Source organism: Ammospiza nelsoni, chromosome 14 (assembly GCF_027579445.1).
Source record: "Ammospiza nelsoni isolate bAmmNel1 chromosome 14, bAmmNel1.pri, whole genome shotgun sequence".
Lineage (NCBI taxonomy): Eukaryota > Metazoa > Chordata > Aves > Passeriformes > Passerellidae > Ammospiza > Ammospiza nelsoni.
The window spans coordinates 10,221,315-10,292,236 of record NC_080646.1 but is presented as its reverse complement, the minus strand read 5'-3'; the positions used below and the strand labels follow the sequence as shown (position 1 = coordinate 10,292,236).

Here is a 70,922-nt window from a genome sequence, read left to right as displayed (position 1 = left end):
GGAAAGCAAAGAATTAACTATGAGCTTTGCAGGTTAGGGCATGTGACATTAACAAAGTATAACTTATCCAGTCTCATCCTTGTCACTTACAAGAGCACAAAACTCCCCAGTGACTGGTGATAACAGGCAGGGATGGTGACATGATAGTGGGATTTACAAGTTTGATCTTGCTGAAATCCCACTTGAGTTTGCCTTCCCTATGGTTTCTTTTCTAAAAACAAGGATTTGAGTCTGAAGTTTTTTATGTCGGTTCTTCATCTTGCAAACTGTTTGAATGAAGAAAAGCATAAATACACTTCCAGCCATGCATGGTATCAGGAGAATTAAGTACTAAACCATGGATATTTCACTAGGCAGATCACAGAATCACAATGTGCTCCGTTGGAAGGGACCCACAAGTCCAACTCCTGGTCCTGCACAGCACCATCCCCAAGAGTCACACCTTGTGCCCAAGGGTATTGTTCAAACACTTCTTCAACTCTGTCAGGCTTGCTGCTGTTTATTTTCTCCTTTTCTATTTCATAAATTTTCAAAATGACCACTTGGTATTGGATGGTTCCTTGTAAAGGACTCCTAAACCTTTTGCTAGTATAGAATTTAGTATTAACAGTCATGAAAATATGTAAACTTGCCATAAGTTACATAAAACAGATCACAACAACAGTCAAAAATCAGACTGCTAGACAGGACTGTATTAAATGCACAATGGCATATACTGTACTTTCACACAGAAATAATACCCAAGTATGTGAAGCTCCTGATATTTTTAGTTTTCCCTTACTTGGTAAACTGTAATGCCTATAAAATTCTAATAGGAGACTAAAGAAATGAACTCCAGTTCAGTATAAATATTTGTTCCAGTGTTAAAAGTATCTGCACAAGCTTAACAATTGTATGTTATTTCATAAAAACTACACTTATTTTTTCTAGATCAACAAGTGATAATTATTCAGGATAGCAATCTCATATTTTCATTATTATTAAAATGTTGTAAATATGCTATTACCAAAAAACCCTTTGTGCTGGCCAAACATTACAGGTTTGGAGACCAATAATTTAATATTCTTCCCACAAAATTTGTTTGTGAATTCATTCATGAGTTTACAAGTCAAGCACTTATTTCACTGGTATCCTTATGTACCTAGCCAAAAAATACACTTGCAACTTCCTGAACCTTTTCTTAGGAAATTCCAGGATAACTTTTCATTTGCCAGCAACTAATAAGAAGCAGTATTTAAGAGGGCGACAATTACAACTAAGTACAAGAGGTAAGGCATTACCAGCATGGCTGGATGGTATGGGCTTCATATGCCATGGGTTAACTGAGGATGTGGGTTCACAGCCTATTTGTACATAGAAGGTATGAACCCATATCAGCATGAGTTTCTATTTTGATTGAAGGAATTATTGTGCTCTCATGCTGGTTTGTTATACAACCTCCTGACCAAGAGTTTTGACCCTACAGGAAAAAAGCCCACCATATTTTTGCAGACAAGATATATAAAATATTTATTGGGGAAGACAGGTGATATAATTTTGCATTTATACTATGGAAGGGTGAGGTATAACTGTACTCCAGTATAAAGTATACAAACAGTGATAACATTAAATTAGTACTGTAGAGTCTGGAAATTACTAAGCCATTTTTGTGGGGAAAAAAAACAAAAAAAACCCCAATAACACGTAAGATTGCCCAATGACAAAACTGATGACTCTTACTCTGACCTAAGCAACTGGTTCTCTTTACAGTTAAAAAATATTCCAAATTTGAGTAATAAGCACAACTTGTATTAAATATTGTTATAGTAAAAGGTCACCAAGCATTCCAGAAAGTTTGCAGAAGACATATAACAAATATAAGACTATCACTTAGACTTCTGAGACATCCAAAAGTTTAAACTTCACCAAAAATTAAATATTTCTTGTTTGCATTGTTTCTCTACAAAATATTAGAAGACAATATAAGTGAGAAAAAAAGATAAACGATTAACAAAAACATTGCTTTAACATTTGCAATTATAATAGCAAAATCCTAAGAGTTGACAGAGCAGTAAGTCATATTTCAAACTGCACTTGTGCTGCTTTTTGGGGATTTTTTAGAAGAGTGAAAGCTGAACAGTTTGCTTCCTATTTCTTGCCAGAGCCAGAGAGTTAAAGCTCAAGATAGCTTTGAATCAGGGAAAGGTTGCTTTAGATCATTAATGAAAAGCAAATGGGGGGATTAAGGCAGAGGACATCAGAAAGTAATAAAATGTGTAATAACTCCTCATTTTTATTATCCTCCAGTGTTAATGTGGAAAACAATCCCTTCTTCAGCTAAACCTAGTTGAGAGTATTGCCCAAAAGCTTATTGCATTTTACAGACATTATTTTGTAAATATTTCATGCCAAACTATCAAACTAAACCAAAACACAATACCCTAGGATGCAAGAATTATTACTTGAGAAGACTGGTTAAGTTTCACATTAAGCAAAAAAAAAAGGGGGGTTTTAATACTTCAAATAATTTATTCCTTCACTCAGACCAATAAAAAAACACAGAAGGAAAACCAAAGGGAAAGCACAGAAAAATACAGTGAAAATTCTGTCAGTAAACAAATACTTGCCTACAGTAAAGATGCATCCAAAACCTCTCATCATTGATGGCAATTTATCAAGACACCCTGATTTTGTGACAGATACAACTGCTACGTTTGTGAGCAGACCTGCAGTCTTTCTCACCTGTCTGTGGCAGATCTGCACAAAATAGCAACTTCTCTACACATTTCTACACATCCATGTAACACTTTCAAGACTTTAAACTATCAGATCATATTGCTGTTTGATCAATTTTTTTTTGCAACAAACACTACTACATATGTAGATGCTTAAGGATGCCACCCTTACTTTCCTCCTTTTTCATTCTGCAATCTATGTAAAAGAAAGCCCTTTCAGTTACTAGTGTTTTAAGACACAGATAGTTATTTAAACTTACAGTAGCACAGAAATCTAGTGCTAAAGTACCAAATGGGTGCTTAAGATCCTCTACAGACACTGTGCTCATTAATTAACAGCCTTCTTTAAAACAAGGTATGAAATTTCATGTTCTTTTATTGGTGACATAAGTGTTTAACTTCTTGCACAAGATTCTTCAGTGATTCATACAGACTAAAACAGTCTTTGACAAACCACTGCATGCATGAGCACAGAGCAAAAATAGTGGTTGACAGAGAAAGGAAATTAAAACAAGCAAAGCAATGTGAAAGATGTAGATAAATGAAATGAAAGCAGAAATGAGACAGTCTTTTTCACTTCCTTGAAAAATATTTCCTGTTGCCAGTATTTGCAATGATCTTCTCATTGGAATTCTTTATAATGGAGGAAAGACCTGCTCATTGCTAAATATCACCTTAAGAACTGAAATAAAGTGGAAGCCTATTGACATTTTTACCTAAAGGCACAGTGAGTGTAACAATGCAGCTTTGAGGGGCTCTTTAATGTCAAATAGAGGACCACATTACATATCTTGTTTCCTGGAATCATTAAGTTAGTAGCATGCTTCCCTCTAACAATAGTATGGCAGCTACTGGAGTCAATTTCAGAACAAAAATACTTAAGCCAGAGAGTTTTCCTTTACTTTTAGCTGAAATTCTAATTTACTTGTTTTATAGACTGAAAAAAAAACAGTTTAGGTATTTATAGAACTGTGAAATATGCTCTGCACTATCAATGCACTAGGTCATTTGGCTTGGACATGCACAATACTTCCCTTTAATACTGGTCCAAGTACATGTTGTTCTGGAAACAGTTCAATAGCAGCATTTTCATCGAGAGCCAGAATCACTCTGTTTCCATTTCTATTGTCTTCTGCACTTTATCTTAAGTGGGGAAATGTATATTAGTTGCAGCATATTTAGCTTAATTTTATTTCATTTTACAGGTCCTCTAATGCATTTGGATAATCTTTAAAGAAACAGCTGTAGGAAATGTAATTATCTTCTGTATTATTTCTTCAGATAATTTGTAGAACAAAGCCTAGTCAAGATAGAAGTTTCAAGATGGAAGTTTTAATCTTTACTAGTGATCTAAATGGGATCTGAGATCCACAGTCTTCAGTTTTATATTCCAAACAAATACTATATATCTTAGCTCACTCAGATCTGGATGACACTGCCTTGACAATCTACTATTCATCTATTAAGTATGAAATCAACAATTAAAGCAAGTGTTGGGCTACCAAATCATGCTCAATACAGAAATTAGGCACAATCCTATTGCAGTCCTGTACAGAGACACTGAATTGTGGACTGCCCTACTTTGAAGAAATGTCACCATGGAACCTGACAGACAACATTCAGAAAAAATCTATAAGTACAATTAAAACCACAGCTCCCCTCTATCAACAGGTATCCATGAGATGCTGTAAAACAGAGCCAGATTACTCAAAGTCACAGAGCCCTATTTGGTACTGAAATTATTTTCTTATAGATGGAAAAGGAGAGCACTCTTAAGCAGTGAAGCAGTGCCTGGCCTCACAAAAAATTACTTGTAAACAGTAACACATCACTGTGCTTTACAAAGCCTTGCATTTAGCTTCTAAGGACTCTAGCTTGAGGAAGACAAAAAAAAAATTCATGTACTAGCAAGCCAGACTCTTTTGCAGATAAACACAATGCTAAAGCTTCTTACTGTGACTTCTCACCTGTGAAAGAGCTTTTTCCTTCAAGGCCTTTTACACTAACAGTGGAAGGAGTCAACACAAAGCCTTTACATGCACAGGTTCAGTTTAACAACTGTAAGGGGCAAATGTTCATGCTCGCTCAAAAAGCAAGTCCAAGTCTGAAGTTTACTATGAAAAACATTTCATAGTATTGTATTTGCCCTTTAAACATAAAATTCCACACTGCATCACTGAAACATCCACATTGACTGAGAAAAGTTTGACACAGCAGCTTAAGTAAGCAGAAAATCAGTATCCTTACATGTGAAATATCAAATATTTTGAGTTTTTCCACACAGGAAATGATTAGGCTCCTGAATAAGACATTCATAGCTCAACACAAGCCATCCATTCCTTTTTGTGAGAGGCAGAACAACACAGTGCTGAATAGAGATATTCTAATGAATTGCTTCTGTACTGACCCATATTTAGAAGCAGAAAAGTTTAATTTCTGGAATGGCCTGCACAGGCTGCTTAGCCTATCCACAGTGCTGTATACAGGTACCCCTCATCACAGCATCTAAGATTCATTTTCTTCATCTGCTATGATTTTCAAAGCTTCAAAAGATTCTTTACGCTCCCACCCCTGGAAACACTTTCTAAGCAAGTTAGTTTTCAGTAAGCATTTTTTTAGACCATGCTCCTTTAAATCATTAAGAAATATTTTATATATGCTGGACATCTACAGAAAACCTTTAGAAATTTACCTAAACAGTGAGACCTCTGACTATGAAAGCCTTTTATTCATAGTAAAATCACCAGTTTTCCTTTGGTTAGTTTTGCAAGCTCATTGATAACCTTTTGCAACACAATATTTGGACTGCTTTGACTTGTGATCCTGGGGCATGAACTATACCCAAAATACTTTTTTGTCATTCTGCTCCATTCCTAAATGGAATGGACTCAAAACTGACTAAAAGCACTTCATCTACAGAACTTACAGTATATGCTCAAATAAGTTCTATAAATCTAATTCATTCCAATATTTTTATGGCTTTTAACTAGCTGTATACCTATTAAATACATGCAGTAGACCAGTTCTTAAATCTTTGATCTGTTTATAGCCCAAATGACACTACTGTTTATTCCAGCCAAACTTCTACCAGAAAGTAACAATAAGCAAAATACAATTTCATGAATGCTCATAAAATTATAATGTTCCAGCATGTAAAAGAAAATTAAAAGTATACAGAAACATCTTTCATTCCTTTTCTGGTAAAAATTATAAAAGGCTACATGCACTTTAAATCAGTCTATTTTAATTTATGTTACAAATGCAATTCCTCCTATAGCTCTGAGCAAACCTACTTTAGTACAGCAAGAGAGGATTCAAATTTACAAGAGAAGGCATCCCTTTCATATAATAAAACAGCTTTCTCCTAAGTTTCCAAGACAGGCTGTATTTTCTGTGTTTTATATTAATTCCCCAAAGATATCTGGGGCCCATCAACCTCCTACAAACCATTGAAATAGGTCCTCCATTCCAAAAGAAACAGGAAAAGCAGTAGGAGACAGTACCAGTGATATTCTGTCCATGATAAAGCTGTTATTTTCATTCCTCCTATAGCATAACCAGACAGTCTAAAGCTGTCAGGGAGTTGGAGTGAAAACATAACAGTTGATGTGAAAATGAAAAATAAGTGTTGATGTCTCATGAGCTAAGAATTTGGATCAAAGAAAACCCAAAAGTATCAGCAAAGCTGTCTGTATATCATCAAGATTCCAACTAGCAAATCCTCAGCTGGAGATCTGCCCCCTACACTCCATCCTGTGCACCAAGCACATTTGGACAAGGGTTCTGTCTCTCCCCAAAAGCCACAGAGGAGAAAAAAGGCAATGAACTGACCCATGCAAACCCAAGCAGACTTTGGTCAGGTTAAATGCCTCACTATGGAAATGCCAGACAAAGCAGCACTGCTGCTATCAGGCATCCCAGCCCCACTAACTCAAGAACAAGGAATTGAATGTTTTTGCAGAAAGGGAATACTTAAGGGCAGCTGAACAATTTGGAGCCTTTAGCATGAAACAGGACAAGTCAGAAAGGTGCTGGCATCTGGTGTTAGTGTGAGAGAACCTGTTCTGGGCACACAGTCCCAGAGTCCAGCACTCTAGAGGTCTGCAACCAGTCATGTTTGAGACATGAAAAAAATCTACAGTGATTACAAAACAGCAGTGGAACAAAATACTTCAGTTTTAAACACAAATCAAGTTTAACCACATCCAATTACAGACTATTCCTCTCACCTTTCCTCATTTCCTTTTGATGTCAGGTGCCCTTTAACAGGCACTTACAAAGTTTCCAGCTTAGAGACATCAAGAGGACAATACTTCAGCTTTCCTTTTTTGAGCATACTTTAAGAGTCAGAAGAGTGAGTTATAAGTTTTGAATATTTTTGTTTTAAGTCAAAATAACTCTAAAAAAATTATGACTAGCCTATCAGAAGGGCAATGGGAGATGTTACAGGAATATACTCAAAACTGTCAATATTATTTACCTTTTGGAGAAAAACTTTTAAGCCATGTACAAAGTGATTAAGGATGGCAATTTTCAGTTAGGTTCTTTTACAAACACAGCATATCTCTTCAAGAACAGCAATTAAATTTAATGCTAGAAAATTCAAAAATTGCAACATAATCAAACCCTTTAATATTTTAGGGTTCTTAATTGAGAGAAAGCCATGACCAAAAAAAGTCTTAAAAGGTATTTAAATTCTTTTTTGTGGTTTAATTCATTATTTTAAAAAAAAATCAAACCAAAACCAACCAAACAAAAACCCCCACACTTGAAGAAACTAATATGAATAACCCTTCATTCAACATATGCCCTCAGTATGAGGATTTTTAGGCAAGTCCAAAGGAAGCTTTGCCCAGTTACTTGAGTGAATTCTTTCCCCATGCTGAGCATATTAGGGTGAAGTGAACCAGGCACCTCCTCAGGTCACTCTCCAAAAAAAATTTTGGAAACAAAAAGATCTCAGGAAGCTTCTGAAAGACTCTCAAGTGAAGCATATGTACATATGTACAAGATCTTGCAGCAAGACTAGTGAGTTTAATTTTCAAACTAGTGATTTAAATTTTTATCTTTAAGTGGTTGTGCACCACTACGGCCAAGAAATAAATCCCATGTAGTCAAAATTCTTTTTGGTGGTATTGAGTTCTCCACGTGAACAGAAACTGCTGAACCACTCCTCCAAACACAAAACTGTTTCTGCACATCTCTTAAATTATGATGCCTTGCAAAAATGTGCATAACCTCCAGCAGGCTCTTCTCCAGATGCAAAGAATGCATAACCTTTGGTATTGCCAGTGATGCAGCTTTATTTACTTAATTGCTTTCTGATTACAGAGGAGCTCAGTCTTACGACAGATATCGATGCAATCATTGAATGATACAGTATTGTACATACCATAATGCATCAGAAGGACAATTTCATGTGAAATCTAATGCCCGAGTGAACTGAACAAAGGATCTTGGTTCTCCAAAAAAGAGCATTTTGTTCTGGCACTGTTCCTGTGTCACTGTAAAATTAAAATTTCTAAAGATACTTTGATTAAAAACTAAAGAGGACCTAAAACTAATAATACTGAACATCAGAAATCATAATCTTAAATCCATTCCCATTCTATAAAGAAAAAAATTGTATTTTGAACTTCAGTGTGCATATTAATTGAAGTACTATTTCTGTAAGTCCACAATCAGTCACCTTGTTAGCATTACACAAAATATTGTAAGACATCAGCAATTCTGCTTTGGTTCTTGCTTTCTGAATCCCAGAGACTCCTTCACCAGTAAGGCACTAAAAACACATGGCCATGGATAAAGCTGTTCAAACCCCACAGAAGAACACAGAGGGTCAGGACAACACAAAGAAATCTGCTCATTGTAACAGCCAAGCATCAGTTCAGCTTTCACACAGATACATCTCCTCACTAGAGAAGAAGCACTCACCAGAAAGGGAGCCAGTCTCAGAAAATCACACATCTGTCATAACACTGAGATAGATACCAAAGTGATGAGAACAGTTAGAATTAATAAAATGAGAAACAATTAGAAACAGTTAGAATTAATAAAATGAGAAACTATCATTATCTTTGTGCACTGATTAAGAGGAGAGTTAGATGGAAAAAATTCTGTCTTGACTGGGCAGATGCACTTACACCACAAATGCATGTGGACAGATGTTCAAATACACTCACATATAAAACTGCTTTTGAAAATTGAGAACTACCCTCATCATTTGCTATATAAGGACAGTGGATCTAAGCTCTGTATTATTCAATTTTCAAACTATTTAATAAGAGAATCTGTTGCTAATGAAAAAGTGAATGTGTTGCTATTTCTGTCAAATCCATTAGACAAGATGTTTGAGAAACACTCAAAAAGAAAGAAAAGCACAGGAATAGAAATTGTCTGTAATATTCATCCCAGTAAGGATCCTATTTATTCCAATTTCACTTGTATGATGCAAAGGCTATAATTGCAATTATGACAGCATGCAAAACTCAAGATTGATTGGACTGCTTTTTATTACTGCTCAGTGTGTGACTTGCATGTGTCAATAACAGCAGCATGATTTTAATACAGTATGCTGGGCAAAATGCTTTAAGAGAAGATTTGAACAAGAACCACCAACATCTGTTTATAAGCAAAACTTTTGCAAATAAAGCAGAGATGAAGTCAGGAATTTTGATCTCACTTATCTGGTTATGACTAACTGCATTGAGGGATGCTTTGTCTGCTGCATGTGGTGCACAAGTGGTGAAAGATTAAGGGCAAGACATCAGAGAGACAAGAAAAATTGCTGTGCATCAAGCAGTCCATCTGCTTTGGCCATACAACAGTTACTAGCAAGTGACTAAGAGGCCAAACCTTAGTCTGCTTCTGAAACTGGGCCATCTAAAAAACAGCTTCAAATTCTACTCACTAATACACATTTAAGACTTCTGTGAATTCTCTGTGGATACATTGTTTCACATAAATCACTGCCAGACAAAAGCAGTAATTTTGGTTTATATTTAAACTCAGGCTTCTTAAATGTCTTTTAAGAAGAGGTATGTTGTTTTATTTTTATCTGACTTAAGGAATAAAGGCTTCAATGACTACAAATGTAATACCATGGGCTGTAATGCTCCATTAACCTCCTCTATATAAAAAAAAGTTTTATGTATAAAACCCACACAAAAATTATTCACTAACACACACCTAAGGACAGCCAAAAAAGGACTGGTGATACCTCTCTCAAGAAGTTTGCTGCACAGCTTTTAGAAGTTCCTCCTGTTTAAAGCACACTGAAATATCCAAGTTTAGTAAAATAAAAATTCCCAGATGCACATATTAAATGTTTGGTTAGATGAGGACTGTCACAAGAGCAGTGACAGTCTGTGTTTGTGACTAATTTTTGTAGAAGTTCATTAACTGCCCTAAAAAACTTTATATAAAAGGAGAATTAAACATGGAAAGCCAAGTGCTACCAGCTACATTGCTGTATATATTGAAAAAAATTCAGATGGTTTTATCTTTTGGAAGAGAATAAGGTAGGGTTATACACAACACAGAAAAATACAGTAGCTCCACAGGACCACATCAATACACAGTGTTAACAAGAGGTGCCTTAAGCACTCTGTTCAAGAGTGGCAGCATCACAGAAACAATTAAATAAAATAAAACATCTTAATTACCTAAAATTAGTTCTCAGCACAATTGTTTTCTAAACTTGTTCAAAATTCAAACTGAGAAAACATCACTTGAAATTTCAAATGTACAACTCAACAGTATAAAATACAAATAAACAATTATTAGACTTGTAAGATAAACTTACAGTTTAAAATTAAGTCATTAGCTGCAATATTTTCAACAATGAACCTTTCAGATTTTTAGCTGTTCACCTGGTTATCAGCTTCTAGCAAAACTGCAACACTAACCATGAAGATAAGTGAGCACTAGCATAATAAAAATATTTCAGGAAGATGTAGCACTTCCATTAAAGACAAAAATTCCCATCCTATGAGATTAAAAGAGTTCATTCTGAATGTAAACCTACATTAAGTATTCTATAAAATTACTTAGCATTTCTTTAGATCATCAAAAGCATCTCTCAATTAACCTACAGCCAAATGTTTGGAGCACAGGTTTGCTATGAAAAACATACCAAACACCACATTTTCCAAACTAGTTTACTCCTATTATTTTAAAAAACCCTTGACATTTCTCATGCAGCCCAGTTACAGGTTAAAGGGCTAAATCCTGTAATTATTCAGGCTATAAGCCTATTTTTGAATAAATATACTGCTGCTTCTAAGTTTGAAGAACCTTGTCCAGCACTCTTTGAACTCTGGCTACAGCAGGCTTTTTCCATTTTTAACATGCATGTTGTCAATACTTCTTTAATTTAAAAATAATAATTCTCCGGCCAACATCCAATAACCATTACATTTTTATTACTTTTTTGAAGCTGGCATACATAAAATAACTTTTTTTTTTGGAGAAACCATTTGCTAAAACAAGTATTTACTCCCAAAGGAATCTACTACTACCAGTCTCTCTACATTACCATTACAAATGAACAAAATGGAAAGCAACCCAGCTTTTCAAATCAGTTGTCTTCCTTAAAAAAAAAAAAAAATACAAAAAAAATGGCTTTGCCTAATTTATTGAGTTTTTTTCCAATTAAATATCTCAAAAACAATGACTCAAATTCCCCTCAAATTGTGTTGTGTCAGAAAACTTGGTTTTGACATGATTCATACCATAATGTTACTTCACAATTCTCAGGTGAAACAATTTTCTGTGACTTTAAACAAAGCCTTGAGCTGGAAGCTTATCGGCTGCAGTATTTCTTTCAGGACACAGCATTCAGAAGGATGCTTTGTGGTGGGATTATCATTTGTGGTGCTTTGCAACACTAACACAGCATCTTCATAGATAGAGACAGAACCAACTTCAGTACTTCCATGTGTGTATTTTTCCTCCCTCCTGCACAAGAAACAATGCTGCTGTTTCCACCTATCCAGGGCATCCCAGCACGTACATTGAAAGGTCCTAAGGGAAGTCTAGATTATAAATTCAATTCAATATTTAAGTTCTGCACTGAAATAATCATGTTGGACATATTAAACTCTGCTGGTGAGTGACAAAATGCAAGATAAGTATACTAAGAACTGATCCCACAGCAACTGCAGCTGTAACAAAGGGAGCTTGTTTGACTTCCCTGTCAAATTAAATGTTCTAAGCCAACATAATTTTATTTAGTAGGCACTGTTAGTGTAAAGTTCTGTTAATGTAGCTATGGGAGCCAAATTCCTAAAATGAACAATAAACTTTCTAAAAGAAGTCTGGCTGCAGAGACTAGGTGGCTTCTCATGAAATTCATGTGCATCTATACTGCCTGTGTGTAGCAGCACAGAGAATTGTTTCTGGCTTTCATTTCATGCGTAGGGCTCTATCCTGCCACAGCAAACCTGATACTTTTACCTATTTTGTCTAAGATTAAAACTCATTTGTGCTGTCCACACTACACCTTTGAGACCCCAACTCCTAACTACCTGTCTTGCTGCCAAGAGCAATTACTTTGTCTCTCACCATGGGCACAACAGATTTTCCCATACAGAAAAGAAACCACAAATCCTCTATAAACAGGGGAAAATGGACAAAAGACTTTTTTCTTCCCCCTAATATCTTAAGGGTCTGATTTTTCTTACATCTTGCTGGGTTTTGTTACGTATTTTATTGGTTTTCAGAGGCATTCACGAGGAAACACGGGGAAAATCAATCTCAGTTGTTAAAAATTTCAAGCACTTCTAAAAATTGGAGCAAGTCAGAGCTATCTGTTTATGTAAAGGCCAGAAAGCTCCATTATGATCACATAATGTAGGCATGGCCAATTTGTGGTTCTCAAGCCACATGTAACCTTCAGGCACTTGAAGTGAAGCTCTAATGGGACTAAATCACGCAACAAACACATGTCTGCCCTGAGCTGCTGAACAATCCAGACCTGGGCCAGCATTCATGGTCATGCCCCTCATCTCTTTCATCACACAGAAATATCTGCAAAGCTCCAGCAGCAGCAGATAAAAGCAGGCACATTCAAAGTATTTTCATGGTGTTACCTCATAGCATTCATAACTATCATCTTCTGCTGCACTTCCCCCTTTAAGTACCCATTTCCACTATTTAAAATGCCACCATCATTTCATCAGGTGACTTGAGGACAAAGAGCACTCAAATTCTTGTCTCCATCTCAACACACTGCCTGACTACCAAACAAGGCATTTTTCACTTTTTCATTTCTGAAATTCTCCCAAAAAAAAAAAAAAAAAAAAGAAAAGAAAAAAAAAAAAGAAAAAATAGAGTTCTCCTCTACATCACTCAGTTTTTCCCTAGTTGTCAAATATTTTTGGTGTTAATTTGGCATAAGTACCACCACATAACAGAAAGATTCAGAGTCTATTCAGTCATCTATAAACTACCTTTGAAAACCTACTTATCCCTGAACACAGAAGATCTTTGTTTAAAGCACTGTGTTAAAGCTACACAGATAGAAAACAGATCAAAATTTGTTAATTAAGAAATATCAAAACATATTTTAGAAAAAAATGGCGTTATATCAACTGTAAATTTGGGGGAGGAAGCATTTCTTTGACACATACATCAATATGGCAATTAAAATATTTTAAGTCGCAAAATTAGTTTTATGGGTATTTTATAATTATGCCTTAATATGTCAACAAATATATATGGCTGTATATAAGAACTAAGAACCTGCTATTAAAACTGATTTTAAAATTAAATATTGGAATTTTCCATATTACTTACATCTCTTCTTGATACCAGAATCTTGCATAGGGAAATAAACACATGCTTGGAAAAATTATACTTACATTTTATTTCAGATTAACTTTCTTTCCAGACTGTTGCCATTACAATAATGGCTTCTTGCTTTTCCCAGCAGATGTCACTGCAAGGCAGGTGCAGAGAAGGCAGGTATGTTGAAAGAATTGCAAAGGGCAGCATAAACTGCACAGGATCCCTTGCCCACACAAAAAGGCACTTTAGGAATAATTTAAACTCATTCTAAATTTTTTGCAAGATAAATTTCGTTTAACTGCTACAACAGCTATAAGTTCCAATTTTAAAGTTTTCTTTTCAGCTGTTTTGTCCTTTCTATTTCTTTTTAGGACATTTGATTTATCTTACAATTCTACTATGCATTATCCTCTAATTTCAGACTACTGGAAAAAATGAAATTACAAGTGCCCTGTCAGGTATCCAGTGGTAATCTGGCTGAGAGGCTGTTAATCCACTCACTTTATCAAACCTGGGTGTAACAAAAACATGGGCATGTATCTGGGGAGGCAGTCTTGCAAAAGCTTTGTACCAACAAGCTACTTACCCCCACTCCTATATTCAGTGTCATTCCAGAGAGATGTCACATGACTGAGCAGGTCCTCTTTAAAAACAAAAACATGAAAATACTTTAAAAACTTCAATTTCCCTGCTGGCACCTTTTTGTAAAGACAAAGGCAATATTTCAGAAAAAATAAACCAAAGCAAAAGAACACCTTTACAGAAATTTAAACTACGGCTTATGTAGCTTTGGGTTTCAATGAAGTGAATTTAGAGCTCAGAAGAGATCCAGCCTGATCTCTAGCTTTCTTAAGTGAAAATGAAGATCTTAAAAATGGCACAATCTCTAACAGCTTTGTAAAAAGGCTGATAAAAAGAAAAAAGTTAAGAATCAAAGCACTGTGGGTAAAACAAACCGCATGACTTGAGGAAAGGTGTTTCTACTGAGATGTTTCATTTCATAACAGATTGGAAAAGCCAAAACAGAATCATTAGTGTTATGAAAGCATTTGTTCAAGAAGTAGATCTACACAGAACATTCAGAGGGAAAAAATTAGTGTTCAGAAAGAATTAATCTTTAAATATATTTAATCAGTAGTCACTTTCAGTCTTGTAGATCTGTGGGAGAGAACTGTCACATGTGTCTCATGAGTTGAATTCCCTAGTCACAATTCACATGACTTAACGTGCTCTAAGGACACTTCCTGGACATCTGCACTAGCAATTACTAACAGTGTACTCAGCTACAAGTGATTACACCATCTTCCTTCATCAGATGACTCCTCTGGTCTCTAAAATATGGTTCATGTGAAAGCTAAGTTTAATTTCTAATTTATTTCAGAAGTTCTGATTTCTTAGAATTCCCAAAATGAGAAAAAAGTTAAGTTCCCTAAGAGAATAACTGAGATATAGTATAGTTTCTTTCTTCAAATTGCAGACCAACAAAAGTTTCCTAACTATAGAATCCAGCTTATTGAAGAAAGGCAGCAAAGATGGTTTAATTGATGCATCAGCAATTTCAGTAGTCCTGCTTTTCAGGCTACACCATTATGAAAAATGAAATAAATTTTATCTTACTGCATTTCAGAAAGGAAAATATTCATACTCTGCTAATCATCAAATACATTTGAAGTCATAATTCAATTTGCTGTGACTGGATGCAGTTCCACCAACCTCAAAAGGTTAATTATTTCACTGATATTTCCTCACAGACCTACATTCACCACAACAACAAACAGCTGTTTACCATTAACAAGACTCAATTTGACAAGTGGCTTTATTATTTTTTAATTATTCACTTTGATCGTTCACAAATTTTAGTCATCATTTTCAATTACAATGAAGTTATACTTGACAAGAATCTTTTTTGGGAAAACATTCTGGAAAAACATTTCCTTCAGGCCACAGACTTTCATGGTGCTTTTCAAGCTGCCCCATCAGGTTGGGTGATGTAACAAACTATGCCTATGGTCATGTTGTTGGCTTGGTAGATTGAAATTCAAAAATCAGTCTCTCTTTCTGTTTGCATGAACAGTGCAAGTTTTCACTGCATGGTCAGTGATCCATCCAACGTGAATTTGGAAGAGCATTCTGAAGCTTCTGACTTGATACTTCAATGGGTCTGCTCATTGCACAGTTAATAAGGTTTAAACCTTTGCAGAATAAGGTATTCCTATTGCAAATATTCCCAGCCTTCCCCTTTTTCAGTTCTGCTAACTCCATGCCTACCTGAACACATAGTTAGGCTGAAATTTTAAAACAATGTAAGTAACTGAATCAAATCCTCTTTTGCACAGTTTTAGCCAGCCAGCTCCCTAAAGCACAAGGCAGGATCCCCAAACTGATGCCATTAGCAGAACGTTGCTTAGTTACTCCAATGAAAAAAGCTACTTGAGTTAAGATCAAAGTCTAATTACAACATCTGCATCACAGCACTAAGTTGATCTCACTATAAACAGGATGAGTTTGTAATTCTTACACCAGGAAAAGTTGAAGGAAAAGAACACTCCCTTATTAGGAAAAAGAAATCCTCATGGCAATTTTTCAAAGTAATACATTGCTACAGTTCTTTCAAAAGAACAGGGGTGGCCCTTGGTACCACCTGAACACTGACATAAATTCAAAGCACTTGCAAACTTCAAGCCTTAAAATCATCAATGTCTTCAAGTTATTCATGCAGGCAGCAGCTCATTTGTTCTTGAGAACATCCTTCTCCAGGGTCAGCTTCACCATCTTGAATGCCAGAAAAAAAAACCCACACAGAATTCATGTAATTCCCAATGCCTTAAATACATTTTCTATATCCACTGACAATGTTGATTTACAAACCTAATTGTTTCCATTTCTTTGGTAGCTAAGAAATTCAATTTCCACAACAATATCTAGGGTAACACGGAATTAATTTTAAGCAATAGAACCCAGGTAATGAGGAACTTTGAAAGAGAAGAAATGGGAAAAAAGACCTTAAAGATGAATGATGAAGCAGCATGAGCAATAATTGAACCCTTTTCCATTCAGGCCCACTCTAAGGAATTTTATAACACACCTAGGAACCTAGAAATATGATTTAGTCATTATTTCTGTGTGAATTTTCAATCTTCTCCTGTTAGAAGAAAAAAAAAAAAAAAAGAAACATCTTCCAACTTCCAAAGTCAGAAGCTAAGGAAATCAGTCACTGAAAATTCTTGCTATAGTTTTCTTCCATTTTTGCTCATGACAGTATTTCGGTGACATTACTTAACCACCAGCAACTGAAAGTCAGTATATTACAAGAGAAGATCTCATTCTGTGAAATATTTTGCTTTGTAAAGTTTTCTGAGGTATGGAACTCTTCTAACATAGAAATCATTCCTACTCCCTTTGTCAAGTTGTAACAGTCTCATATCAGTAAGATCAGTCATCAAAGTTTGGAGTGGGAAGTACAAAAACAACTCATTCCAGTAGCCTTAAATATCTTAAAACCTTCATAGACAAGGCATCTTAAATACAGAAATGCAAAAACCCAGACAGTGAAGCAAAAATTCCTACAAGTTCAGAATAATTGATGTAATTAAGAGATGATGACAAGGGAAGACATGTCAACATTTGGGCATGACTACGTTCCAAGATATTTGTTTTGGCAAAGAGGAATGCTGAAGGCATAGGACCCCTCCCAAAGGCAGAGACTAAATTATTATGCTCCTCACAGACAATTCCTCAATTGGATTGACTATCTCTCCAGTTTCAAAAATACCTCTCCAGCTAAAGTCTAAGAGATGTGCATAAATATGGATAAACCACACAGCTATTCTGATATATAACAGCTCAAAAATATCTGTAGAATTACTTCACATTCCCAAAAGGAATACATGCATCCCTGTAAAGACAGAAAAAGTTCAGGTTTCCGTTCTAAGAACACCTGCTTTCCTTTCATACTCTTTCCTACTTTTTACTACCCTCATGGAGCCTATCCAAGGTTCCCTAGTCACAAGTCACTGACTTTCTTTTTGCACTCTTAGTCCCTTTCTACTTTGTCATTTGCTTCTGTCAAAGAGCACAGATGACTTCTATAAATACTGTAGCATATTTGATGCTTTAAAGACAATTTCTTTAGCAGAAAAAACAAATACATTGCACTTAGTTGAGAACACAATGTTTAACTAACAGAATTCAAGACTTACCACTGCATGGGCTATAACTGTATGAAATTACTGCTGCTAAGGTGAAATCAGATTTTGCCAATTTCATCAGCATTTCTCAGATAATACTAAAACCTCAAATGTCTCAGAAAATTGAAAGTGTTCATATACCTTTCCACAGAAAGAGAACTAGCTAATAGGTTAAGAATAGTTCCATCCATTTTAATCAAAATTATAATGTAGATGCAACTGCTAACTATGATCTTTCCATAACAAAATTGCTTCCCAGTGAAGAAATATCATCATAATGCTTTCTTGTGCTCTCCCTCACCCTTTGTATAAAATCATAAATAAAAGACTAAAGAATTGCTATGACAAGTATTAATGTGCTTTGTAAGGACTCTACACTAGGGAGATGACACAAGTTTCAGGGTATCTCCAAAAATAGTAATAATAGCATTTAATCACAAGTACTTCCTAGAATATATTTGTTTCCTTATTTTTAAAATTGAATATTCTACATTCCACTAGATAATTAAACTGTGAATAAAAGTAGGCAAACAGGACTCCACAACAACAAGTTACAAGAGATGACAATGGGTGGTAACTACTCAAATAGTTTCAGAAACCCACACCAGCTGACAGTGGTTTATAGAGACCTTGGCTAGCATCAAAGTAAAACAGAAAACCTTACAAGGAAACAGTTCCCAAACAAGGAAGGGCATCTGTGTAAAGAAAAGTTCTAATGTACACATGCTACATACTATCAACATATCAGCAACACTACAAAACAGATCTGGAGAAGAAGGAGCAGCAGCTCTGGAAGAGTTAGAAACCAGCAATCAAATTTGGTAAGTGGGATGGCAAGGCACACCCAAAGAAGCTGAAACCCAAGCAACACAGGCCTAGGGACAATGGCCAAAAGCCCAGGCCGCAGATAAAACTGTACCAACAGGAGCAGGTCTATAAACAAACCAGGCACTCCGGAGATCTCTGCAAAAACACAAACCAACAGCTCAAACCATCCCAGAGCAAAGCCCAAGTCTGAGCTTAAACAGAGCCTGGGGCTCGTGGGCAGGGGCGTGGCTGAGGAGCCCAGGTAAATGTGGTCAGGGTAATTAAGGCCCATCAGATTCTGAGTGCTGAGAGGGCCTGGGAACAAAAACATTGAAACAAAAGGAAGCAAAAACAAGTGCATCAAAGGCTTTTAACATAATTAAGCACTGAGCTCCCCTCCTAAAAGCTGATTGTTTCCCATGATAACACAAATGGATTAATTGCTAATGCATTTACCTAATTTTACAGTCTCCAAAGGGGATTTCAAATTTCACAAAAATACTTTAAATAAGGGCATTGAACCTAACCATAAAAAATCATTATTGGTAACCAAAGCCAAGCGGAGTGAGCAAAACAAGTACCTGAAAAAAATAATAATCTGAGTGCAGGTGATGCTGGTCAGGGTAATACAGATGTTTCACATACATCTTATTCTTAATTACTCTAATTAGCTGCTGATTTAGTATTTAGTCTTTGTGCTACCTCTATATTAAAATATTTGTTCAGAGATCAATGTATTTAATTGACTCCTATCAATAAAAATTGTAAATTACCTGATCTTGCTGAGTTTTTAAGTTAAGATTCAACAACATTCCTGCTCTAAAAATCATTCTAAACAATAGTCTAACATGAATACTCTGTGACTGTGCGAGGAAGAGATAACAGCTGTTCTGAAGAAAGTACCATGGCCTATGACAAAACCTGAAAAAGATAAAAAAGAAAACCTACCTATCTGAATTGAAGTAAATGAGAGAAAAAAGTACAACACATAGCTGTGGTGTGGAAGAAGGGAAGTGTAAAAAAAATGGTTAAACATTTTTCAAGCTAAGTTCTAAGTTGGAAAACCAATCTACTGAACAACCAGCTTCAGACCTAAAGCCTTTGAGTTCTGCTCCTGCTCAAAAAGCAGGCACTGCAAGGATTCCAGAGTGTCTGGGTACAATCTTTAGACAGTTCTCAATGGATTCTTGGAATGTAGGAATGTTCCTTCAAGGTAGAGAGAATTCCTTGAAATTCTTCAAGAAAGACTTCCTAGAAGGCACAGAGAGGATTCCTGGATGCACCTGGAAAATTCCTAGAAAACATGGGGCAAACACCAGACAAACTCCTAGGATACACTCAGAAAATACCTAGAAAACAGAAGAGAAAATAGAAAAATTCTAGGAATCATTGGCAGAAATTCCTACAAAGCAAGGAAAGAAAACTTTCAGAAAGCACCATGAAAATTTCTATCAAGCCTAAAAAGAAATTGTGAAAATTCCATAATAGCACAAGGGAAATTCCCAGACACTACAGTGGGAATTCCTTGAAAGCATTTGGGAATATTCCTAGGAAGCACTGGGAAAAGCCCTAGAAAGGTGCAAGACCATTCTACATAAACCATGTAGGTCCATGAAGTTCTACAGATCTACCATGAACCATGTGATGGATTTCCTCCTTTTCTTTGTTTTGAACAGAGATCTGAGTAACATCAGTTGTTCTGGCATTGGAAGAGACCTTTAAAACTGGCATTTCCAATCCAAATTACAAATTACCTACTTTTAATCATTTCCTGGATTTAAACCATTCCATACCTTTGATAATTCTTGCTGCCTTCTCTGAACCTTTCCCAGTTCTAATATGTATTTTGAGGACAGGAGAAGTATAGGGATACCACAAACACAATAGGACTGAGACAGTTTTTGTTATATTCTTGGTTCCTTTTTAAATTAAGGCTAACAAATTATTTGCTTTTTGCACATCAAGCAGTGAGCTGACATTTCCATGGAATCACCTATCCTGATGCTATAAAAGTGATCCTTCCCTTTGACTGTTCTTCCCTTTGTTCCCCTTTGTTCTCATAGCTGTATACTGAATTTAACATGCCACTTTGCTGCTAAGTCCCTCAGGTTTGTATGGCCCTTCTCTAATTCTCAGCCAATCCACTCTCATTCCTATACTGAACACCACACAAGGACCTCAATGTTACATATCCAAAAGCAGATTTAGTGAACCACTGGATTATTCATTTTGCAGAAACAAATAACCAAGCATCCCTAGGCAGTAATGAAAAGGTGTCATAGACAGACACTGACAAATTTTAAAATGTACCCTGTTAAATTACCTGTCCATTCTCCCTTCTTTGAAAAGCTTTCACCCCAAAGTTTCAAGAGAAGGGAATGTGCAGCTGGGACTCCAGTCACTCCCAAAGAAATGTAGAGCCTGAGCATAAAATCCTTTCCTTGGCAAGTTAAGACAAGTGAGTTTCCCCTGGCAGGCTCCAGGTGCAGGCACACATTTTCCTGATGCACCTGCCAGGATGGCAATGACTTGTGCTAGAGATGCACACCAGTGGTGTCCACCCAAGGTGCAGTGGCTTCACCAGAACTTCTGTCAGCAGGCAGAGATTTCCACACTGTGAGGCCTGGCCTAACCCATCCCCTGGGCCTTGCCCATCCAGATTCCTCACTGCAATGGAACTTTTTCCATGTAAAGATACAAGACTGGATGCTCACTAGAAAATTAAGTAAACACATTGAGGGTGGCCCTCCCAGAAAGACATGCAGACATACAAAATGTCTTTCCATTCCATTTTTAAGCATGCCTTTACTATTTATTTATGAGCTTTTGTTATAACAAAGCCTGGTGTTTGAAATGTGCAATATCTGGCCTAAGTGTCATAGAGAACTTATACTTAGTCAAAGAACCTCCACAAATACAAAAATCCCACCCTAAAGCATACACATGCCAGCTACTCACTTTGAACAATCCTTTTTTGATTAATAAACAATCAGGCCACATCTTCAAATCCATCTACCACGAAAAAAGACCATGTTAAAAACACAGTTAACTTGTCAATTTAAAATGAAAATTTCCATTCCAGCAATAGATAGGGTAAAACCTAAAAAAAGAATCAGTTTAATATTTTATTTACTTTGTATGCAGGGAATTATTGTAACAAGACAATTATTTTATTTCTTGAGTCATAATAATTGGGAATTTTGAACATTAGTCCACCAAAACCCACTACATATATAAAGGGAAAAAGAACCCAATGAAATATTGTTCTTTCTTTTTAGAACCTTTAAAAATTGCATGTTCTACTGTAAAAGAAGTTAGTCTGGTGCACTAAGTATGAAAAAACAAAAAAAAAACAAAAAAAAGGAACATGATTCCCTAGAAATAGAAAGCAACAAGGCCATCAAGAAAAAATAATGAAGCTGAAAATTATCTGAACATTGACTGTGCCATTTTTTCAGTTTCATATTAGAAATGGAGTGAAGACAATGCTGGATAATATCTGATTTGTCCAAGAACTGATGACTACTCCCTCCAAATTACCAGATCTGAAAGGAGAAATGCAGCCATTCTTGAAGATCAGCTGCCATCTAGTGAACAGTGAGAAAACTGTTTAAAACATTACTTTCAGGTTTTTGTCAATTTAAACTAGATTCTTGGAGGAATATTGTTTGCCACTTTGTAAATTTTGGGATCTGTAAATTATTCAGGAGCATGGCTACTAAAAAGTGTGCATTTGACATGAGGGCAATGTCACTCAGCAAAGTTTTCTAAGAAAATATATAAATAATATACATGTGATTCCACAATTTGTTCAAAATAAGCCAATCCTCTGCTATTTCAATAGGACATATTAGTTTTCTGGGGGCTTCACTATACTAAAAAGAAGTGAACTATCAATGTATTTATTTGAAGTAAAATAATCAGCATTACAGCAATAAAATACAGTAAAAACTTAAAAGAAATTTAAGGATAAATTTACTGAAATGTGCACATCAAGCAACAATAGCAGAGTTTTTACATTGGACACTAACTTTTGTCACTTTGTTACTTAAGATTAGATTTGCAGGTGTTTTCCTTCTCGTAAGAAATCAGATATTCCAGATACAATAAGTCTGTTAGAGGGAACCACTATATATGAATATAAACCACAGAGCTCATTGCAAATATTCAACTTTCCATACTTTCCTTTCCTAAACACAACTTTCTAAAACCAAGCAGGGAGTCTACCACTTACAGTTTGAAACTCTGAAACAGAAATCTGCCATTTTAAACAGAGTATGTTTTTTGTTTAATCCAGTATGTACTTGAGGGCACTCATGTTTATGAGAACCTTTGATGGAAAGAAATAAAACAAGACAATATGTTTATAAGACATTGGCTTGAAAATACATTTGCCTTCTTGGAATGAAAGCTCCTTATAATCTTTTGTCTGTACATTCTCTGGACAGACATTAGTATGTCCTACACCAAATACCTGGTAAGTCTAAATATTCCATATGAGCATATTCCATATGAGCATATTCCATATAAACATTTGTGTATGTGTGCAGTACAGAACTGTGCCATGAAAAGAAAGATTAAGTAGATATCCAGGAGTAGAGGAATAGAAAATAAAAACTGAAATGAGAAAATTTGGTCATGAATTGAAAAAAAGTTATTACAGGTCCTTTTGCATATAATTAGGCTTAAAGAGAAAGCTTGCTGCTTTTCACACTACACAGCCCTACAAAATTTTGTGAGTTCATGTTCAGCATTTAGAATTATTATGAACTGGTTCTCTTAACACTGCCTGCTTTTATTCATATGGCTTACTGAAGTATTTTGTGTAGAGCCTTGGTTCAATAAGGCATGTGATTAACCAGGACACCATCACAAAGGTTTTCTTACACTGTCCCTCCTGACACCTCCAGGATACAATGCAGGACAGTTTGTAATTGTGCTGCAAACCACCTTCTCTGGGTTTTCTGTGAATTTAACTGTGTCTGACGAGCATCAAGCACTTGAGATCCCAATTCTTGTATGTCTGTGGTCTCAAAGTGTGTGTGTATTCAGCACATGTGTGACTTTATTTAAAATGAAGTTACTTTAAAGAATAAAACTGTGAACATACTAAATTTTATCTTAGTAGCCCACAACACTGACAGACCTCCTGGAAAGATTTTATAAAAGCACCGCACAATTTGTGGCACAATCTAAGAAGGTGGCGACCAAAACTTTTCTTAAATGCTGACTAAGCAATTGTCAGAGCACATACTGCAACAGGTTTACCAAGTGTTGAATTCATATCTGTGTCTTAATTACTTGTATCAACAGTTTCTCAAGCCAATGGTGTGGCTCCCCACGTTCTTTGAACCAGTACTCACAGCTGAATCAATGGTGACCGGTGGTGACAGAGGAGCAGAGGGAAGCACTGGCAGGGGCCCAGGAATGGGGATGCCCAACATTTGGGAACATGTTTCAGAAGCCCTGAACAAACAGGCAGTGCTGAGGAGACAAAAAGAGGGCAAAGAAATGCGGGTAGCAAACAAGCCCTGTCACGACCAGCTGTGTGGAGAACGAGCCAGATGACAATTAGAAAGGGGGTCAATGTATTTCATCGATGGGATGAGGGTATAAGAAGTCTCCGGGGCACAGCACTCACCTCACAGGCATTGCTTTGTCAGCCCTTCAAAAGGGAAGGCCCAGGGCAGAGGCTGGGGAGGGCATGAGGGAGATGGCAGACATTGAGTACTGTGGCCATTTCTGGGCCCTTCAGTTCAGGAAGGACATTGAGGGACTGGAGCAGGTCCAGAGAATGCCAAGGAAGATGGTGAAGCGCCTGGAGCACAAGTCCTATGAAGAATGGCTGAGGGAACATGGAGGGCTCAGCCTGGAAAAAAAGAGGTCAGGCAGGACCTTGAAGGTCTCCACAACTCTCTGAAAGGAGGCTGAGGCCAGGTGGGGCTTGGCCTCTTCTCCCAGACAGGACAAAAGGCCACAGAACTCAAGCCGCACCAGGGGAGGTTTAGGTTGAATATTAGGAAAAAATCCTTCACAGGAAGAGCGACTAGATATGGAATGAACCGTTCAGGAATCACCGTCCCGGGCTGTGTTTAAGGACAGACTGGACATGGCACTGAGTGCCGCGGTCAGACTGACACGGTGGTTAAACACAGTCTGCATTCGATGATCTCAGAGCTCCATTCCCTCCGAATTCATTCCGCGATGCTGAGGGGGCTGAGGCGGGGCACAGTGCGCGTGCTCCGCTGTGGCGCATGCGCGGGGCCGCCTGTCAGCGCGCGCGCGGCTCGGCGGCCCTCCGGCCCGTCCGCTCCCTGCCCGGGGTCCCGGCCCGTCCCGCCCGCCCCGGCTCGGCAATGCCGGGCGGCCGCGGTGCGCCGGGCGGTGGCGGAGCGGAAGCCCCGCGGGAGGGCCAGACGCGGTGAGTAAGGAGCCGACGGGCTCGCGCAGAGCAGAGAGGGTTGCTGCCCTCCCTCTCGGAGGCAGCGATGGAGGCGGCAGTCTTAAAGCTGCTCCCGCTGGACCCGCGAGATGAGGGCACGCAGCGGTGCCGCTTGGGACCTGCCGCGCTCTCCTTGCTGGGAGCCAGGATCGGCGCCCCGCTGAGGATCTCCTTGCCCGGCGGCTGCTGTGTGTGCACGGCGTGGCCCCGGCACGACCTGGCGGACGGGTACCTGCAGGCCGACCTGAGCTGCAGCACGGCGGGGCTGCCGGGCCGGGAGCTGCGCGGGCTCTCGCTGAGCTTGGACCGGCTGCGGCTGCTGCCGCACGGATCCCTGCGAGCAGCGACTCTCAGAGTGGTCCTCAAGAGCGCCGCGCTGAAAAAGTCCACTCCCAGAGCGGTGTTGCTGGAGACTATCCGAGAACTGCTAAGAAATGTGTATGTTTCGCCTGGTTATCTTGTTACTGTCGCCCCAAGTCCCGAAAATCCCGTGGTGTATGTTGAAATACTGTCTGCGTCTCCTTTGGAGGAGGGAGCTGGATTGATAACTCCCCAAACAAGCATAAAAATTAAGGAGGTGATCACTTTGGAATGGTACCGACATCTATCAGAAGACGCTGCCAAAACTCATATTGCAGGACTGGATGATGTGGGGAAGTCTTTGAAAGAAATGATTGATTTGCCTTTCCGCTTTCCAAAAACTTTCAAGAAGCTGGGTCTTTCTGTCCCGAATGGAGTGCTGTTAATTGGGCCCCCAGGTGTAGGGAAAACGCTCCTGGTAAAGGCAGTAGCTAAAGAGCTGGGTGCGTATCTGCTGGGCATCAGTGGCCCAGCCCTCCATGGTTCAAGACCAGGGGAAGGTGAAGAGAATTTGCGAAGAGTCTTTGAAAAGGGCAGAGAGATGTCAAACGAGGGCCCAACCATTCTGTTTTTTGACGAGATTGATTCTTTATGCCCAAAGCGAGGAAGTTCAAACAATGCTCCTGAGGATCGGATTGTTGCTCAGTTGCTGACGCTGCTGGACGGTGTGGGGAGTGAGGGCAGGATGGTCATTGTGGCAGCCACAAACAGGCCTGATGCCCTGGAGCCTGCGCTGAGGAGACCTGGCAGATTTGACAGAGAGGTAAATAAACCCTGCTGATCATACACTCGCATTTTGCTTTCCTTATTGAGTTGGAAGGGGGCTGTTCATAGTTTTATTAATATCTTCTAGTCATGTTTCATAGTGGGATTCTACAGGTTGGGACAGGTGTCTTGTTTCTGTCTGTAGTTTGCTGCAAATTTGGTATGGTTATTTTGGGGTTTTTTGCTCAGAACACTGAGAGCTTCATATACGTGAAAATGGATGGGAGGAGTCTTTTTGTTTCTTTATTATAGAGACATTGACCTGATCTTCAGGGGGTTTGTTTGTTTACAGATGCTTAGCTTTACAAGATTGGATTTTTTCCATTTTAATCCTAGATTGAACATTCGTGTATTTCTCCTTAAAAATTTATTGTGACAGAGAACTAGTAACCTGTTGTGTCAAAACTTCTATTCAGGTTTCAATAACAGAGGTTGGGTCTACTCTGGAAAACTTCCATTAGCCTAGTAGTCTAAAGAAGGAAACCACATGCAGTTATACAGCACACAGTGCTTGTGCTTGTATTGTTTATTTTCCTGGCTAAACCCACTCCTCCACCAGTTTAATCGAGTTCTTTAATTTTCTGAGATTTATAGATTGTTGAGATGTATTTTTAGGATGAAGTTTTACCAGGTTTTCAATATTATATGAATGTTTATCTATTTCATTTTTTCCTATCATATTAATCTAATTTAGTGCTTGTGATATAAGGAAATTATTATTTCAGTGTTATAGGACTAGATAAATGCTATCTGAGTGTCTTATCAAAAACTCTTTATGCAAACACTGTTCCCTTGGAAAGTAAATGGCATTTTAAATACTTGTAATTTGTATAGTGCTGGCAATAGGTTTCCTGTAAAACTCTTTAGTTGGGATATAAGTATTTATAAATTTTCAGTAGCCAGTATAAAGAAGGGACAAAATTGCTTGCTTAGGTCTGTAAAATAAATGCATATGGCAAATTATCTACTTAAAATTTTTGTTCATTCTGTTTGGTTTAGGTTATTATTGGGACCCCAACAGTTACACAGAGAAGATCCATCCTGCAGTTGCTGACATCTGACATGCCCATTTCTGCAGAGGTTGATTTGGCTAAGCTGGCAGAAATGACCACTGGGTATGTTGGAGCTGACCTTACAGCCCTCTGCAGAGAAGCTGCCATGCAGGCTGTGTCCCACAGCTCTTGGGTATGGTTGCAAATCAGTCAAGAACAATGTCAGTAATGTTGGTACTGCCCTTTCCTCATTAATAATTTACTTGAAAAGCTCAACAGGTTGAAGAGTCACACCAAGCATATTATAAATATGTTGGTTTTGCTCTAAGTTCTCACCTTAGTTCAGTTACTGCATCTGTGGTTTAATAGTGGTATTTTATAAGCCTGTTTGAGATAAAATACATTCTTCAGTATGTGGTGAAAATGGATTTTGCAACTTTTTTATTTCTATTCATAAGATTGTAGGATGTAAGGTATGTTAACCCTGAAAGCAACTATTTGATTTAGCAGATCACTGCCTAATGGAGCTATAATTTAGGGGCTAGTAGTCTTCTCGGAAATATTAATTTCTGTTAAAACTGGCTTTTTTCCTGTGTAAAAACTTGGTATTAAAGAGGATATATTTTACTTTATGTTGCATTTTTGTGTCTGCAGTGTTTAAGCTCATCAGGTCAGGAATTTACTTCCTTATTAGTTGCATTTAGCCTTATGTGAAGCTTTTTGCATATTAATGCAGCATTTAAATATTGCATTAAAATGTTGTTAATATTCTGTATCTGGGCTTATTTTTCAGGATTCAGCTAAAACTGAAAACAGGATTACCATGGGAGATTTCCAAGAAGCTTTTAAAAAAATTCAACCATCCTCTTTTCGAAGTGCAGTTGGACTAACAGAGTGTAAACCTGTAACTTGGGAGCAAATTGGTGGTCTTGAAGATGTGAAATTAAAGTTAAAACAGGTAATGTATTAAACTTATTTAGATAAACAACTAATTTCTAAAATGTACTCCAAGGTATTCTGTACCTGGCATTATGAAAAGTATTTATTTTGCAAATTACCTGATTATAAATTGTATTTTAAACATTATTACAGTGTAATCTTGTAATCTCAAGATACCACCACCAAGCATAATAATATGGGAAAATAGGCATGTTTTTAGTAGCTGAAAAATACTTGTAGCCAGATAATTTGTCCCTTCCTGAATATTTATCCGGGGATGGCTCTTGGCTGTTATCTCTTCAGGAATGCTTTTAGTTCTATTTCAAATAGAAAGTTTAAGCAGGGGACAATATATGAAGAAAGACTAAATCACTATTCCCCAATTTCCAATTAATGTTTGTATCAAGGAGAAGAAATTATGTACTTGGCAGTTTTATTGATTGGTTGTCACTAAGAATTTCATCTCTTTTTTATGTACTGCCAGAGTATTGAGTGGCCTATGAAATTTCCTGAGGCATTTGCCAGGATGGGCCTGTCTCATCCCAAGGGGATTCTTCTCTATGGGCCCTCTGGGTGTGCCAAAACCACGCTGGTGAGGGCTGTGGCCACGAGTTGTCACTGTTCCTTTCTCTCTGTGAGTGGTGCTGACCTCTTCTCACCTTATGTTGGAGATTCAGAGAAGATTTTGTCTCAGGTACAGTTTTTGATTTATGTAAAATTCTGTAGTTTATTTTTGGTTGCTTTTTGTAAAGTATTAGTTAGACCTTAATTTTGTTGTTGAAAAGATGATAGTGCTCTCATCTGATTATAAAATAGAAATGGCTTAGAGATTCACATGTAGATAAAGAGAGAAACTATCCCTAAAATTACACCAATATCAGACTTTAAATGCCTACCCTTTTATTTTCAGTTCATTTAGGAATATAAAAAAGAAGCAGAATTTGCCAAAAGTAAATGTAAGCCAGAACAGCTCTTAAGAATCATTACAAATGTACCTTTAAAGTTAAGTGAAATACAGGGTATATTCTGGGATTCTTTTTTCAGGCATTAATGTTTTATTTTATTACCATTTGTTGAAAAGGTTTTTCGCCAAGCAAGAGCAAATACTCCAGCAATAATATTCCTGGATGAGATTGATTCCATCTTGGGATCTCGGGCACTCTGCAGAACTGGCCGTGGTGTCTCAGAGAGGGTTCTCTCTGTGCTTCTCAATGAATTGGATGGGATTGGGCTGAAGGTTACAGAAAGAAGAGGAGGCAAGCTACAGCTTGAGGCTCAGTGCCAAGAGCAAAGTGACGAGGAAAGAAAGGTATTTATGCTCCCTTTTCTGTACAGGAAGAATGAGAAGTGCTGTCCAGTTATTTCAAAAATTTTAGTTGTTTGCATTCACATTTTAATCTTTAAATCTTTGGACTTAAAAACATGCAAGAAGCTGTTTTGCTCTGTCATAATTACTAGTTTTTAGAGGATACTGTATATAGGCTGCTGATTGTTTTTACATACACTGTTCCTCAGTGAGGCTTTGTTTGACCAAAATACCCACACAGGCATTACTAGTTGAGTGTTCATCTTCTGTCACAAAAATCCTTTTATTTGCACTAAAGTAATTTTTTAGATTGATTGTGTGATTTTTACTCCTAAGTAAGTTCCTCCCTGAGCTTACTTTTTCTAAGTCCTTCCCCTGCTTCATTTGCAGCTCTTTCTCACACATGATGCACATAAAGCAGCACAGTTATGATCTGTTAGTTACTTAAACTTGTACCTTCTCTTGTCAGTGAATTATTCACAACATTTAATATTTAGCTTTTTTGTATATAAATTCTTTCTTATTATGATACTCTTTGGGGGAATAATTGTAGGATACTCATTTTTTTTGCATATAAAATATTCTTCATTACAATCTGGCCAAAGGAAAGTCTTTATGTATTGCCAAGGCAGATACTAACTATATTTCTTCTTTGTCATGTAATTTGCCCTGCAAGGCATTTTTTTACCTCAAGAAAGATAAAATACTAATATTGAATGGAAAGTAAAATGCAAAATTACATTATCTTTTTGCCCTTCCCCTCTTCTCATTAGTAGTTAACTAATATCTTTTGATAATATCTATCTCAACCATGTTGCACTAATTTGTTTACATGATCTCTTACTCAGCTAGAGTTTCAGGAAACTTTGAACAAAGATTTCATGGTAGTTGCTGCAACAAATAGACCAGATATGTTGGATGATGCCTTGCTCCGTCCTGGAAGGCTGGACAAGATGATTTATATTCCACCTCCAGATCTGAAGGTATTACACATCCATGCATGGCTTTAAAGGGAGAGATGTTGATTGCCAGCATGCTTTAAGAGCAAAGGGGGTATATTTCTGTAACATCCTTCACAACTGATGGGTGTTTCACTGGAGAGCAGTCAACAAATTCAAGGTACAATGAAAAAAAATTTAAAAGTCATAAAGATATTTGTATTTTAAACACCAATAGCATTTTAACTGGTGTAGGTAGTTATCATATTGCATATGGAAAATACAGAAAATGTATATTTACAAAATCAAGCTACAATTCAGGAAATATCAAAATAAGTTGTCTGTCCTTGCTTCAAGTTATTTTTGTATACTGTTCCTAAGGCTAGTGTAGCTATTTGTCCTGAGCTTCACAAAAAAAAGTTGTCCCCAAGCATGTCAAATCAGGTCTGTTCAGCCTAAAATACTGTGTTTTCATGAAGCAAGGAGTGACTGTGAATAATAAATAGATGAAACAACCAGAAGTGTGTTATCTCCATTAATAGCATTTTATTCTTCCACCAAAACCAGATAGTTTTGGTGCTTTTCTGGATTTTCTTTGGCTCTAATTTCAAGTTTGGTACTGCTTTGAAGAAAGATTAATTTTTGGTTTGTTTGGTTTTGTTTTCTTGCATAATATGCACCAACTTACAGGGAAGAGTTTCCATTTTGAAAATCTGCACTGAAAAAATTCCATTAGATACTGATGTGTCATTAGAAGATGTGGCAGTCCTGACAAACCTCTTTTCTGGAGCTGATACTGAAAACCTGTGCAAGGAGGTAAGAAATATTCCTGGCTCACCTGTGAAATAAACTCTAAATAACAACTTTGAATGAAAAAAGAGTTAACTCATAGATGTTACTGAGCCATCTGTAGTATAGGTATTTTCCCAGTTTGCATTGAAAATCCAAGGAAAATGGTTAAAACAGAAGAACTGACCAAGGGTTCATTCTTTAAATAAAAAGTTATGGTAACCTTACCTGGATCTTTATCTCTTGCTAAATAACCATAAGTTATACAGTGCTGTTTTCAAATGCTTTAACTAATGATTTGTTCCTTGTAAAATATTTTAGAGTACTTACAGTATTCTTTAGAATTTAAAACATGATAAGGGCTAAGTTGTTTTTCTTTTTCTTTTAAAGGCTGCTTTGTTGGCATTGCAAGAGAATGGACTCGAAGCCACTGCTGTAAAACAGGAACATTTTGTGAAATCATTGCAGACTGTAAAACCATCTTTAACCATAAAAGACTTGGAATTTTATGAAAAATTCTCTAATCAAGAATTAACCTCTTGAATCTATAAAGGAGTGGCATAAGTATTTTGAAATATATTACAAAGATTTTGAAAAGGTTTGCATCTTTCCTGCTTTTTAACACTGTACTTACTGTAGTTTTCAGGGAGTGTGAAATATAGTAAAGTGTCACTTTTAAAAAGTTCTGTAATTTAAATAATGAATAATAAATTAAAATCTCGTTTGCTTTGGGTAGGTTTGCATCTGATGAAACAAGTAATTGAAATACTTAGATAAAACACTCATGAACAGCTTAGTATTACTGTAGATTTCCTACTTTTAAGTACAAAAAATAGCATAATAAGAAAATTTTAAATGTGTTGTGAAGTCTCCAAAAGACAGCAAATACATAGAAAATAGAAAAGCCTTCAGGAAATTAAATAGGAAGAAGTCTCACTCTATATAAAATGTGTTTTATATGTGCCTGTCTAGGCTTACATTCTTACAGGCAGATTCCAAAATACAGTGGCAGTGAAAGGGTTGCCAGTGCTTAACTCCTTGGTGTAGGTCTGGAAGTCAGGGGTTTGGGGAGTAATTTTGGATTAGTTACTGCTTACTGTACAAACAGGATTTAGTAAGCAGATACCAAGTATGTAATCAACTCAAACTATAATTTCTTCTTTAGAAAAGGGAGTTTGTATAATGACAATTTCTGCAGAATTATTTTCCCCACCCCGCCATTTCTTGTCAATACATTTTTGTGGGTTGCCTTCTAAAATACACAGACACTTCTAAGGAAATTGGTATTACATGTATGTAAGTGTGCATTTTAACTTACTAGAGTAGGAAGGTTTTTGTTATTTTTTATTACCTTTTCTTTTTCCCAGTGAAAATGCTCAAGAACAAAATACACCACTGTCAAAGACAGTTCCTTATTTTAGCCAAGGTTCAGAAATTATAAGCCCATTAACAATTATTTCTTTCTCATAACAGGCACACTAGGGACTGCGCTGAGTGTGGTTTATAGTGAGATGGATCACAAAAGGAACTTCCAAGGCAGTTGGTGGCTGAGCAAGGCAAAAGGCATTAGTAAAGCTATTGTAACCTAGGAAATGGCTCAGATACAAACAACTGCCCTACAGCTTGGCTTTCATCACCAGTTTATAGAAAGGACCATCCTGTAGCTTGATTGGTAGCAACAAATAGACAGTGCTCATGACCTTCCCAAATACACAAAGGTTTCTCAGCAGCAGTGCTGAGAAAAAGTATGAAAACTGTTTTGCTTCCCAGTGTTTGAGAGTTTCCATTGGAATTGCTGCATGTCAGAGTTGTTACAGAAAGATGTTGCCAGCTCCTCCACGATGCTGCTGCTGAATTTCCACACCCGCTCCCTAGAAGGACCAGCTGAGCTCCTTGTGCCCTATCATGCATGTCTGTTCCTTGCTGCTGGGAGTAGCAGAACATGCAGTGCAGGCAGCCTCTCCTTCCTCTCACTGCTTTCCAGTGGGCAAGGGAGAAGGGGAGAAACCAATGGATGGAGTCACCTGCTCTCACCTCCAGCCTGCCCCTGGTAGTTTTGCTCAGAGAGGGATATTGGGAAATGATATTGGGAAGTGAGAGGAGCTGTGGAACACAGGACAGTGATGAGAACCTGGGCCTGGGTTGAGCTTTTGCTTCAGCGCGAGGGGACCCAGTGACACTGGGCTCCTCTTGTGGTCACTATAGGCAGCTCTCCGAGCTCTGGAGAGGCAGCTCTGTCATAACCGGGCGTTTGCCTAGATACCTGGAGGAGGGGACAGACAGGAGGACAAAGGAGAAGCAGAGAAGCCAGGTTGGAGTGCTGCAGGCACGGGGAGAGAAGGGCTGGCGCGGGACCGGCACAGGCTCTGTCCGGCCGCTCCCTCCGGCACCTGCAGGGGGCGCTGCCGGCCCGCGGGCCCGCTTCGCGCTGTGCTGCCCCTCAGGGCCCGCTCTGTCCGGCCGCCGGGGGGCGCGCTGTCCCCCGGGGGTGCGCTGTGCCGCCCCTCAGGGCTTTGGGCTCAAAGAGCGCGGGGCGGGTCCGGCCGGCACCTCCTGCCGCAGCCGGGGAGAGCTGAGAGCTGTCTGAGCCGCTCCGCAGCCGCTGCCAGCATGAGCAAGGGCATCTTGCACACGCTTAGAACGAAAAGAGAAGTGAGTTTGCCTGAGGGGTCGGGGCCGTGGTTACCCGCCCGCCTGGAGGGATGCGGGGGGCTCGGGCGGCTGCACCGGGGTTGACACTTGGTTTCCCGAGGAAATGGGACATGCGTAAAGTTGATGTGTTAAAAGTGAGGTGTGGAGAAGGGTAATGTAGAGGTAAAAGTGAAATTCACGTATTAAAAGTGAAATGCTGTAAAGAGTAATATAGAGGAAATATACAGGAACAGGTAATCCCTGTCTAGTTCTGTGTAACCCTTGCTCCCCTACTCGTGGGTCTGTAGCTGGGACATAAGATCTGCTCTTTTCTCTATTTTATCTTTCAGCTCATTCCCCTGGCCGGAATATTGTCCTTCGCAGCAGCTGGGGCGTTCTCTTTTTGTATCTATTCCCTTTTCCGCAAATCTGATGTGATGTAAGCAAAAACTTATTGCTTGGAGCTTATCCTAACTTGTTTTATTCAAACGAGTATTTGACTATCATGTTTTACACCCAGAAAAAAAAGAAATTGTGCCAGGTACATGTTCCAGAGTGCTGGGAGTACTGATAATGATTAAAGTATCTGCAGATTGTAAACAGTGAGGAAATTAATTAATTTGGAGTGTAGTCCAAGTTATTTCCTAACTTTTGATTTAATAATTATGGGGGTTTTGCTTTAGGTATAAGAAGTTTTAAATGTTACAATTAAGAATGTCATATAATCACATTGGTAGATGAGATGCACATATATTGCAACCAGGCTATTGACTTGTATATAAAGAGCAGTGTTTGATAGTATTCCAATGGCTTGGCTGATAACTGGAGCCAAATCCTACACTCTTAAAGGTTTTGGGAGTATATTTATTTATTTTAAAGTGATTGGAATAGGCATTTTAACTGTTAGGGTAAAAGTCCCTTGTGTCTTTATTCAGTTTTGATTTTTCAGCTTGCTTCTCACAATGGTATGTGAACAGTGCTGGCTTGCTTGGTGCTTTGGAAGCTGCAAAAAAAGCAAGCTATCATTGATTCCTATCCAGATTTTAAAATACAGTGCCCAAACCTGTAAACTTATGTTTTAGGGAACTGCTTACTAAGGTGAACAGTTCTACTGACAATAGGCTGCTCATATGAAAATGTGTTCAAGGACACACCTTAAAACATAATACCTGTTTTATCTTCTTTTAAAGCATTCACAAGATTGGCAGTTCAGAACCATGGGAAACTATTGATCCTGCCAAGCCTCAGAAGGTAATTTGTACATATAATATATGTATAAATAGCATAAATTTCCAACACAATGAATCACTTCTTTCAATGTGTGAGAACTAGTAAAATATGAACAAGAGAACAAGTGTAAAGTTGATGTGTATCTAGTTAAAAGTGGAAACAAATACTTCTTTGATTACTTTATGTCTTCACTGTATTAGCTAATGATAGGCATCTCTTACACTGTAGGTCTCATCTTAAATTCATACTGCACTTCTGGTTGTTGTCCTATGTCCATTCCCACCCCAAACATCCATTTACTCCATTCCATTGATAACAGTGGAAACTTGGAGTATAAGGAAGTGCTGTTTACTCTTAACTTGTTCCTGAATTACAGAATTGAGTAAGAATCTTTGAGTACTGTAGCCTGAAGGAAAAAGATCTTAATTTATTAGAGCACTTAGGATAAGGAAAAGTAAAGTTATTTGGCAGATTACTTAATTATTATCCAAGTGATTTTGTTCAACAAATTATTGTGTCATCTGTTGCATTTTTCTGAAAGGAAAATGTAAAGCCACTAGAACTTCTTCAGCAATAAGCTGGTGTTCGATATGGGGAGGTGTGGGAGTTGAGTAAATGCTCACTGGGATTTTCCTGACTTTCATATTTTCCATTTCTTCCAGCTGGTAACAATCAATCAGCAGTGGCAACCTATAAAAGAGCTGGAAGAGGTGAAAAAGCTGATGAAGTGAGAAGTTTCTGTTGCCTCCCAAAGGTACCCTATGAATCTAGTGGAATCATTTCTGCACAAACTTGACTACTGAAATCAGTGTGCGGAAATGCTTCTGCTACATTTTTAGGGTTCTCCCTACATTATTTGGCCTCTGGATGAGGAGTTTGATGTTGCTTTAGAAGCTGGCATACAGCATCCACATAGTCCAAAAATCTGAATCAAAATACTCATTTTCAATAAGCATTTGATGTAAATTTTTGAGTATTCAGATGGTGATTATGGATCAAAAAAGCCTTCATAGTTTTTGTAGAATTTCAGGATTTGTTTCAAAACACATTAGTTTTGCCATTTTATTAATTTTTAATAAAATAAATTCTAAATTTTTACATTTCATGTAAATTCAAAAGCCTTTCTAAATTGGGAATCCTGGTCTCCTTTCAGAGATACTGAACTTTCTGTTCTGTATTTCAGTGTTGTGTGGAGACTAAAGGCATAACCAGAGGATGTCTTTGTATGGCAGCATATGTGGTCATACAGTACACTTGCATTCCTTGTCTCTGTTAGATGTGGGAACAGATTAACAAAACTAATGTTGTGCTGCAAATATTGAAACTTACCCACTGAGGAGTCCAATAGGTTCTTTAACCTTTTTATTTAATTCTAATTGTATTTGAGACTGCAGATTTAGAACCTCAAAACCTAAGGGTTAAGCGTGGCTAGAAGGAAAATGAAAATCAGGTAAATATTGTTCATGATTAAATTTTTTTGAAGTTACTAGAATTAGGAAATCTGCATCATCCAAAACTACACAGTGTTAATTTCTTATCTTTGTGCAAGGTTGTTCAAGTGCAAGCTGCAATGTACTGCACAATTAACAATATTTTTAAAGATTTCTACGTGCTATTAGGTATATCTCTTTTATCAAATAGAAACTAGCTGATTAAAATTAGGAATGATTCTATGAAGAGGCAGTTCCTCTTTAAGCTTCTGTGTGTTTGATCATGGGTTGGCCAGGGAAAGAATGTAATGGGCAGGGTCCCAGTAAAATCATGAGACAGTAAGTGCATCCAATGGCAGAACAATCCTTTTGTAGATATTTTCTGTATGTGCCCGTTTCCAAGCAGTTTCTCAATCTGTTCCACAGTTTATTTCACAGTGGATGGTCAGAATTCATAATCCTTTGTGCGAGGAAGGGAGCAAAAGTGAAACAACTGCTAATTGGGAAAAGTCCCCTTAAATGAGTAATAGTCAAGTGCTTTAGGTCATTCTGCTGCAGCAAAGACAAGCTTCATTTAGAAAAGCTGTCTCCTTAATTTCAAGGTGGCTTGGCTTCAGAAGCTGTTTTCTTCAACTGAGAAAAAAAATAATCTAAATGTTGCATAAATATTTGTTTATCTAGTAAGGATGACTCAGCAGCATTTATGTTTTAGAGTGAGAGGAACTACTAGTCTTCAGAATAAGCTTGTGTTTAAGGAATGACATTACAAGAAGATTGAATATCACAGAACCACAAAAATACAGAGCTCTGAGGAATACAAGTTTTAAGTATTTTAAAACAGAATATTTTAAAATCTTTCTGTGTATTTCTACTGGACTGTAGCAAAAACAAAATGCCATGCTCCAAGTTGATGCATTAATTGTTCTTCAATAACTCACTTTTTTTAGCTGCAAATACTATGACCTAAGTATCTGTCAACATTGGAATAATAAATGTAAGTAAATTTTAGTTAATTTTTGTATTTAGCCACATTTCAGTGATGTTTCTAGTAGCACATTAAGCAGTGTGACTGCTGTCACACTGTGTGACTGCTGTCATAGGTTGTTGCTTATTTTATCATGTCCTGAAGCATAACAGCTGTGATAATAAATCTGTTTTCCTTTGTAAGCTGTTCTGTTTTTCTTTATTAATATGGATTTCTGGGGAGGATTTTCACACAATCGAAGAAATCAAAAAAATTTTTTTGGCAGTTCAAAAAGATTATGAATATTGTTAAAGCTGTTAGGGTTTTGTGTCTTTTCTGACTGTCCCTAAAAATGTCTCCCGCATAGAATATTTTTTCTTATAAGTGGCATACACCAAGAGCAATTACTGTGTCTCCCCAATCAGCTACTCAACATAAATCCATAAAGCAATGTACAAGTTATTTCCTTGTTCCGCAAACAGTAAAGATTCAACTGGTTGAATTTTATGAGAACAGTAAGGCTTCCCTGATCTGTGTCATGCAAACCCATGAGTCTTAATTCCATGAACAATTTAGAGGCTGTTGAAATTATTTAACAACTTTCTTATTTCTCACTATTTCCTTTGCTGTCTTTAGTCTCCTACTCCATTCTGCTCTTGATTTTGGTTTAGTTGATGTTGACTTTTTTTAACAATCACTATCTCTGCTCACCCTAGCTAGTACATTTACATGGAACTATATCACTTCCAAATTTCATATTAATTATGAAGTTTAATAAAAATGGTCACTAGTTTGTTAGAGTTTCCAGTATAGGTTGGAAGCCATTAGAAATGTGTTTTAATAGTTCTAATCACTATTAGAAATCCACCATTAGAATCTATGGTCATGCTTCTCTAAATTTTTCTATGTAGTCTATATGTAAATAGCTTTCTGGAAGAAGAGAAGAATAGAAGGCTGCTTTTTTGCAGTGTATATACAATGAATTGCTAATTTTTGTTATTACAATAGTTCTTCAAGGCCTTAAATCTGCAGATCTTGTGGTGGTGTGGCAGAGTGTGTTGGGGTTTTTTGTTTCTTTGCATGTGATAGCCCCAGTGTCAGCATTTCTCCTTCTGCCCCCCTGCATTTCTCTGCCACAAGGTGCTATCAGTGCAGTTCTGCACTGTCTGGTTCCTTCAGTGGTGGCTTTGTGCAGAAAACAGTAACTTACAGAGGGGGCTGATGCACCTGTTGAAGGAAATGGTTCATCCTGCAGTTGTTGTCTGCCTTAGTGCAGAAGGTGGCTGTCCCTAGGACTGGCTGTGGAAAACAAACAAGAGTAATGGGAATGATTCACTGAATCCAGCCAATATTTGGTGTTGGACACTTCTGGAAAAGCTTTCAGCTTAAATAAACACGGCACAGTTTTCCTTTGCTGTCTGAAGCCTTTGCTGTCCGGCACATCCACGTGCCATACAGGAGCACACAGACAATGAAATCCCATAAAAAGTGTAACCGAAATAGAAATCAAAGCACTACAGCTGGCTTGGCCTGGGGCACTGGGGTTGGTGGGTGTTGCCCCCCAGTGCTGATGTGAACAGGGAGGAGGCAGCTTGTGTGCCCACAGCTCTCTCCATGGGGCAGCAGCCATGGCAGTAATGGCCCCTGGGAAGCCGTGAGGCGACACCACGTCCAGAGCACCTCGGCCTGTGCGCCGCGCCCTGGCCAAAGATCACACACCCTCACCAAGCTGTGCCAGCCCTATTTATGCTGGACCTTGCCCAGGTGAACAAGGGGTTTAGTTTAATTAGCATTTACTTTTAGATAATTTTGTTGTGCATACGTTCTGGCCAGAGCCATTACGGGGGAGGTGTTGCCCTTCAGGACTCACTCAGGATGTGGGATAGCCCCTCACAGCACGGGGAGCCTGGGGCTGGGACAGATTTCACCCTAACAAGGGAGAGCTGTCCTGCAGCATCACCACCGTGCCTGTGTGGGACTGAGGGCCATGTGAGCAAGGTGTGGGAGTGGGGTGGCAGAGCACTGCTTGGGAGCCCTGGAGACAGTTTGGGTACCAGGATATAGACCAGTGCTGGCCTTCACTGCCAGGTTACCAAATAGTTTAAATAAACCCTCATCTCTTACCAATAGGTGCATGACAAAGGGTTTGGTTTGGTGTTGGTTTTCACATTTAAGATTTCCAAGACTTCCTGGTGTGCCAGGCTGGCTCTGTGGCCTCTGTTCGGGGGTTGTGACACTGCACAGATCTTTATCTGATGCTGCTGCTTCACAAACAAGGAAGTAAATATAGAAAGTCCTGATCCCTGGTAGTAACAGAAAAATCTTATCAGTTTTCCAAAGAAAAGCAGTCATCTACTGCTAATAAATCACCAATTTACTGCATTAAAAGAAAGGGAAACATGTTCAAGCTGTTAAAACTGTTTCATTTAATGATGCATCTTTCCCTTCTGCTGTGACTTTTATAATTCAATAAATCCTAAATTTTTTTTGAAGACTGTTAGCACTGTGCTGCCCATGCTGTAGCAATATTAAATATGTTAGCATTATGCTGCCATTACTGCGTTTAGTTTTCCTCTTGGCAAACTTTGAATGAAGCATGCTATGGTCAGAAAAAATTAATTCATCTTCAAGACTGCAATATCCACCTCACTCCCTAAAGCAGAAATCCAAATCCACAGCACAATCCCAGTCACAATGACTTGCAGTTCTAGTCATTGCCTCATTGCCAAACTTTTGCCCATAATTTCCATGTTACAATAGCATGTTTTACAAAGTAGATGAAAAAACATCAGTTTGAAGTTAGGTGAATGTTTTATACTGATTTCAGGGAGGCATGAAATTAATACAGTAAAGTTTGCAGTGGTTGTGTATTTGTACTAGTATGTGTTTTTTGAAAATTCTCTCTCAAGAAAAATTAAAATGTTTCAGAACTGGGTATGTCTGTGCTCAAGTTCCTGTATTTTTATTAGTTCACAGAGGAGGCGTTTCCATTACACAAATCAGGGTGTTACAGGGAAGTTGGTGTTTGAGGATTTACTGTTGAGGGTGTCACTTCTCAGTAGGTGTAAAGGGCACAGGTGTACACCCTCTGCAATAAACAGAATTACCACCAAAGTCATAGGTGGATTCCCTCAATAAAGAACTGAAGTATTTGACCTTCCTGTCTGCTTTTAGAAATCCCCACACTTGTCTGGCTGGCAGTGCCACAGGTACAACCTGCATTCCTTAAGGAACAGTACAGCACAGGGTATTGCTGTAGCTACAGTACATTTGTTGAAAGGAAGTGTAATCATTTACAAAAAGCAAAGGCTAAATGAAGTTCTTTATCTACTGGGATTTTTTCTTCTTCATTAAACAGATAAAAGAAAGTATGGCAACCCAACAAAGAAGGGAGATGGGGGAAACGCCAATATTCTTTTTTCATACAGTAATGAAAGTCTTTGATGTGGGCTAGACAGGTAAAATATACCTTGTTTAGGAGAAAAGTGACTGTAAAACCGTCAGATGTCTTAGCTGAACTGCACAACAGATCACTTTGCAGTCTGTAAAGGAAATTGGTATTGATTTAATTTCTGACCACCACAATTTGCTCCAGGTACAGCAGTATGTTCCATACTTGGTTGCATGGTAGTGTGATGAAGTCCAATGTTTCCCAGTTGCTATCTGCACTACCCACATGACCTGGCTTTATATTTTCTTCTCTCCTTCCTTTTTTTGTACACAAACACACCTTGTATAATAAACAAAATATGAACTCTTAAAAAATAAAAAGAAATTTTTAAAAAGCCATGCAAACAACCTGCATGTATTAATACCCCTACTTAGCCATAGCAGCAGGTGGGCTGATTAGTAGTGTTTAATTTTGTTATTACTCCAACTCTGTGAGCAGCTTCCTTCTAGCTCTGGCAGCTAAAATTAGGAACTAGCTCTTCTCTTGATCCTCTCCTCAGTGCAATCTCAGATGTAATAAGTCTGTGGAAGAAAAATATTCTGCTTTCATTGCTGCTTTACAAAGACAGTTAATAGAGTTAATGTAACGAGATATCCTGCATAGCTATTCACATCTAAAACATATCTTCATTTACAGCTAAATGCCCATGAACCTTTAACATTTGATAAGCAGAGAGTTACTGTACTTTGATTTTTTTATTATATGACTTGAACTTTGCTCTGTGGCAAGTTGAGGAAGCTAGGTTGCTTGAAAACCATCCTCATTTATTCCATCTAGGTTCTGTTTCAAGCAAATAGAACGAAACCAGTGTGTAACTGGTTGGGCAATTTGTTTCCAGTTTAAGGTGTGTCTCTTCTGCAATAGCTTAGAAAATACAGAATTGCTTAATAGCTTCAAGTAATGAAAGAAGACTTTACTGGAAGGATGTTGTGGTCTGAGTTCATCAGCCTCCCTCATCTGTATTTTCTATCTCTGAAGTCTGTTCCACTAAATCCAAAACCACCACTGTACTAGCAATTCCAGAATGTAAACACAACAATATTTGTCATTTATAATTGTACCTGCCTAGTTTGAAACAAAATTGTTTCCCTCGGTTTATGTTTTTGATTGAAAGTGTCCTCTGATTCTTCAGAAAAAAGCACAGTCAGGAATGTTTCAGATGGAAGAATCTGTTGTCCTGGAAACATGAATTCAGCACCCCAAAGAAGGAATTCTTATTTTCATAGAAACAAAGGGCTTGCATGATAACTTACCTTGTTAGGTATTAATATTAATTAATATAATCTAATTACATTTCAGATATCTATAGCCTCAAATAATTTCTATTAATATGATTTTTTGCTTTTTTTTTTGTTTGTAACTGGAGGAAAGCACTGGAGCATGCATTCCATGTATTTACCCATATATGCCTTCAAGAAGTGTCTAAACTCCTTCCCAGTAATTGATCAGGCAGTCTGTGCTAGGTTTGTGCTTTTCCTTATTGCATCCATTAAAAAGTTAAATCCCCTGTAGCTTTTTTAGGAAAAAATAAGAGGGTTTGGTGAGGGTTTATTTTGAGGGGGCGGGAGTGTTTTGGAGTTGAGTTGCTGTTTCTTTACTGACTAATAAGACATTTGCAGGACGTGTAATAGAATATATTCCCTTGGCAGCGGGAAGTGCCCGTGGCTCTGCTCAGCTCAGAGCTCTTGGTGAACGCTGGGAGCGCTGCGCCATCGTCTGGAAAAGCCGGGAACGGCCTGGAAAGCTCCCAGGGGAGGAGAGCCTTTGTCCATACAGGTGTGTCATGCTTGTTCTCACAGGGGAAACAGGAGCATGAGAAATCTGTAAAAAAATGCAAAATAATTGTGTGCTACGTTGAACTATAGAGCACCATCATGTTCATGTTCATGTTCATGTTTCATCAATTTATTTAGGGATTTATTAAATAATTTCTTTGTGTGTGTGCTTTGGGAAAAGAAAGATTGCAGGGACTTGGGTGCTCTTAATGCACCTGGGATAAATGCAAATTTTTAGTCTGCTTGCCATCTGAGTCCTTTTGTTTATTCATCAGCTGAACTAAAAATCCCTGTGTGTATCAGGACTTAGTTTGCTATGTAAAAAAATGCAAAACACACTCAATACAGACAACACTGATGATTTATGTGCCCTCATGTACTGGCTGATAATGGTCCTGGAGAAACAACTTATCTTTTTACAATGTATAATAATAAGGCAATCATGAAACAGTCACCTTAAGGATAAAATTATACTTTTGCTTATGAAATGGCACTTTTTTTCCCCTATATAAATTGATGCCATAAAAAGTATAAATGCTTCATTGCTGTAATAAAGACAGTTATTTTATCCTGCATACTTAGCACCAGTTGCTTTCAAACTGTGCAATACCGAGAGAAAACAGAGATAAAAGAGCAAAAATACTCAAAAGAGCAAATATAATGATGAGGATATCATCATTTTACAGCTTTACACACAGAAGGCAGCTACACGTGTGTTTTAAGAGCAGATTGCTCTGGTGGCTGCAAAACAGAAAATGGAAAGGATCCATAATTATTCTAGTAGCTCCCAAAGTTGTGTCAGGTATTTCAGAGAATGAAGGAGCATGTAGGGTCCTTTCTAGAGCATTCAGCTGTGGAAAATAGAATAAGGGTAGACCAGCAGGGGATTTTCCAGCTCCAGAGCACAGACACTGTCAGTGCCCAGCATGCTTTGTTAGAGAGGGGAGGAGAGGATGAAACTGGAAAGGAAATTAAGAGTGGGGAATGTGGAGGACGTTTATATTTTTTTTATGGTAGAAAGGAAATCTAGAGGCTTTCAAATTAGGTCTTTCCTGTGAATTAGCAACTTGGTTAAAAGGCTTTATTTTTATTTTATTGATCAAAAAGGAAATGATCTTTGGGCAAAGGCAGGCCTGTATTTGAACAGCAGAGTTCTTGGGGTGTGTTCCACCCCTGGTGCAATGAGAGAAGCTCCTGGTGACCCTGAAAGCAGCAGTGCCCAGTGTGTGCGCTGGACATTATTAATGAAACTGTGGAGATGACAGAATATGGCAAGAAAACAGAGAGGGAAACTGAGAGCAGTGGCATAATGCAAAGAGTTAGTGAAAAATGAACATTGGAGATATGTGTGCTCACTCATGAGAAAACTGAATGTGTTTGGAGCAACCAGCAAGAAAAAAGACCTTGGCAATGCCCTTTTGGATAGAGGGAAGTGAGCTGGATACTTCCAGGGGTTGTCCCCTTCTCTTGAGATCCCAAGGGAACTTCTTCTCTGGCAATGGATTCATTTATTGGACTAGGAAGCTGCTGCAGAATGTACCATGTCTTTTACCCAAGCACTCACTTTTGTTCATTACACTTACAGTGATTTGTAGAGAGAAATAATGCTTTAATGCTTTAATGCTTTAATGCCTGTGCAGCATCAGTGCAGTGTCCTCATGAGATGCCACCAAAATACCTGAACAGAATCCTTGCCACTCATTACTTGATGGGTGTCTTCTGGGGCTTTTGCTTCTATGTCAGAAAATTACTTTTAAATGCCAGCCTTCTGCTTTTCTGAGTCACTCTGCCACTTGGGAGTGATTCTGCAAGAAATAGCAGATATGTACAGTAGTGAGATAATTGAAGACCAGATTCAAGTATGACATTTTAAATTGTAATTCTGCTGGTGAAGAAAGAAATGCTGCTGGTATTGAAAAGACAAAATGTCAACACAATTAAAAACAAAAACCAAACCACATAATTAAGCAAGGAAAACATTCAGAAACAAAATATGTCTCTGAAAATTTTCTTTTTAGGATAAGAACACTTCAGAAGGGAAGAGGAGGATGTGAGGGTTTGCAGTCTACTCATATGAAAATGTTTAATTGACTCATATGAGTAGGTTGTCATCAAAACTGTATCTGTGCTTCAGAAAAGGATGGGTGACAATCACAGATTTAGAAAGGAAAAGTGTGGACTTTCAGAAGTGGCAGAATTTTCTTGGGATTTCATCTGTTCAGTCAGCAAGAGTATTCCAGCACAGCTCTGGAAACCAGGGATGCTGGTTGTGGAAACCTGCTTGAATCTTGGAAGTTTTTTGTTTGGAAAGAAGTTCTGTCAAGTATATGCATTTTCATTTCAGGCAGAGGATTTGTAAGAAGGAAAAGAATAGTGTAAGAGTGTGTAAACTATCATAGCCACATTAAATAATCTGGCTTGGAAAAACAGGAGGCCTTATTTATAATAATGCCCCTTTCCTCTAAGCTGATACTGAAAACAATCTTGGAGTATCCATAAAAGCTTACTGATTATTTTATTCTTTATTCTCATTTTGTCTTCTGTTGCCTTTTCTCCGAACTTCCAGTCTACAGACCTTGGTAGCAAGGGCCCCTCAAAGGTGAATGTAGGGTTTCAGGAATGTTTTGCAAGTTGCTTCATGATAATCCTTCACCATGCTTTGTCAGCTTACACTTTCTGAAGTGCAGTTATTGCATGTGAAATCACAAGTCTTAAATTGTTCTGACTAAACACAGACTTAATTAATTCTATGTATAGCATCTGCAAACTGAGTTGAAGCTGAGTGTTCAGACATTTCAAAACACAGCTGCCCTAAGAATCAGATTGCTGTAAGAATTCAAAGATGATGAGAGAGAGAAATACAAATAAATATTTTATAAGACAATGTGAAGTTTAATAATCGATTTAATAAAACCCACAATAGAACAACACACCTTTTTTCTTCAATTAAACAAATGTATAGTAAATTATTAAAAAACTGCAAATACAATACATGTCTACTGTACTTCAACATCGAATTACATCAACTGTAAACCCCAATTTAATTAAAACCCATTTGAGCATTAGTATGTGCAAAATACCTGTTGTTTGTGGTTTTTGCCAGTAAGTTTGAAAGGATGGGATGCACATTTTTAATGAACTGTGATATGGCTTAATTGATGGTAGTGTTTGTATTGCAGCATTACCTTCCCAAGCACAGTGCTGCTTTTCAGCTGCACACACTCCCATGCTGTACACCAGTGTTCCTGTTCCTTGCCCAAACAGATACAATCTGGTGTTATGTGCACTCTGTCCAGATTCTCAATGTGCTGTCAGCTTTCATCAATAAAAATTAATCATGTGATCCCTACCTCCAGAAAGAGGACAAGAAGCAAAAATTGTTACCTCCAAATCAGCCTTATGAAAATGTGAAACCCTAGCGAGTTTCAAAACAGAAAATAGCTGAAGTATTCACAGCTGAATATCACAATAACCATAACTGGCAAAAGCTTTCCTTTTTGATCCACACAGAGAACTACTTTCCATGTCAGTGGAAGTTCTGCATAAGGTGAAAGTACAGAATAAACAAAAAATACTTGAAGCCAAGTTCTTGCCATCTTCTGAACTTTGTACATCATGTTCTTGCTGCTCTTAGCTTCTTGAATGCCATTGACGTCAGAAGCAGGTTAAATCTGGCCTTGTAGGTGAATGATAGCTTAGTGTAAAGATTTATTATCTTGGGTACATTCAGAATACAGGGGTTCCACAATGAGGCCAAACACTTCCACTTTGTGGACTCTGAGCTGCCCAGATGAATACACAGTCTTTCAGGTTGCCTCCTCTCTGTAAATACAAAAGGGCCTTTCTGCCACTGTAGGTTGTTATGATATTGTTGTCCAACACCTTCAGGTTACAGAGCTTGCTTGGATTTTGCTTTCTCCATAAGCTAAGTAGTGGGAACTGCTGTCACAGTGGCACTCCTGTCAGGATGCTGCCACACTGTGCTTAAAGATGAAAGGTCAGAGATTGTGATGGATGGAATTGTGCATGTCTAAAACTTCTGCTCCCCACTTTCCTGTTGGATGCACATATCTGTAGATTGCATTTGAGAGTATTTCCAAGTCAAATAGCACTTCTATCATTTGACTTTTCTTTTAAAACAAAACAATCATGGAAAAAATTATCAATTACAGGACATTTATTAATTACAATTAGAACGCATGCTAATCAACTGGCCTTTTAATGTGAATCAAATGATGGTTTAGACATTCAAGATTATTAATAATAAATTCCTCTTACAAGTCAAAACTTTATAAAATAAATAACCTGTTTCTAATGTATAAATCCTATTCTAAAACACATTAAAGATAACTGATCACTTAAAACACTTTGGGTCCAGTGTTGGGTCTCTAGATAAATACCAGAAGTCTGGGCAAGGATCTTCCTGTCTGGATCTCTGAATGCCCAGATTAAAGCTAACTTTCTGGTCTGGGTACAGTAAATTCTGTAATTTACAGTCTCTCCAAAGAGACAGTTTCCACAAGAATTCAACTTAATGTACATGTTAATAATTTGAGATACTGTGTGAAAATTATTATTGCAAAAATACTGAAGAATGAATTTGGGGATCATGATATATTGTGCAACCCTGGTATGATCAGCTTTAGAGACTTTTGACTGAAATACTGAATGCCTGATTCTCCTTTTGGAGTGCAGGTACTTTGTGGTACGTAATGTTTAAAGGACAATATTGGACTGTAATTTGTGAGGTATCTGCAGAGCCACGTTCCAGTTTGTAAACAATAATCCAAACCCAGCTTTGTCTCAAAACCATAATAAATTGAATAGACCAGTACAACGGAGAGAGTGAAATAAATGTTCTATAGGGCAACCACTGCACTTTTTGCAGCACCGGTTCTCCCTGCTGCATGTCCCATGGTACAAATCCACATATTAATGGTTACTATTGGATAATTTTCATTTTGCATTTATTGCTCTCAGTCTTTGACTACACAAGGTAAAGAATAAGGCAGCAGTTCCCAAAACATATGAAATTAGGCACTGGAACTCTGACAATTCGCACAGGTTTTGCTCATTTCCTGTTTGTAGCTCTGAAGCTGGACAGAGCACTTGTACATTCCGAACGTGTTCAGCAGCAGCTGCCGGGCCTTGGACTGAACGTCCTCCCATTTAGATGAACTACCAGGAACTGCAAAATTAAGAAAAGAATTAATAAATTCACTCCTTGAGAAACCTGAGCAATGCAAATGTTCTCAAACTTATCACAGTGCCACCGTTGAGAATAATTTTTGCTCACACTTTATTAATTTAATATTGTTCTTGTGGGCACTGTGTACTCTCTCTTCATTTTACTCCTCTCTTGATAGAACTCTGTGTGTATTTGATACTATCCCCCCAAAAACCTGAGCTTTCCTACTCAGAACTAATATTCATAGTATAGTTGGATGTCTGAATCAGCACACATTTTGGGCAAAACATTTATTTTTCATGTGTTGATTGTTCCACATTAGAACTTCACCCTTTCTTTCCCTAAACATGTAAGAAAATTTCTGAGGAGAAATTTTTTGTTGTTTTTTTTTCCCTGCTTTGGACGTTTTGGTATAAAAAATTTTATTTGCACAGTTCTCATTTACACTACGTCTTTCTTGGCCAAGGTATTCTATTCCTTGCTGTACAAAACCAGAGTTAGCAGATTTTCCTTCCCCAGAATGGTATTTTTTGGTTCAATTTAAATAACAATATGAAGAGGAAGTGGTGGGGTTTTTCCTAAACTTGGATTTAATTTAGAATTATGCTATCCAGCAGCTTACCTAGTTGCAAGTGGACTATGGCAGTTGTTTTCCCTGCAGTGAGAGACCAAACATTTAAATCTTCTATAGAATAAACATCCTCAATTTTCATCAAGTCTTCCTTGATGCGATCCACATTTAAGTGCCTTGGAACTCCTGTGATACCAAACATGAGATAAAATTAATTCTGTCTTCTGCAGAGTCTCAGTAGCCTTTAAAATGTTACAACAGATCTCAATGTCAAAGAAATTAGAATTTGTGCTGTTGGAGGTGATTAGTAACTTCCATGTTATCAACAGAAAACGATATGGAAATGGGCCAGTGAAGTCTGGTATGGATACAGAAGTTGTACAGGAATTGCAGAGCTGTCTCAGTGGAATCTGTCCTGTCCAGAATCCACACTCTGGCAACAGCAGCATTAGATATCATTTACAATGATGTACTTTTGTTGACAACTTCACTGCACTTCTAACCCTTAGTAACAGCTTAGGCTGGACTCCAGGATCAAAATCTGTTAAAAAAAAAAAAAAAAAGAAAAGCTAGGACCTGTCTCCTGAAACTGCATTTCAGGTACCTGGGATCCTGTTCACAGGCTGCAGTAATCCATGTGCAGTGGTCAACACATAGGACTGTGTTTTACAGAGTGTCCTCTCTGCAAATCAGAGATCAAGTCCTTTTGGTATTTTCAGCAGCACATCTCTAACTTACCACCACATCCTTTTTCTGTACAAAGGGCAAAATCAAAATTTTAGATTATCAACTTGGGTCAAAAACTAATGCAAGTACTGAAAAAACTCTTTTTGAGTAGTTTTGATGCTACAGCAGCTTTTACTGCTTATCTTCTAGATTTATGGAGTTTATGTATACTGAGAGGAGTTCAGCAACTTGCTTCTCAGATTTCTTCAGACTTTTTGCATAACTTCTCTGAACCTGGTGCCTTACTGTCTCTTAAATTACATTATTTCCAGTACTGTCTCTTTTGAAAGTTCAGTGTCTAGGACTGCCTCACATGAAACAAAATTTTCCTTCTAATGGAGACCATCAAAAATGATTTAGCTGATAAATAACTAGCTAACTGTCTGGTATTTGTACAGCTTTCTTTTTCCCAAGAAAAATGGACTTAAATTCTCGTATCTACATCATACTTGTGATGGGCTTCCATTCTGCCTTATAAATCTATATTAAAAGCTAGAATCTCATTGCTTGTGTTGGACAGCTATTTAATTTTTTAATTTTGCATTCTTAGTATAATGAGGAAATGGAAGTTAATACCAAAAGTTGATACAACTTCAAGGGCCTTGGTGTTGCAGCAGCAGTTTCCAGTATAAATGCAAGTCCATTCTCTGGTGATTCTGAATTTGAATTGGAAAAGTTTCCTAGCATGCATAAAGCCCACATACCATCACTTTCAATGACTTAATTAATATGGAGACTTTTATGACAACTGGGATACCTATGCAAACAGCTACAACACAAAATATCTGGAATCTGATACTTCATCAATTTGTCTTATCAGTTTTCTTCAGCTAAATCTGTTGCCTTGGAGCTAATTGAGGATTCTGCAAATTTCATCATTTTTGCCTTCTCAGTAGACTTCTACTTTGTTAGATTTTTTTAAAATCTTATGTGACAGCAAAAGCACTTAACTGAAGATTCTGAGGTTTCTGATTTAAACTTGTTACATAATAAAAGTCGATGGTAATTCATGAGACAGTTAGGAATGTGCAGTTAAAACCTAGGATTTTTCTCCCAGCCCTAATATCTTCATTTTATAAAGTAATAGTACTAGATCAAGCAGTAATAGTTGCCATGTAAGCTGCGATAAAGCAAAGGATGCTGCTGACATGTTTCCCTCTATGTCACACAAGATAAGATCCTTCAGCCCATGTTCAGCTTTTTCTTCTCTTTTTTTTTCTGCATTTTACATCACTCTTAACTTGCAGCTTCCCCTATGGGAAGAGCAGATACACACAAGTAATACAAAGGCACTTGTGGGAAAAGGGAAGACAGGACTGGCATGAACCACATGTCCAGCTATTTGCCTGTGCTTGGTGCCTCCTTTTACCTGCATGCACATTCAGTTTGACTGTACAAGTAATAGAAGTGAGAGTGTAGAACTGAGTCTGGGCAAATGTTCACTTGATTCAGCTGAGAGTCACTGCAGACACACTAGAAAGTTCTGTACATTTCACATCTGCATCTCCTGATGGTAAAGAGTGTGCAGATACAGGACTTGTGTTGTTCTGGCCACAGTGAAAGATACCTAAAAACTGCTGCAATTTAGAGGAGCCATAAAGAACCACCAGACTAAAGCAGCACCAAGACAGACAGGTCTCCAGGTACAATCCACATAGAGATGGGGATTATGATGTCTAGAAATCTGGTATTTTCCATGTAAAGCACTGCAGATTGGGCACAGATCTTACCTTCCAGAATAATAACTCCCGTGTCACACAGAATTCGAACTGTTGTAAAAACCACCAGTATGGAAAACACATATGTACATATGGGATCAGCAATCTTGTATTCTGGCTGCAAAAGGGAAATTTCACAATGTCAAAGGATGTATGAAAACAAGATCACTTACAAAAATGTGACTCAGAAGACACAGTTACTTCTGGCTCCAAGTTTCCACGTTTGAATAGTTACAATATATATAGTAGAGACAGTCTTGCTTAATTTGCATGATGTACGAAGCTTATCATAAAATATCACTAAAAAGCTATTTTTAATAACTTATAAAAACAGGTCCCTTTTGACTTTAACCACCAGAGTGAACCGCCAAGATTCCCCGTGCCTCCAGGAGAGGCCTTTCCTTACCTTAAAGCGGATGATGTAGGCAGCTACAAGCACCCCAATGCTCTGCACCAGGTCCCCCAGGGCGTGCACAAAGGCTGCTCTCACTGCCAGGCTGCTGTGCCCGTGGCTGCTGTGCCCGTGGCTGCTGTGCCCGTGGCTGCTGCCCTGGGCTGCGCTCGGAGAGCTCGGCTGAGGTACGTGAGAGTGAGCGTGGGAATGGGAGTGAAGGTGGCCAGATTGATTCAGCAAAAACCCCATTCTGAAAGGGAAAGGAGAGAAATGCTTCAAGAAACAGGCTTTAGGGTTTTTTGGGTGGGGAGGGTTTGTTAGGGTATTTTCATTTTAAACCAAATAATTGAAAAATAATACCCGGTGTAATTTCTTGTCTTATTTGGGAAAATTAAGAGGTCCAGCAAAATTACATCCCATGACAAAGTTACAGGCCATGACTGAATTAGCAGCTTATTGAGAATACATTAATGAGTGTTAATGGAGAGAGAGAGATCTTACATTAAGTTAACTGCAACACCGACGGCTGCTGTGATGAGCATGATATCACCATTTATTTCATAGTCCATATGGATTGTTCTCTGAACAGCCTCATACAACAGGAATGCCATAAGGATATAGACCAGCAGTACACTAATGATGGCTGACAGTACTTCTGCAAGCAGAAAGGAAAAACCATTATAAAAATGTGCCTCAGATCCATTTCTATTTCCAAATTAGAATGTGGACAGGGCCTCGTTTTAACTATTTTATCCATAAACAAACAAGTTGTGTGATAAATAAAACTTGTAAAATAGGATTAACCAACTGAGTTTCTTCTAATAAACTCCTTCACATGTCCCTGTCATCAGTATATACCTCAAATTACGTTTTCCCTGCTAACTTCTGCACAGGTAATGATCCTGACTTCTTCAGATACCCAGAACATTTGCCTGAGAATTCACAGGCAAAGGCCTTGTCCAGGGATGAGGAGGACAGGTGATCTCAAACATTACCAGCCTACCCACAAATAAGGGAAACCTTGATTTTAAGTGTCCAGTGTATTAAGCTGGGTTTATAAATTATTTTTATATATCCTTTTTTTTTTTAGTTAGGATGGAGAAGAAATGACAAAAAGTTAAAGAAATCAAACAGTATAAATTTGTCACACACTATACTCTTAAGCTCCTTGACATATGTGTTCATAAGTGTTATCTGAGGCAAATTTCAGTTAAAAAGGCTTGCTTAGTGTAAGTTTCTGTATTGCTGTGATATGCTGTTCTAACATTATCTAGTATTTACCAAATACTATTATTTAACAAAAAGCATCAGGACTATTATTTTGGCATAAGAATTTTATCTGATCAGCAGGGACTTTCAAAAGGAAACACATATCTAAATAAAGATAAAAATTGCAAAACTAATAAAAACTAGTATTTCATTGTTCTGTGCTTTCTGCTGCCATTTACATCTGTCGAACGTGGTTACAGTTCTCTGTGAGATTCCTGCTGTTCAGATGGGAGTTAACAGGGCTAAATATTTTATAGGTTGGGACTTTTGTGCTGCCTCATTCCCCACTCATGAAATTGTGCTGGTAATAGTACACAAACCTGAGAAGGATGAGTCCACACTACAGTTTTAAGGTCCTACTATAAAGAAAATAGGTATTTCCAAATGGGCCACTAGATTGCTTTTATCATGAATGTACTTTTATCCTCCAGCTTCATATTCTGAAAACTATCGCCTGCAGCAGCTGAAACTTTTAAAAAAGGCAACAAAGCTGGCAGAGAAAACATTAGTTAAAGACTGTCTCAGTTATAATCAAGTTAATACAGGGCTTTACAAAAAGCCCTGGGAAAGCCTTAATGCTTGCTCCATTGTATTGCATATAAATCTGCAGCCATGCCTGAGTAATCTGTAATCATTATGCATAATGCTCATTACTGTCACTTGCCAGATGGATCACTGGGATCTCAGCCTTCCTCTGTGAACTCAAAGATCAGAGGTGGAATTAATTTACTTGGAATTGTAATGGTTGTTCTTCCCCCTAGTTTCACACATGTTGTCCTGATTTATTCCCCAGTAAGGGCAAAATTCTGCCCTTGGCTGTACCATAGTTCTAAGAATACTCATCTGAGAATTGTCTCTCTTCTTCCTCTGCTTTCAATCTGTCAGCCTGAAGTACAACTTGGGTTACCGCAGATGTCTTCTCTAACACAGAAGTGTTTTAATTTTATTTATTATTACAGTTCTATCAGCATTTTAATGTCACCAAAATCAGTTGATCCATGCACTGAATTATTAATATCATTATGGGAGAAGAAACTCACACCAACACATTCAGCTGCTGGGTAGTGTGTCAGTGCCTGGATGAGGAACAGCACTACCAGGCAGTAACAAGGCTCTGAAAGTCAACTGTCATAATCTGAGATGATTTCAGAGCAACTTGAAAATCCTGGAAATAGCCACAGAAATGGAAATTATCTTTACAAAGCTGGCAGATTATTCAGGGCAACAGTCCTAAAAATACACAATACATTGCTTAGAAGGTTTTCCAGAATGTTTTAAAAACTTGTGAAGCCATAGCACATTAGCATTTACCAGAGAAATAATATAGTGTGCTTTTACAATATAAACCCATATTTTCTGCATTGGAAACCAGTGTTTTCCTTGCAGTTTCTTCCAGAGTCACTGTCATGTCAGCATTGTAGATTTGTGCTGAGATCTTTCCCTTCTTGTGAAATGAACTGTGCACAGTCTCAGTGGACTGGCTGATTCTGTCATTACTAACATTGTCTCTGCAGCAATGGACGAATGCCAGGTTCCATATCTGTGCTTAAATCTGCTCAGTGTCTTGCTGAAAAGGAGGTATGGGGAAACTGAACTATTTTTGGCTTCAAGAATTTAATTCTTCTTTAACATGACTACAGTTTCCATTATTTTGTCTTCACTTTTCTAACCTATTCCTGAATCTGTCAGCTTCCTTTTCACAAATGAAAATGGAATAAAACTGAAGATGGAACTTATATATTATGTATTCAAACAGAATTCAAATAAATGAGAATTAGTGCTCACTTCCTTCTGGAATTTGACTAGACAACTAACAGGTCTGTTGCTTTTACAAAGTGAATATTAAGGGAATAACTGAAAATTCATCACTCTGCAAACAAAAATAATAACAATGAACAATATATTTGTTCATTAGAATGTTTTCATGACTACTGAATGGATGGATTATCTTAAAACTTAATGCAGAGCAGGTCAGTGATGACACAGTTCTTGCACATATTCCCAGCTTTAAAGAAATAAACCACATATTCTTCTGTGACAGATACCCAATCTGTACCCTACTTCTAACATCCTGACATGTTTTAACATCTCTCTTGTGAAGTTTAAACTATTGTTGAACTGATATTATTTGCTGACAAGCTTCTTACACATAGGTTACTTGGAAAAATGTGTTACAACAAGGATATACCCTAGAAACTGCTTTGTTCCATTGCCAGCACTCACTGATGTGTGAAACTGGGCCCTCAGGCCACAGCATTCAGACTGGGTGCCTAAAATCAGGCAAATAAATTTCACAAGTGTGATTTTTAAAAATACTGTATTTTGAATTTTGAACCATCAGATCTTCTGTACTTTGGGGGTCCCTGGCAAAGCCTTGACTCACTTCCTCTTCCTTCCAGCACAGAAACTCCTTCCCAGCCTCAGGCTCTCCTGCTGCTCATCCAGAGAGCTGCACTGCTGCTGCTCATGCAGGATGGCTGAAGTGGAAAGGAACCCCTGGAACCTGTGCAGTCCTGCTCAAAGGAGGGTCAGCCACAGCAGCTTGCTCAGGGCTGCTTCCAGGTGGGTTTCATCTATTTCCACTCCACAACCTGTTCTAATCTTTGACCACCTGCTGGCACTGGGAGCAGAAAAGGAGGAGCAATTGCTGCAGAACTGAGAGGCTGCTCCCTGTAGCTGCTCTTAGAGAGAAGAGCAGTACAGATTAATTTTATGGGCCACATCTGGCCCATGAACCACCACTGGATCAGTCTGGCTAGTTCATGACTAGTATTTTTCCTGGCAGTAAACTGGAAAGAAAAAAAACATACAGAAAATGAGGTGGCAGGAATGCTCAGGGATTTCTTCTTTCACATTAATTGAAAAGTCAGCAAAAATTTACAGAACTGAGAATATTTTAATGGTTAAGTAAGGTCCTATTATTTTTTTTAAGATAAACCCCTGTTTTCAGCTAGGCAGATTCAAGGTATTTGCTATTTGATTTTAGAAAAGTTACAAAGACATGTAAACTACCCAAATTATTTTGAAATAGGGTTAAAGTATGTATAAATGCTAACATCCTTCTGGAGAGTATGAGCAAATGCCAGGGGCATACCTGCAAGGTCAGGTTTCAGCATCAGAGGAGCTCCTATCACAAAATTAAAACTTAATGAAAGAAAAGTTTGTAATGGGAAATGCTGGCATTGCTAATGCTTTCTTGCTAGAGCCCCAAAGAGCTTAGCTAGTGTACAGAGTTATGCATTCATGCACTAGTGACTAACTGATGACAAATGACAAGGAGTGATGGAGTTGTTGAATTCTACTGCTGTTCTAGCAGCCAAAATAAGAATTGCAAATATTGACTACACAAGAATGAAATTCCTTGAAAAATGTATGCTATAGAGTGTTATAGAAAACAGGTAGAAAACTGGGACACTAGAAATTATCTATTTAATGAAAAAGATACTTTGAAGTTTTTGCTAAAATGTCTACAGACCTGCAGCTGGGTATTATATCCAGTTAGCAAAAACTGAAAACACCCTTTATCATCATTACATTTCCAAACATGAAGTAATAAATCCTGAAAATATTCTTCCAAGGGTTAGTCCATAATTCTGTTTATACTTCTTTTTAGAGACACCTAAACTGAACAGAGGTTAAGTAACTTGCTGTATTTTGCAAACGATGGGGCATTTTGACCTCAGCTTTCTGTGGTTTGGGGAATGCAAGAGGAGTCCTGATTTATATGAGCTTTGGCAGGGCAGAGCTCTCTAATAATATGTTCTACATAACTTCTTAGCTGTGGATTAAAATGTAATTTTTCACATTGAATAGGACCATTTTCCGGTATCACAATTCTGCTGAAGTCAAAAGATTTTTTAACTCTTGGGCACTGGCAATAATCTGTTGTGAACAACCACGGGCTGACATGCACAGCTCCTGCACCATCAATGTCACCATGAATTCAATTCCCCGACCTTCCTCTTCAAGAAGGAAGATGAATCAAGCATTCAGAATTCAACTCAATCTGCTAAGTGCCAGTCCCACAGAAATGGAGGGACTTGCCCTGCTCCCAGTGAATGAAATTCTGCCATCAAACTTTTGGCTGAGTTTGGTTTTTTGTTTTTTTTAATCTATTCACTTGTAGCAATACAACCTAAGCAGTGCATCCCCAATGGCCAGTGACAGGACATTGAGAGTCAGTTAAAGCAACTCTTAGGCTTGTTGCTACTTTCTTTCTAGCTACCTGTTCTTCTAGAATTAGGTGCTCTTTACAGTCCTTGCTTCAAATACTCTTTACCAGCAGAATCTGATAGCTACATACCTAAGCGATGAAATCCAAAAGTGAATCTCTTTGTTGGAGATTTTGCAGACAGCCAGAGAGCGAGGAGGGTCAAAATAATACCACTAAGGTCAGTGAGCATGTGAAGTGCATCTGTCATAATTGCTAGACTGTTAGCAACATAGCCACCTGAAAACATAATAGGAAAAGTCAGGACATAAGACATTTTTAATTATTTTACACAATATCCTCTTGCACAGCTTACAGTTATTTCTTTTCAGAATAGTATATGAGAGCCCTTCTTATACCCACTAAACATGGAGGGGTGTTTGCCATTACAAGCAAAATGCCATGCTGTAATTTAAAGCTACCATAGTTAAAAGTGCAGTCAAGTGTGCTTTCTATTAAGAGTAACATAAAAAGGATTCACTCCTGTTTTCCTAACAGAGACTACTTGCATCATAATGTTTGCAAGATCAGGTCCAAAACAGTTTTGTATCTTTCCTCTTCATATTACTGCACATGTGTTTAATCAACTGATTCTTTTTTTAAACTACATCTGTTAAACACTCTGACATAACAGAACGGGAATAGAACTCCATAGATTCGATGACCATGAAATTTACCCTGTCACCTTTTTATTTTCATTACTTTATCATTTAGCGTTAATTATTCCCCATCCTGGCAGAAGTGTGGGAGTTCTTGCAATATCTATTGCAGACAATGACTTTCACTTGTACAGCATTTTTCTTTGTTATTGATTACCATAATTTTTCTTGTAATAATGAGCTGCATTGAGACAAATAACCTGAGATCAAAGGTTAATATCTTTGTTCCAATTCACTTGCTAGAGCTGCTGCTGGATGAGTGAGAGATTTAAACAATGCACCTCTCACCTAAGTATCCCTTATACAGAGGGGAATCAAGGACAGGCTGTGTTGTCTCCCATATGCTTGAAGGTAAGCCCATTATCTCAGAAAAGATCAAATCTTCAGTGTCAGCTCAGCTAATATTTGGTTTCTCTTTTTACCTTGAGATTGTCATGCAGCCTGTAAATTGTACTGAGCAAAGTGTGCATCTGGTGTGCCATTTGGCAGGCTTCAGGCTCCAACTAACATTTCAAATAAAGAAATCTTCATATACAATTAAAATTGTCTTAGTGAAGAGGCTGACCAGAGGAAATAGCAAAGGGGAATTCACAACTGGCTGATGGCTTTTAAGACTGGTCATAAAACCTTTGTGTGTGTGTGGCTGTGGGTGTTCTTATGTACACACCTGCAGAGAGAGCTACTCTCTCCTCCCAGCCAAACACAGAGCACAGCTGCCCTGCAGTACTGTTTGTGCTGTGGCCACCTACCAAATGCACTACATTTCACACAGCTCCTTTCCTCCAGCCCCTTTCTTCCATTGTTCAGAAGTTTCTATGTCAAATTCTTCTGAGGCTGAAATTCTCCAAAAGGCCATCGCAGCTCAAAAACAATGACTTTTTAAGATTTAGCAATTCAGCAGCTTTTTGAGTAAAATGAGTTATGCCTTTCCTTTCTGAATTAATTTGTGTTCTCTCATAACTTAAAAAAAATATTTAGAAAGTGCAACTCAACCTCTTTTATAGTCAACAAAGAAACAATAATTTATATGTAAGGACATTTAGTTCAGCACTTAACATATGTCATTATTTACAGTATATATGTTAATTCTTATGTATTATTTTGAGCATCACTTCATCCAAGATGAGTTAATTCCACTTCAGCTAGCCTCCCACTTTTAAAGATTTTCAAAACAAAAGTATGAGGAAGGAATTCAGATACTGAAGCTAAACATAATGCAGCATGTGGATTAAGAAAACATAATTGCCATTTAGAAAATCCTGAAATCAAAGGTTCTCTGTTTCTAAAGGTATCAGTTCATCACGTGGTTAAAGGTATTGCCTAGGGGCTGTTTAGATACAATTGGAAAAAAATACATCTGTAACCTTTACAAATAGCTTGATGGCTCACCACTGTTTTCAGTGACCCATGAAGGACAGCAGTTCTCCTCATGGATGATCAATTAGAAATCTCTAAACAGAGCTGAAAACATCAAAACCCTGTGAGAAAAGCTAATTAGGACTTGCAATATGTTTTTCATTTCTTGATGCACAATGGTTTCCCCAAAGTGTAAATTGTTATCTAACTGGTCATCAAATGAAGCAGCAAACACTGAGATAGGCTGAAGTAATGAGTTTGGAGAGAATATGCCAATCAAGATCTCACAAAAAAAGCTGCTGAAACAAGATTTCCTTCATCTTGACATTGGTAACAGACACCATAAAGATTTTTACTGAAAAATGTAATTGTCTGATAGAATCTTCTGCCTTTCATTTAGAAACTCAAATCCGTCAAAGATCATAGAAAGAAGTCAGTTAAAATACCCTACACGATCAGAGTTTCCCAAATACCTGAGCTTCAGATCAATTAATAAAATTTGGAAATTTCAAACCAACCAAAGACAACACAGTACAGGGCTGGAGTGAAATAAATTAAATAGGTGGGACACTGAGCCAGGACTTGGGGGCTGTATCTCTAATTACTCTTCTGCTCATTATTACTCGCCCTGTGACAAGTCATTCAGGTCAAGATCCACAGAATTACAGAGATATCCAAACCCTCTATTTATTCTCTGTGGAAGATGGATGCCTGAATATTTGATGGGTCTGAACTTCAGTGCTCTGATTCTGTGTCCAAAGAACGAAATACGGCTGGGAACAGCACACCCAGAGCTGAGGAGGACGAGTCCACTGCACAGCACTAACACTCTGTGCAGACAAATCCAGCCTGCCCAAGCCCTCTGAGGGAAGAACAAAGATGATGTGACAGTGATCAGAGTATTTTTACTCTCAACATCTATTATTTCTAGAGCTCTCCCTGCACTAGCTATGGAGAGGTCTCCAACAGCATGAATTGGATCCACAGCCCCAAACAGAAACACTCCCAGTGACCTGAGCATCAACCTGCCAACAGCTCAGACATTATTCAGTATGAGGCCCTTCAGATAAACTAAATTCAGTGTACATCAGAACTCTGACACAATCAACTAACATCACTCTCATGTTAAAGGATGTCTAAGCCTAAAATACAACACTATTGCTTATCAAATTTACCTGAGTTCATGCTGAACCAAAATCTCATCCAGAGGAAAAACATGGAGCCAGGGGGCAAATGGAGGCATTCAGCCAAATCCCCACAGGTTTGACACATACTGCCTTAGCCATAATAAGCTGATGTATTGTGGCCTGTTATTAATGACCAGCCACACACTGAGACATGCTGAAAGGCAAAGCCACTTTTTTCCATTAACCCACATTCCTGAAATAAGGCCCCAAATAAAACTGCTGCAGACACAGGCAATATTATGGTCTCTCTCTGAAAAATGGAAAATCTGTTGTAGGGTTTTTTTCCCCCTACATCTGTGGGACAAACTGCAATAGCTGTCCTCTAGTAATTATTTTGTTCCCTATCCATCTTGCACAAGTTTGTCTTAAGAACACGATTCACAGTTGTCCTAGCAAAATCATCCAAGAGCATGAGCTCACTTCACACAAGTACTCAATTGACTCAATTTGCAGAAGTCAGGAGGAGGATGTAGATCCCATGCTGCTGTTCTTCACTTCCAGAAAGTTTTTATGATTTGATTTTGTGTGTGTGCTTGAATTATGGCAAGTAATTAATCTGATTAGCTCTGATTCAGACTTGAATGTTGAAATTTAAGACATTTAAAAGCAATTAATTGCTATGGAGAGACCTGGCTCAACATACATATCAAGGTACTGGCACTGAGCAGTGTTCCTCACAACTCCAAATCAGGGGACAATGGATGAGAACATTAAAGCATTTTTCAGGAGGCTGATTCACACCCAACAGACACTTGCACTGCATGGCTGTATCCAAAACACAGACAGCAACAGGACACAGTAAGTGAACAGAGATTAACAGATAAATACTGAACTTTGTAAAAATGATAAGGCAAAGGCATTTTAAATCTTAAAAGGCATAATATTTAACAGCTAATCCATGCATCTCAAGGACACTCATACTTTATTTCAAGTCTATGCTGCTATAGCCTATTTGATAAAGCATAGTTGTATAATGTTGGTGTATAATGCACAGGTTCTCCTCATCCTTCATCCTACACAGCATAGCCATTGGGAGGGAGCAATAAAAGCTGAACTTGAGAAATGGGTTAATTCTTCAACAATCAGGTGTTTATATTGGGAACTAATTTTCAGGTAAAACCCCGCTATACTTCTGCAAGTACTAACAAAAACCACAACTAATTTCATGCAACTACTTGGTATTCCTATATGTTGTAGCAGGAAGCATTAAAGTAATAGTCACTTTAAATGACTGTGCTCATATGATTTATGTCTGGATGGAGCACATGCTAGTCCAGAGCACAGCAGGACATCAAGAAGTTCTCAAGGGAGTGATGTCTCCACTGGATTGCTGTTGACAGCTCAGAACTTGTCTTTTTAGTTCTAAGTAATAGTGTGTGTTGCTGTATCTGGATAAAGATAAATACCCCCAAGTATTACTTCCATTATTATGGTAAATGTCACATTTAAAACTGTATTTTCCTCTTCTTCTCTTGCTGCAAGCACAGCAAGATTTTATGGCCGTTGATTTAAAAATATTGTGATTGAAATTGTTCATGCCACTTCTCCTTTGTTAAAAACAACTTTAAAACTTACAAGAAGAAATAAAATCCATTAGACAAAGAAAAATTTGTATATCTTATGCCACTCCGGGGAATTGATAAGAGATTCGGGTAAGGAAAGTTGCAAATTCTTTCAAGGAAAATACAGACGGACTTAATTCCCTCTCACTTCTGCACGTGCAGCTCATCTCTGTGGTCTCTCTAAAGGACTGATGGTTCAAGGCCAAGGCCAGAGCAGCCTAACGAGCTGTGAGGCACCGCAGGCCCCCGACTCACCTATGAGCTCCCCCGTCATGAAGAGGAGGTAGAGGAGGGCAGCGAGCGTCAGCCGCTTCTTCACCTTCCTCTGCTTGGAGCGCTCCCGCCGGCTGCTGCAGCCGCTGCAGGGGTCCGGCCGGCCGGCCCGGGCGCTGCGCAGGGCGATGTCCCGCTCCAGCAGGGACTCGTCGTCGGACGGCAGCCCCGGGGACGCCCCGTTCACCGGCGTCTCCGGGGCCGCCTCCGACCCGTCGTCCGCCACCACCACACGCAGCTTGTTAAACCTGGGGAAGTCCTCATCCCCCACCTCGTCCGAGAAGTCAAAGGCACTGGAGTCGTTCAGGAACAGAGGGTCCTCGCTCTTCCCTAGCAGGGACTTGATGCTCGCCCAGAGCCCGGCCCCAGCCATAGCGGCGGCGCTCGGGGGCCTCGCCGGGCGCGGCCGACTCGCCGCGGGCGGCTCCGCTGGCGCAGCTGTGCCCTCGCAGGCGGCGCCCCGACCGCTCGTCGTCCCGTCAGGGCATGTCCCCTACATCGCCCCGCCGGGCCCCGCGCAGGTCGGACGGAAAGGGGCGCGGGGCTCCGCCGCGGAGCGCCCCGGCACCGCCGGCCCGCAGCGCCGCCTCCGCGCCGGGCACCGCGCCGCGAGGCGCTGTCACCGCCCGAGCCCCGGTCACCCCGCGCAGCGCTCAGCCGGCGCGGCCCCGGTCACGCCGCGGCCGGGCAGGCGGCGCCCGGCGCGGGGCCGCCTCCCTGCCGGCGCAGGGGGAGCGCCGCCGCCGCCGCCGCCATGCGCGTCACATCCCTCCGCTCCGCGCTCCGCCGCGGCCGGGCAGCGCGCCGCCCTCGCAATCCCTGCGCGCTCCCGGGGCCGCCCCGCGTGCGGCGGCGGCCGCAGTTGGTGGGAGTCGCGTCCCCTGCGCGCCCGCGGACCCCGCCGGCACCGCGCCTGCGCCGCCCGCGCGGGACGGCCGCGGGTTCGAGTCCCGCCGCCGCCGCCCCGCCGCGCCCGCGCTGCCCGCGGAGCGGGGGGACGGCGCTGCGGGGCTCGGGGGGCGCAGGGGCCCGCCCGGAGCGGCGGCGGCACCCGCGCGTCCCTCGGGGTGGCCTGAGGGACTGTTCCCGTCCCTCTGTGCCTTTGTGTTCAGCGGGTAAATGCCATGCGACGTAGAGGCTCAGAACTGCCAAAGCCATACAATGCAGGTATGGTGGTCCCTGATAGGCAGGAAGCTGTGTTCAGTACGCTGGAAGCCTGAACTGCATAGTTCCGTGCTCTGGCTTCAGATTTTGAACGGCAGAAGTTTGCATTGTATTGCTTTTGTCTTTCTCTTCTGTCACGGCACAGCTCTTTACATTGTTTTAGTAACTCTGTTAAGGTACAGTTGTAGGAAGTTTCAGATGCCTTTCTGCACATTCCTTAAAGGATGTAAGGAGAAACAAACCTCAGAGACCCTGCTGATGTATAATTCCTTTCATAGCTGTGCTCTAACACAATAGCAATTAGCTTCTTGCCTTTATTAATTTTTCTGAGAGGTTTTTCCTGCTCCTCATAGTCTGAGTATTTAAAATTTTCTTCTGAGTTTCAGCCTACACGTGTTCTGCATCAGTTTGTACCTATAGCCAAATTCCATTACTGTCTTCAGTCAGTTTGCTAAGCCATAAACGTTTCTGGGAAATCATGCCTGTCAGAGAGAAAGTACATATCTTGCTTTGTTACTGGGTTGTAGGAAGTTACCAAGGGAAGACTTTAGGGCTGTACAGAAGTGCAGGATTTTGGAGAAGGGCACTCCTTTCCTGGCTAAAGGCTGATAGCAGATTCTGGTAGGCATCAGGGTAGTGCTGCAGGACAGGGAGTGAGCCCCTTCTTGGAACTGGCCCCGTGGGAAGGGAGTCCTGTGTGGTAAACTGGCCTTGGGTGGAGGTTGCTTATTGTTGTTCTCTTAATGATGTCCAAAAATAGACAAGTATGACGCTTTATCTGAGCTCCCTTGGCACTTTACAACGTGGCTGTTTTCCTGAGCATGAATCTCAGGTTATTTTTCAAGTGGCTAAAGTGCCATCTCCCGCCCTTTAACCCACCTCATGATTCCCCAGCATTGTCACCAGCACAGTTGTTCAGGGGCCAGACAACACACTGAGTCCCTGAAATGGGTCAGAATTAAACAATGCATATTGGGAGGGTTTTGGATATATTTGTATGTGTAACTGAGACTGCTTACATGATCTCAGCTTGCACAGACATCCATATGACAAGGAGGGGACAGCGAACAGTGTGGGAGTCAGAACAAGCAGCCAAGGATGGGAACCAGTTAAGCCAGCCTTGCTGCCCAGGAAAGTGCTCCCAGCTGTGTTCCAGTTCACCCATTTTGGATGTTTCTGTTCTCTCTGCGTGATTTAACTCACTCTGTGTTTCAAGAGTTTCACCACTTGTACCAGCACAAAGTGAGTGAAGGACACACAGGCATGAGCAGCCAGGAGGCACCGAAAGAACTGCATTTAAAACTGTCTTAAAATGTTGGGCTTTACACTGGAGCTTTGCCACACCTACAGGAACAGAAAGTTCCAGCACTGAGGAAGGATATTTAGCTGGGGGGCTGACACAGTAAACCAGGGCACCAAGGTTTGCCAGCTCACCTTTTACTGAATAACTAAGACCAGATGTGTTATCAAGTCAAGAACCAGCTCATGCATTGGAAAGATGAGCCTCTGTTCTCTGAACAGAACTGTTTGTACCAGCTACACTCAATTTCTTCATTGTAACAGCCAAGGCTCCACTCTTTCTATAGTCGCATTTACTTAATGAGGACAGAGAGTCTCTGAGAGGTTATCTATTAATGTGAAGTATTTCCTTTACATGTTGTCATCCCTGAAGTCCCGTGGCACCTCCAATGCTGATGGTTTAAAACATCCCATTTGCTATACAGTTCAAGCAAACTTAACTCCATTTTCACTCACACTTCTAGGCTGGGGTACGGTTACAATAGATATAACTGCTTAAATCAGTTGCAAGCAATAAAATCCAAAATGCCTATGTGACAGTGTTCATAAATGGTTTCTGAACACAGTTGCTACAGCATAAAATGAAACACAGTTATGTGGTGCTAACAGTATTACAAACATAGGCACTTGGGAAATAGTTACTGTGAAACAGAGGACATTTTGCAGAAGAAAAGGAACAAGAAAAGTTTTCTATCGTTCTCTTTTTTGGAACATTTGGGTTAACAAACAGTTAAATTTTAATTTGTCTAGAAAACCAGATAGCAGTTTTCTATTCCAATCCTTAGTCTATTTCTGCAAGACGTGGGAAGGCCTGGAACAGGCAAAGCAGGAGCACAAATCTGAAACTCCCACATCTCAAGTGAGACTATTTCAGAGTCATTATCTCACTTGTTCTTACTAGAAATTCCATCTGGAAACTGCAAAGTCTTTCCCAGTGAAACTTTCAACAAAAGTTGTGGGTTTTCCCCCTTACCAAAAGAAACTTTAAGTAAAATGGCTAACCAGTTGGAATTAAAAATTTGAGTCTCTTTGAGTTAGTTAACAACTTCCTCTTGTTGCTCCTTTAAAAAAGCAGAAAAATGGGTCTTTAATCTGATGATGGAATAGTGACATAATTGTGAGCAAAAGTTAATTAGAATATGCATAAGAAGAAAAATGCAAATTAATTTGCAACAATCTTGCTGTTAGAAATGTTAGTTTTAAGGTTGACAGATCACCTCAAAAGCCCCTTTTTTGCCTCAATCTGTTTCTGAAAATCATTAGGGGGACTGCCTGAATTGAATTTAATCTTTAAGGTTTGGGTATATATTAAAATACAGCATTAAAATTTTTTTTCTGAGTAGTCCTTCAGTTTTTCTATAGTTGCACCTGCATTTCCTGAAAAGACCTTTATAGGTAAAAGAGGAAAAAAACCCTTAAATCCTACCATACAAAACTGATTTTCATTAAAGAATATATATATATACTTGCAAGCTGGTCAGGGCAGGGTGCTGATAACACCAAGGTGGCAGTTTGATCCCCGTATGGGCCACTCACTTAAGAGCCAAGCCTAATGATCCCTCTGGGCCCCTTCCAACTCAGAACATCCTAAGATTCTGCATGAAGTGATTCTGCTCTTGCACACTGTTGGGGGGATGCAGAGACAGACACATACACAAAAGCTACAAGTACTATAAAGTCTTTTCACGGTTTCTGACGAATGCAAATCTATAAAATACAAGAGCAAGGATGTCCCTAGGGAAGGGCACCGGCGGTGACAGTAGGTGTTTCCTATGCGGCAGCAGCTCCCTGGGCCGCGCTGTGCTGCTCCCGCCGGGCAGCCGCTGTCCCGGGCAGGCCGGGCCGGGGCCATCGCACCCCGCTCGCTCACGGCCCGGCACCACGGCGGGGTCTCGGCGGGGCCGGAACCCGCGCACGGCGAGGCTCGGCCCCGGCCCCGGCCCCAGCGGCTGCTCCCGGGGCCAGGCGGCTCCCGACCGCTCCGGGCGAGTCAGGCACCCCGGGGAGCGGCGTCAAGGAGCGCCCGGCACCGCCACTGACACCGCGCGAGCGGGCGGGCGCGGCCCCGCTGCCCGGCGCGGCCCCGCTGCCCGGCGCGGCCCCGCTGCCCGGCGCGGCCCCGCTGCCCGGCGCGGCCCCGCTGCCCGGCGCGGCCCCGCTGCCCGGCGCGGCCCCGCTGCCCGGCGCGGCCCCGCTGCCCGGCGCGGCCCCGCTGCCCGGCGCGGCCCCGCTGCCCGGCGCGGCCCCGCTGCCCGGCGCGGCCCCGCTGCCCGGCGCGGCCCCGCTGCCCGGCGCGGCCCCGCTGCCCGGCGCCATCGTCACTCCGCGTCACTTCCGTGCCCGGCGCGGCCCAGGCCCGGAGCGCGGCGGCGGCGGCGGCTCTATGGTGCCGCGGCGGCGGAGCGCGGGCCGGGGGGCGCCGGGCCGGCCCGCTCGGTGAGGGCAGCCGGACCCGCCTGCCGCGGGCTCGGGCGGCCCTGCCCGGCCGTGCCCTGCTCTGCCCTGCCTGAGGGCGCCGGGAGCGGCAGCGATGAGCGGCGCGGAGGGGAAGGAGGCGGCGGCCGCGGGTGACCCCGGGCGCTCGCTGGGTACGTGAGGGGAGCCCGGGCCGGGCGGGACGCGGGGAGAGGCGGGAGCCGCCGCCGGGCCCGGTCAGAGCGGAGCGCCCGCCGGGAGGCTCCCCCACAGCCGAGGTTACGGGCGGGCTCGCTCCCAGGGCAGGGGCTGCCTCCCGCAGCGATCTCCCCCGTCCGGGACCTGTGAAGGGTTTTATCTTCCACCAGAGGACAAAAAATAATTGTAGCGTGCCCCTACAAAACTTCCAGGATGTGAAGTTCAGTTCTTGGAGTTCAGCATGGACTCTTCGTGTTTGGAGTGACAGGCGAAGACCTTTCATAGCCTGGCTTTCAGATTTTGAAAGCAAAGGTTGGGGGCTGTTAATGTTTAGGTACTCTTGATACATAGTTAGAACACTGATGTTACCCATTTTTTTCTTCAGTAGACTGGAATACTCAATTTTTTTTTAAAGATATATATGTAACAGTTATATTTCCCTCTTTCTATTCTGCTGCTGTGCACATAAAAGGGTTTACCAGGAAGCCTGTGATACAGGACTAAGAACAAGGAAGGAATAAAGAAGAGGAGGAAGACGAAAGTCAAGTTTAGTTGAAAAAGTGCGGAGAACTTTAATGTGATTTAATGCATTTCATTTTTTGAAAAGTAAAATATAGTTGCTCTAGGTGAAGCTTGAAGTGTGTGCTGACCTGTCACACTACACTCAGCCTTGCTGTTCTTTGGTGTAGGTCCCGGTGATGCATCTCCAGATGAAGGAGTTGTAGAAGATCTGCCTTTAATAGATGAGAAGGCTGTGGAGCAGCTGACTCAAGGATTGATTTCCCACTATCTGCCTGATCTTCAGCGATCAAAATCAGCACTGCAGGAACTTACGTAAGCAGATTTTTGGAACCAGCTTCATACTTGGTTTGCTGCTCTTTTCAATATAATGTGCCAGCTCCCTTTAACTGGAGGTTAGTTTATCAGCATTTCTGTATCCTGACTCGAGCAGTCTGAATAATGCAGATCTGTGGGAGTAGCAGGGGGTGTGTAAGCTGCAGTGCAGCCTGTGAGCACTATGGCTGAAGAATGTGTAACACTAGAAGAGTAAAATCCCCTAAGCCAGGCAGAACAGAAGACCTAGATTTCTTAAATGATTATTCACTTCTGTAGTGGAAAAGTGTGCTAAAAGCTGGATTGATTTTGGTAGGAGACATGCAGTTTGTATTCAGGGAAGCTTGTAGTGAGATATATTATTTATTGTTCAGTCTCTAAACCATATTGCAAAACACTGGAAAAATACAAGTAGGGAGCTAAACAGATAAGAGTTCTTTGTACACTGATGTGCTGTTGGGAAGTGTGTATTGATACTGTTTTGGTTAAAAGTCTGTTTAAAGGGCTGGTTGAAAAGCAGATGTGGTGCTGTACTTTGGGTTTATGCATCTGTTTTTTGTTTTAGACAGAACCAAGTGGTACTGCTAGAAACATTAGAACAAGAAATTTCAAAATTCAAAGAGTGTAACTCCATCGTTGATATCAATGCTTTGGTAAGTATCACTAATGCCCTTTAAATTCTAGATTAGCATAGATCTTCTTGCTGAAGCATTCCTAGCAACTTGTGTCTTTTCCTTTTTCTTAATGACCTACAGAAGGAAAACCAGCTCAGATATTAGGGACAAACTGCTGGAGAGGGTGGGAAGCAGCATGTTTCCCTTAAATAGGAAGGGCAGTGGGAAGAGTGCAGGCTCAGGCAGGCAGCATTGGTGGCACTGGCTGTTCATAGCCAGCAGCCAAAGCAAATGTACACATTTTTTCAGTAGGATTGAGATTCCACCATGGGCTCTGTGCACCTCTCCAGACTAGCAGGAATGGTGCATGAAACACTCCTGTATGGTGCATAAAATTGTAATATTTTTGTTCTTTTTCATGAATCTTAACTCAGTAGATTACTATGTGCAAGTGTTGAGATGTAGTAGTTTTCTCTATTAATATATGTGATATGTAAATTTTATATATAAACTTGAACATGTTTGTTCCATTATCAAACTGTTCTGGTAATCACTGTTTTTGATTGCTATTTTACTGTGTAGCTTTAGAAAACAGCTGTTCTAACTTGACAGTCAATGCTTTAACAGTTATGGTTTTTAAGTTTTCAGAAGCTAAACACTATCACAACAAGTTAGTGAATATTAGAAATGAAATGATGATGCTGCATGAGAAGACATCAAAGTTAAAAGTAAGTGGGATAAATATTTTCACTTTCCAATACAGATACTTATGTATTATTGACTTCTAACTTTTATTTTGGATGCATGCCGAAAATTCTGATTAAAATATAATTTTATCTTAAAATTATGTTTTCAGTAGCTCCAAGCCATGTATGTTTTTAACCTTTCACTTGCTCCTAATGGTGCTCAAGCATCTTACACATCTGAACTACTCTTTCAGTGTAATCTTCATGTTTAGGTGGTGTAAGAATCATGCCTTGTTTTGTTGCTTTAGTCCACTCCATTCCAAGCAGTTCTCTTTGGTGTTTCAGTTTCATTTCAATGAAAACTAGATTGTCACCAATGTAAGAATTTCTCCTTTTGTTTAATGTACCATGAACAGTGGCATAAGTTCACTGGTTTCATGCTGTGTAGACAGCCTGGTTACATTCTGGCAAGATTAGTCAGTGTGTTCAACAAGAGAATTTTTTCTTGGAGGCAGTAAATTGCATGGTAAGAACCTTGTCAGGTATACCCAAAGGGTGACTTTTAGTGAGACTGAAGGGGCTCCAGTTTGTGTTTTCCCAGTGTGGATCACAAACTTCCCATTTCTGAACAGTAAGCTGAAAGTGGGAGGGATGAAGCAAAAAGGAACAGTTTATGCTACATTCAGTCATAAGGAGGGTGTGTTGGAGAGAGGCACAATGGGAGGGATTTTGTTTGTTGCTTCAAATTAAATATATCTGTAAAACTTACAGTTATTTTCTTGTCTTTTCTGTTTAGAAAAGGGCCCTTAAGCTGCAACAAAAGAGGCAGAAGGAAGAGTTGGAACGGGAGCAGCAACGTGAAAAGGAACTTGAAAGAGAGAAACAGTTAACAGCAAAACCTGCAAAGAGGACCTGAAAACAGAGCATGCAACAACTTGACTTGTCTGAATTAATGATTTCTACATTCACTGGAATTAAGGCAGAGTTTGCTTAAATTGGGCTACAGCTGTTGCTAGCAACAGTCTACTCTCTGGTATTATAAATTCCAGAATGGTAATAATAGAGTCGGTAACATTCACATTTTTTAATTTCAGCCATTCAAGTTGCCTTCTTTTGTAATGCTATGCAGTTTGATATTACAATGTAAGTTAATTTTTATATATATGTATATAGGAGAACTAGGCATCACAGTTTTAAGTATTTATCCATTTTAGTTGTCGTCTGTTCTTTTGGTGTTCAGAATTCTGAGAGATTTGATGGCTGGCACATGTTTTTCAGACAAAATGCAGAGAACTTTTTAAAGTTCAGTTGTCACACCAGACTTTAGCAGCTGCATTTTCACTGAAACTGCTTTGTTTCATGCAGTTGGGATCTGTCTTTGATCATAAATACTGATTTCTTGTGCAGCCTCAGTTTGATTCATCTCTAAAGAACTGAAGAAAATAGCAGTGTATTTTCTTAAAAGTTCACTTCATTGCAGAAATCTTTTTTTTTTCTTTTTTTTTGTCATCAAGTAACTTAAGAACAGCTTTAAGGTAACTTCTGAATAAGTTCCTAAGTTCCCAGCTGAAATGATTGGCAGGGGAGAAGCAGAACACTAAAGATTGTCATAATTGATGTGTGCACTATGCAAAGATTTATGAATTTGTGCTTTCACAAACATTTAAGTCAAACCAGGAAACTTTTGCTTCTCTAATGGTTTATTAGGAAGACTTTTGTGGTCTAAGCATATTTTTGTGGGATTAGAAGTTGTAATTTCTTTATCTTGTGTGACAAAATAAAACATAAACAAAACTAAACTTTTCCACTTCATGTGAAATTCAGCCACTTGTGGGAAAACTACTGCATTTAGTGTTTTTTTTTCTTAACAAATGAATCATTTGCACTTCAGGGCTATCCAAGAGATTTTTTTAAGAGTCCTCACCCAGAATGATGATTATATTAGTGTCTATTGATGAGAAATTTGGAATGGAGGTTGATACCCATTTCTCTGAATGTAATTGCAGCACTTGGTGTGGACTGCCATTCAAATGAATGTACAAATTGTCTAGACTAGTGAAAGAGCTTTAAATTATTTGTTCCTACAGGCTA

At 39.4% G+C, this 70,922-nt stretch overlaps 4 protein-coding genes across 7 annotated transcripts in view; 3 read left to right on the top strand and 1 right to left on the bottom strand.

Annotated features, from left to right (window-relative positions):
• Positions 1-24,984: 24,984 nt before the first annotated feature.
• Positions 24,985-31,709, top strand: AFG2B (AFG2 AAA ATPase homolog B). The gene is made up of 8 exons (XM_059482158.1): positions 24,985-26,061; positions 27,063-27,248; positions 27,849-28,013; positions 28,479-28,688; positions 29,076-29,303; positions 30,149-30,283; positions 30,929-31,054; positions 31,418-31,709. Exons 1-8 carry the CDS (start codon positions 24,985-24,987, stop codon positions 31,568-31,570), a joined length of 2,280 nt encoding a protein of 759 aa, XP_059338141.1. The 3' UTR covers positions 31,571-31,709.
• A 1,841-nt stretch (positions 31,710-33,550) lies between these two features.
• C14H15orf48 (chromosome 14 C15orf48 homolog) lies at positions 33,551-42,509 on the top strand. 2 transcript variants are annotated; one of them, XM_059481991.1, is made up of 5 exons: positions 33,568-33,679; positions 34,009-34,097; positions 34,849-34,909; positions 35,551-35,642; positions 42,383-42,509. In XM_059481991.1, exons 1-4 carry the CDS (start codon positions 33,638-33,640, stop codon positions 35,617-35,619), a joined length of 261 nt encoding a protein of 86 aa, XP_059337974.1. In that variant the 5' UTR covers positions 33,568-33,637; the 3' UTR covers positions 35,620-35,642; positions 42,383-42,509. The 2 variants fall into 2 exon arrangements, with proteins under 2 accessions (XP_059337973.1, XP_059337974.1); XM_059481990.1 differs by lacking the exon at positions 42,383-42,509 and having other exon boundaries at positions 33,551-33,679; positions 35,551-37,485.
• A 2,885-nt stretch (positions 42,510-45,394) lies between these two features.
• SLC30A4 (solute carrier family 30 member 4) lies at positions 45,395-62,143 on the bottom strand. 3 transcript variants are annotated; one of them, XM_059481986.1, is made up of 7 exons: positions 61,604-62,143; positions 56,678-56,824; positions 51,607-51,760; positions 51,118-51,355; positions 50,724-50,829; positions 48,319-48,453; positions 45,395-47,696 (listed from the first exon to the last, which is right to left on the bottom strand). In XM_059481986.1, the coding sequence occupies exons 1-7, from the start codon at positions 61,992-61,994 to the stop codon at positions 47,542-47,544; spliced, it is 1,326 nt and encodes a 441-aa protein (XP_059337969.1). In that variant the 5' UTR covers positions 61,995-62,143; the 3' UTR covers positions 45,395-47,541. The 3 variants fall into 3 exon arrangements, with proteins under 3 accessions (XP_059337969.1, XP_059337970.1, XP_059337971.1); XM_059481987.1 differs by lacking the exon at positions 56,678-56,824; XM_059481988.1 differs by lacking the exons at positions 45,395-47,696; positions 48,319-48,453 and adding an exon at positions 48,643-48,808.
• Positions 62,144-66,458: 4,315 nt separating this feature from the next.
• Positions 66,459-70,922, top strand: part of BLOC1S6 (biogenesis of lysosomal organelles complex 1 subunit 6) — a 5,086-nt gene continuing 622 nt past the window's right edge. The window contains exons 1-5 of the mRNA XM_059481989.1: positions 66,459-66,672; positions 67,387-67,531; positions 68,097-68,184; positions 68,787-68,873; positions 69,628-70,922. The exon at positions 69,628-70,922 is cut by the window's right edge and continues 622 nt beyond it. Of these exons, the coding sequence (XP_059337972.1) occupies positions 66,615-66,672; positions 67,387-67,531; positions 68,097-68,184; positions 68,787-68,873; positions 69,628-69,747 (498 nt within the window). The 5' untranslated portion in view covers positions 66,459-66,614 and the 3' untranslated portion in view covers positions 69,748-70,922. The remainder of the gene's footprint in view (positions 66,673-67,386; positions 67,532-68,096; positions 68,185-68,786; positions 68,874-69,627) is intronic.

What these genes read in the sequence shown, in the direction of transcription:
- AFG2B (XM_059482158.1), top strand. Translation starts at nt 24,985, where the DNA reads ATGGAGGCGGCAGTCTTAAAGCTGCTCCCGCTGGACCCGCGAGATGAG. An exon ending in CTGTGTCCCACAGCTCTTGG is followed by an intron (nt 27,249 to 27,848) that starts GTATGGTTGCAA and finishes CTTATTTTTCAG; the next exon opens with GATTCAGCTAAAACTGAAAA. An exon ending in TGAAATTAAAGTTAAAACAG is followed by an intron (nt 28,014 to 28,478) that starts GTAATGTATTAA and finishes ATGTACTGCCAG; the next exon opens with AGTATTGAGTGGCCTATGAA.
- C14H15orf48 (XM_059481991.1), top strand. Translation starts at nt 33,638, where the DNA reads ATGAGCAAGGGCATCTTGCACACGCTTAGAACGAAAAGAGAA. An exon ending in TTCCGCAAATCTGATGTGAT is followed by an intron (nt 34,098 to 34,848) that starts GTAAGCAAAAAC and finishes CTTCTTTTAAAG; the next exon opens with CATTCACAAGATTGGCAGTT. An exon ending in ATCCTGCCAAGCCTCAGAAG is followed by an intron (nt 34,910 to 35,550) that starts GTAATTTGTACA and finishes CATTTCTTCCAG; the next exon opens with CTGGTAACAATCAATCAGCA.
- SLC30A4 (XM_059481986.1), bottom strand. Translation starts at nt 61,994, where the DNA reads ATGGCTGGGGCCGGGCTCTGGGCGAGCATCAAGTCCCTGCTAGGGAAG. An exon ending in CCTACATCATCCGCTTTAAG is followed by an intron (nt 50,830 to 51,117) that starts GTAAGGAAAGGC and finishes TCCCTTTTGCAG; the next exon opens with CCAGAATACAAGATTGCTGA. An exon ending in CATAGTCCACTTGCAACTAG is followed by an intron (nt 47,697 to 48,318) that starts GTAAGCTGCTGG and finishes TTAATTTTGCAG; the next exon opens with TTCCTGGTAGTTCATCTAAA.